Source organism: Castor canadensis, chromosome 5, assembly GCF_047511655.1.
Source record: "Castor canadensis chromosome 5, mCasCan1.hap1v2, whole genome shotgun sequence".
NCBI lineage: Eukaryota > Metazoa > Chordata > Mammalia > Rodentia > Castoridae > Castor > Castor canadensis.
In genome coordinates this window covers 157461673-157522620 of record NC_133390.1, presented here as the reverse complement: position 1 = coordinate 157522620, position 60948 = coordinate 157461673, and the positions used below count along the sequence as shown (strand labels likewise).

The 60948-nt window shown below is 43.5% G+C and overlaps 2 protein-coding genes across 2 annotated transcripts; one reads left to right on the top strand and one right to left on the bottom strand.

The window, feature by feature from the left end:
• Nucleotides 1-2186: 2186 nt before the first annotated feature.
• On the top strand, nucleotides 2187-34006 carry Cdk5rap1 (CDK5RAP1 mitochondrial tRNA methylthiotransferase). The gene is made up of 15 exons (XM_074074562.1): nucleotides 2187-2391; nucleotides 2805-2867; nucleotides 4165-4484; nucleotides 7630-7733; nucleotides 8508-8542; nucleotides 9877-9977; nucleotides 13519-13729; nucleotides 15499-15619; nucleotides 17435-17665; nucleotides 17961-18058; nucleotides 18695-18750; nucleotides 20618-20748; nucleotides 21829-21978; nucleotides 27572-27712; nucleotides 32196-34006. The coding sequence occupies exons 2-15, from the start codon at nucleotides 2821-2823 to the stop codon at nucleotides 32274-32276; spliced, it is 1827 nt and encodes a 608-aa protein (XP_073930663.1). The 5' UTR covers nucleotides 2187-2391; nucleotides 2805-2820; the 3' UTR covers nucleotides 32277-34006.
• A 7324-nt stretch (nucleotides 34007-41330) lies between these two features.
• Nucleotides 41331-51160, bottom strand: LOC109692810 (vomeromodulin-like). The gene is made up of 10 exons (XM_074075256.1): nucleotides 50817-51160; nucleotides 48184-48679; nucleotides 47765-47866; nucleotides 46321-46476; nucleotides 45353-45437; nucleotides 44931-44988; nucleotides 44220-44290; nucleotides 42917-43063; nucleotides 41991-42113; nucleotides 41331-41336 (listed from the first exon to the last, which is right to left on the bottom strand). Exons 1-10 carry the CDS (start codon nucleotides 51106-51108, stop codon nucleotides 41331-41333), a joined length of 1536 nt encoding a protein of 511 aa, XP_073931357.1. The 5' UTR covers nucleotides 51109-51160.
• Between the last annotated feature and the right edge of the window lie 9788 nt (nucleotides 51161-60948).

The window sequence follows — 60948 nt, the reverse complement described above, 5'->3', positions numbered from 1 at the left end:
TAGTGATAAAGATTGTGAAGAAAATGATGTCATCAATGATGGAAGTAGTTACATAGGGTGTAAGAGCCTTTTTGAAAAGTTGATATTTCAGCCAGGTGCTGGAGACTCACGTCTGTAATCATAGCTACTTGGGAGGCAGAGAGCAGGAAGATCAAAGTTCGAGGCCAGCCAGGGCAAATAGTTGGAGCGACCCTATCTTGAAAATACTCAACACAAAAGGGGCTGGTACAGTGGCTCAAGTAGTAGCCTAGCAAGTGTAAAGCCCTGAGTTCAAACCCCAGTACTGCAAAAAAAAAAAAAAGGAAAAGATATCTAAGTTGAGACCTAAATGATGTAAAGGGGGTAGTCATGGAACAGCTTGAGGGAAGAGCATTCCGGAATGTTAGTAAGTACAAAGGCTTTAACATGTGTGTGGATTATTGAAGGAGCAAAGTAAATTTATGTAGTTTACGTATAGTCAACATATAGTAAAGAAAAGTAAATAGTAAAAAGGAAATGAGTTGGAGATGTGAGAGTAAGTAGGGGTCAGATGTTGCAGGCTCCAGGAAGCAGAAGAAAGTCTGGATTTCAGGCTGGAGGCTCAAAAGGTAGAGCACTTGCCTGTCAAGTGGGAAGCCTGGAGTTCAAGCCCTAGCATTGTCAAAAAAGGGAAGTTTGGATTTTATTGCAAGGATGCAAATGAAAGTTTTCATCAGGGGAGTGACATGACTTGATTTAATTAAAACAGACAAACAAACCCCTTTAGGCTCTATGTAGGAAATAGTACTGGGAGACAAGGGCAAGGGCAGAAGCAAGAGATTGGTTAGCAGGGGACTGTGATGGTTTCTGATGAGATGGTGTCTTTTGGGCTTAGAACTGTGGCAGCAGAGCATGGGAAGTGGACAAGTGTGAGATATATTGGAGTTAGAGCTCACAGGACTGCTGACAAATTGAATGTGGAAATTGAAGGAGAGGAGACAAAATGACACTTCAGTTTCTTCTGCAAGGTTGGTTGATTTGCTGGGATGGGTCAGGCTGGAAGGAACAGGTTTGGAAATGAAGACGTTAGAGATGGTTGTCACACATTAATGGGAGGTGCCAAACAGGCAGCTGGGCTATTGGTCTAGAACTCTAGGACAGTGTATGTGCAGAAATGCACTGGAAAGTCATTATGTAACTGGGGCTCCCTTGCTCCCTCTTTCTTCTTTTTGTCTTCTGCCCCTTCCTAGTATTTTTTTTTTTTTTTGCTGAAGAGAAGCCCTTGCTCAGGTTCTAGTTAATTAGCTGCAGGAGATAAAAGTCCATTGTGAGGTTCCCCCTAGAGGATAGGAAAGAAGACACATCTTTAACTGACAAGACCCTGCCCAGTGCATGGACTTCTGACCCACTGTTTTTGTGGATTCCCCCTTTGTCCCCCATAAAAGCTCTTTGCACCCTAAACCCATCTAAGATACGGAGATATGAGATGGAGAGTCTCCTCTGTCTTTTTCAGGATGGGCTTTGAATAAACCTATCTCCTTCCACCAACTTCAGTCTCCTAGGTTTTTGGTTGAGCAGTGAGCAGTAAGGACTTGGTAACAATCAGCCTACACAACAGGGCCCTCCCATAGAAATAGGATATGAGCCAGGGATGTGATTTAAGATGTCCTAGTAGTTACATTAAAAAGTAAAAGGAAACAGATGGAATTCAAATAATATATCTATTTAGTACATTCCACTATGTCTCAACTATTATTTCAAAACATAATCAATATAAAAATTATTGAGAGCTACTTTACACTTTTTTTTCCCCCTTGGACAGCCTGTGTATACGTTACATTTAGGGCACTTGTGTGTGTGTGTGTGTGTGGTGTTGGGGACCAAACCCAGGGCCTCACTATAGGTAGGCAAGAAGAGCTCTACTACTCAGCTATACCCCTAGACCAACTTGGGGCACAATTAATTTGTACTCATCACCACCTTTTTGCTTTGAAAGAAAGCTTCAAAATGTTGCCCAGAAGCTGGGCGTGGTGGTCCCTATCTGTAATCCTAGTATTTGGGAGGCTGACGCAGGAGGAGCACTGAGTTCGAGGACAGCCAGGGCTAGAACACGTGCTCCTCCTCCGGCAGCCTCCAGAGGGGCAGGATTACAACGTGCATTACCACGTCCGGCCTCTCACCGCCTTTCAAGAGCTCAATTGCCCCTTACTGGCTAGTGGGTACTGCATTGTTCAGTGGATATTTCTAAGCCAGTAAGCAGCCTGGGGTCACCCGGATCGTTTAGAGGAAGTACTTCCGTTGGGCCGTTTCTGACGGAAGTCGTGGCGGAACGGAAGTTGCAGGCGTGCGCATGCAGCGGCGGACAGCTGAGAGGAGGCCCAGGCCGGCTGGCTGAACTTCCGGTGTTGCCCCCTGGACGCCGTGGTCTGGGAGGTGAGTCGCGGCGCTGGTGATCCGGCCGTCCTGGGTTCCTGCGGGTGGCTGGTGCTGGGCAGGAGGGCTCGCGGCGTCCTGAACGGGCTCAATGGGAAGATGTCACTGTGGTTGCGGCGTGGGGCCTGGAATCAGACTGTCGGGGTTCCTACCCCAGCCCTGCTGCCTGCTCCTCTGTGACCTTGAACAAGTCACCCCCTTCCTCTGAGCCCTTTTTTGTTCACCTGAGGTAGGGGGAAGTAGAACCTGCCTCATGGTTGTTGTGAGGATTAGGTGCGGCACTCCTTGGAAAGCGCTTTTCACCACGCCTAACGCCTGTTGTAACAACCCAGTAAAGCGCGTGGGATGCTGTAGGTTGTCCCATCATCATTGTCGACTGCCGAAATTAATTTGAGACCCCCCCCCCTCCCCAGGCTCCTGCATTGTGTCATGCAAAGCATTTTACTTGTATCATCGCTCACACCAGATTTACAGAGGTAGGTGCCGCTAGCCCCATTTCACACGTGCAGAAATAGAGGCTCCCAGGGTTTTAAGATAAGACACCCAGGGTTACCTGGCTAGGCAGCAGTGGGGTCACATTCTGATTTTAAGGTCCATAAACCATGATGCTCTTAATTCCCTCACGAAAAGAGGTGTGGCTGTGATGCGCGGTTCATATCAACATTACTCTTGTTACCTTAATAATGGAAGAAGTCACTGATCAGGCAGGCATCCAGTGTCCCACATCAGCTACTTTCTTTTTGAAGGGACTGAAAGGAAAGGAAGATGTTTTCAGACAAGTTAGCAAGAGGCAGAGCATAGCCAGGTGCTGGTGGCTCACACCTGTAATCCTAGCTACTTGGGAGGCAGAGATCAGGAGGATCGCAGTTTGAGGCCAGCCAGGGCAAATAGTTTGAGAGACCCTATTCTGAAAATGCCCAACATAAAAAGAGGTGGAGTGGCTCAAGTGGTAAAGCACCTGCTTTGCAAGTGTGAATCCCTGAGTTCAAACCCAAGTCCCACCAAAAAAAAAAAAAAAAAAAGGCAGTGGATGTAGCAAGGTGACTGTGGGCGCAGGTTTTGCAGTCATCCTGACTTTCATTTAGTTCTGGGTCTTCTGCATACAGTCCTTTAGCCTGTGTCTACTTCATCTCTGAATGTGGGTAGTAATAATGCCTGTTGCCTGGATCACAGAGGATTGCTGTGAAGATTTAATCAGTTAATAGACTTAAATTCCTTGGAACTATTTCTGACTCAAGACGCTATTTTGTTATTTTGCCAGGGCTTCCCATTTCATCTCTGTCATTCCTTTGTTTTGAAAACAGATTTTCTGAATTTTTATCTTGTTTCTGGTGCTCTTCCTTGCTCTTGGGCAGTTGCCTTGGTTTTTTTTCAGCTATAAAATAGGGATATAATAATGATAATAAGAATGTTACCCAGGCTGGCCTGGAATTCCTGGGTTCTAGTGATCCTCTTGACCCTACTCAGCCTCCTGAGTAGCTGGGGCAGCAGGTGCATAATACTATGCTTGAGATGTTATTATTGTTAGTAATAGTAGTATTTTTTGAGGTAGAGTCTCACTTTGTAACCCAGCTGGCTTCAAACTTGCAATCTTCCTGCCTCAGCCTCCTGAGGCTTGGTGTGCCACCAAGCCCAGCTTTGAGGTAATATTAAGACTATCTTCTTCATGTGCTTTTGTGAGTAATAAATAAATTAATATACTTGAAGTGCTCAGAGCAGTACTTGGACACAGTGTTCAATAAATAGCTGGTGATAGCTCTCATTCTTTTACAGACTTCGAAGTGCCATGCATCCTTTTCAATGTGTCCTTCAAGTACAGAGGACTCTCAAGCAGGGACCATTGGTCTCCTTGTCCTGGCTGCTGCTCAGGACCTGCAGGACACATAGTAGTCTCCCTAGCACTGCAAGTCCTGGTGCAGAGAAGCAGAAGGATGGAGTTCAGAAGGATTTCAGCTCCAGGCTGGCTACTGGACCGACTTTTCAGCATTTTTTAAGAAGTGCTTCAGTTATTCACAAGAAGCCATCTTGTCCAGAAGTGGAGGACCCACCTCCCTATCTCACTGTGGACGAGCTTTTAGGAAGGCAGAGAAAAGGTTGGTTTCACTTCTCTTTCCCCTTTTAGCTTTCTGCCTCTCTCCTTTTCAGCATCTGTGGCCTGATTCTTTATCTGTTTTCTTATTACATACCTGGCTTTGGAAGGCTAATAGTGTGGGAAGGTTGTTTAGTTATAAAATCATCAAACTCCACCAAGTAACATTAATAGAAAGAAACTCATAGGGCTGGCACTGGATGTAGCTCAGTGGTAAAGTGCTTGCTTAGCATGTGTGAGGCCCTGAATTCAGTCCCTAGCTGTGGGGGGTGAGGAGAAACTCATAATATTGGCATGTAATCTTTTAATTAATTCATTCATTTTTTGTTTTGAACTTAGGGCCTTGTGTTTGGTAGACAGGCACTCTGCTCCCACCTTTTTTGAGATGGGGTCTTGTTATGTAGCCCAGGCTGGCCTCTAACTCTTGATCCTCCTGTCTCAACCTCTCAAGTGTTGGGATTATAGGTGTGCACGAGCCATGTGCCTATTCTGATTTTTAGATGGTCTTAGGTTATAAAGCTGCTTTCAGTAGCAATTGGTACTGCAGAAATTTGTTCTTTATATTTGAGCAGAAGCTTTCTTAGAGCCACTACATAATCAGTTAAAATAACTTGAAAAGGTTCAAAGAGACACTAAAGGGCTTCTCTTCTTACTGTTTCCAAAAAATATTCTCCTTCACAAATTGTTTTTCAGTGCTGGGGGTTGAAGCCAGGGCTTCATGCATGCACACTTGTTGATTTATTTGTGGTGCTGCAGATAGGACCCAGGGCCTTGTGCATATCGGGCAAGCGCTTCCTTTCGTAATTCTTTTTTTTTTGTGGTGATACTGGGGTTTGAACTTAGAGCCTTGCACTTGCTAGGAAGGCACTCTGCCACTTGAGTCATGCCTCCAGCCCTTCCCTTCATAATTCTTAAAGATACGGTTGTGATCATATGGTGCATATTATTTGTAACTTGCTACTTTTATTTAACATTTTTTAAACATTATAATCTTGACATTTATTTAATTTTTGAGAATTGGTACAAAATATCACATAGTACTATCAACATGATGCTTTTCAACTATTCTCTTATGGTTGTATGTTAGGTCACTTAAAACATTTTAACATTATAAATACTACTGTAATAAGTATCTTCATATATATTGCTTCTGTTACTGTTTTTCCAGAATAAAATTTCTCAGAGTTGAGTTGGTAAATCAAGAAATGTGTACATCATATAAATCTTGCCTGTTATTTTGTTGTCCTTTATAATTTGTTTTTTTCTCCCCCAGTCCCTCTATGACATAAGCATTTATATTTTCATTTTTCTTCTCTTTTTTTAACCATCGTACACCATGGTAGTATTTTAATTTTTTATAGAGGAAAAGTGAACCTAAGAAGATTTTTAAAAAGAAGATTTCTTTCTTTCTTCTCTCCACTTGAATTTATGTGAGTCTGGGATTAGAGCTGCAGGTAGGGACAGGGATGGAATTAGGCATATAGCATAAAAGGACCTGCCAGAGTGTAAAATTCATATTTTTAAAACTGCAAAATTTGAATTTTACTTTATAACATAGCTATGCTTACTTTCATTTAAGAAGGGCTGGAGGCATGGCTCAGGCGGTAGAGCATCTGCCTAGCAAGCATGAAGCCCTGGGTTCAAAACCCAATACTGGAAAAAAAAAGTTTAAAGATATGTAGGATGATACTTTATTTTTAATTTTGTGATTTTTTTTTTTTTTTTTTTTTTGTGGTACTGGGGTTTGAATTCAGGGCCTACACCTTGAACCATGCCCTTCGCCAGCCATTGTTTTTTGTGGTGAGTTTTTTAAGATAGGGTGTCATGAACTATTTGCCTGGGCTGGCTTCAAACCGAGATCCTCTTGATCTCTGCCTCCCAAGTAGCTAGGATTACAGGTGTGAGCCATCAGCTTCCAACTCTTTTTTTTGTATGCTCTGGCCACTACTACTGCTTCCAGAGTCTCAAGAACCTCTCCATTTTGAGGAGGAGGATAACATGGGGGTGTAAATTTGCTTCTCCTTAGATGGATAAACACTATAACTAGTCAATAGTTCTTCGTTTTCTAGTTGTTTTTATCCTCATATTTTCTTTTTTCTCAGGTGCATGTTTTTCCCTGTATTTTATTTTACTTATATTTTTTATTAGTGTATAATAGTTGCACATGGTGATATATTCTGATATTTACATATGTGCTAATAATGTATCTTAATTAGATTCACCCCCTCCATGTTTCTCTCTCATCCTCCCTTTCCTCTCCCCTGTCTTTTATATGTATTTGTACATAATAGAGTAGTTCTTTTGTTCTGAAAGGCTGCCATTAAGTTGGGGTACATCTGGCAATTAATGGTGTTTTAAGGTTGAGGCAACAGGGAGTTGGTAGTAACTGGGGGGAGTGGATTATGAGACACCTACAAGAACTTGTCCTAAGCACAGTTGTGCTCAATGATCTACAGGCTGAGTTTGGCAGCTGCAGAAGAGAGTGAAGGCAAAATGCAGCACAGCTGCTTTTCCTAAGTTGTTTATGTTCAGAGAAGTAGGAATACGGTTTCTCTTGTTAAAATGTCACACCCCTCCCTGAGAACTGTTGCTCCACCTCCTTGTTTACCACTGGATATAAAAGACTCTCTGAAGGAGGACGCGGGGGTTTTTTTTGATGGGGGATGGATTGATTGGTTGACGGCTTGTGAGGGGACTGTGGCAGAATGCTGCTGCTGCTGCTGAGTTATGCTAGAGATTAGAGGAAACATGGGACAGTGCAAGTCTGAGGGCCAAGATTTTAAGAGAGATTAAAGAAAACACGGGACAGAGTGAGACTAAGGAAAGAGACTTTAAAGAATAGAAAAGAAGCAAGGTTGTAAAGAAAGTCTTTAAAAGTAAAGCCTTAAATAATAAGAGAAAAGAAGCAACGAGGCTGTTGTGCATCTCTATCCGAGCGCCCAGCACACCTGACCCCAGCGTCGTCTTCTATCGTTTGTCGTTTCTGCATCTCCAGTCACCCCCAGTTAGGTCAGGAGGAACAGGAGCTCATGGGCAGCCTCTTGAGGGATAATCAGTTGTTTCAGGTGTTTCTGGTGCTTTTGGGAAGGAGACCCTTTGAAACATGTGGCCCCTTGTTTGCCTGTCCTGGAATTTGCCTCTCGTTTCAGTCTACCTTGAGACCTATGGCTGCCAGATGAATGTGAATGATACAGAGATAGCCTGGTCCATCTTACAGAAGAGTGGCTACCTGAGGACCAGCAGCCTACAAGAGGTATATGTGTTTTCTGGGCCTGGGCGAGACTGCTTTTCTACAGGTTCTTAGATGCAGTTTCAGGAATAAGGCACAGCCAGCCAAAAAAGTTCCCTTGAGTGAAGTGTATCAAACGATTGAGGTATATATTTGTTCCAGCTATTTTTGAAACTTTTGTAGTGATGCTTACCTTCAGGCAAGGAGCTAAATTGAAAATTGGCTGTGGACTGGGCTTGGTGATGCAGCTGTAATTCCAGCATTCAAGAGATTGAGGCAGGAGGATTGAGATTTTGATGCCAGCCTGGGCTATATAGCAAGTCCCTATTTCAACAGCAACAATAATAAAAAAGGTTGTAGGAAGGAGAGCTGGGGAGTGGAGAGTTAATGTATAATGGGTTCAGTTTTTTTTTTTTTTTAAATTTTTATTTTATTCATATGTGCATACAATGTTTGGGTCATTTCTCCCCCCTTCCCCCCACCCCCTCCCTTACACCCCCTTACCTCTCGCTACCAGGCAGAAACTATTCTGCCCTTATCTCTAATTTTATTGAAACGGGTTCAGTTTTAATTGGGGAATATGAGATAGTTCTGGAGGGAGACAGTGGTTATGATTACACAATGTGAATGTTCTTAGTGTCACAGAACTATATACTTAAAAATGGTTAAAATGACAAATTTTATGTTACATGTATTTTACCACAATAATTAAGAAAAGGTGGGGGCTGCAAGGTAGTGATTCTACAAAGCTAATTTCAAAGGTAATAATTTTCCTTTTTTTCCTTGCTCTCCATTCAGGCTGATGTGATCCTTCTTGTCACATGTTCTATCAGGTACAAATTTGTTCTTTCCTTAGAGACTGAATATATCTTATGTAGTCAAGACCACAGTGCCCTGATGCCTTACCTGTTGATACAAGCCTGTGGCCCTATGTCATAGGACTTGCAGTTTTCCCGAAGTAGAAATAGTTTTGAGCAGGTGTCGGTGGCTCATGCCTATAATCCTAGCTACTTAAGAGGCAGAGATCAGAAGGATTGAGGTTTGAGGCCAGCCCAGGCAAATAGTTCTTGAGACCGTATCTTGAAACTACCCACCACAAAAAGGGCTGGCAGAATGGTCCGCTCCATACGTGCCTGCCTAGCAAGCATGAGGTCCTGAGTTCAAATCCTAATGATGCTTAAAAAAAGAAATAGTCTTGCTATAACTGACTGACATCTGCTGAGCATGACTGTGTGTAGCACTATATATGTGGGAATGAATTTAACTGCTGTAATGGTTCTCAAACCCATTTTATAGGGTCTATGTATTAAAAGTGCACTGAGTCATCCAACTTTTTCTGAGGTTTTTCTTGCTACTAATGGCATATGTTTATGATATAACTGCTTGGGGTGGGTGCAGTCAGTGACTGGGCGAGTGAGTTCTGAACAGACATGGGTGGCATCTGTCAGAGATGGCCAGAAAACACTTGGCCACAGGAAGTTCATGAGAAGTGAGCATACCCACTTTCTTACTTTGTTTCTGTGTACAAGGCATGCTAGTGCTAATGCTTCCACAGCTGGCTCTACCACCAGCTCATGCACTAACCTCACATTTTTGTTCTGAGGCCTTTGCCGCATGACACTGAGCTGGGTATTTTGGGAGATTCCGAAATGAACCTTTCCTCCATTCAGCTTGGTCTAACATGGGGAGTAAATGTACAAACGGCTCTGCCATCTGACAGAAAATCTTAGGTAAAAAATCAGGATTGGAGGCATGGCTTAAGTGGTAGAGTGCCCACCTAGCAAGTGTGAAGCCCTGAGTTCAAACCCCCTTTCAAAAAAAGAATCAAACAATAAAGACAAGTTGCTAAATATAAGAAAAGTCTAGATAAAAGATAGCAATTAAGGAAGGAAGAACTCTCACAGAGGAGAGTTGAAGAAGGTTCTGCCAAGTAGATTGGTTTTGAGTTTGGGTTAAAGCTCAAAACTCCTCAGGATTTGGAGATGTGCAGGAAGGGTACCATTTGAACAAGTGGTGCTTCTTCAGTTGGCCCCTATACCTTCCCTGAGTCTAAAAGTAGATGTCATTCAAGGGTGCAGGTGTTTTTTACTTTTTTTCCATTGTCCTACTCTCTTGATTGTTCTGTAGTTTATTTTTGGATCACTTTTGTCTCTTTTGATCTTTTCAGAGAGAAGGCTGAGCAGACAATCTGGAACCGTTTACGTCAGCTTAAAGTTCTGAAGGCAAAGCGGCCCCGCTCCCGGGTGCCTCTGAGGATTGGGATTCTAGGTATCCGGTAATTTGCAGATTTTGTCTGTTTTGAGACTTGGCTTCCACTGGGACTTTATATGTTAGAGCTGCCTTTACCGGCTAGGATCCCAGAGTAAGAAGAAATTTTATGCACCTCATGCTGCTCTTGTACTTATATTAGAGGCTTCAAGATAAAATGACATCAAGCTCCTGAAAGGGCTTGTTGTAGTAGTTAGAAGTAAAAGATGCTCACAAAGTGGTATATTCTCTCTGGAGTCTGATGCATCTCCTGATTGCACAGAGTGATGGGTAGCATAGACTTTGGAGTGTGAAGGGGCAGCATGAGTTTACAGTGTAGTAAACTCATGATCTAAGCTCTTGAAGCATGCCCAAGTGGACAGCTGAGGTCTGCATGAACTAATACAGTAGCCATTAGCCACAATCAAAATAAAAAATAAAATTAAAAAGTCTGTTTTGAACTGGGTGCTGGTGACTCTCGCCTGTAATCCTAGCTACAGGAGGCAGAGATCAGGAGGATCATGGTTCAAAGCCAGCCCAGGAAAATAGTTCTCAAGGTGCTGTCTTAAAAAAACCCATCACAAAAAAAGGCTGGTAGAGTGGCTCAAGGTGTAGGCCCTGAGTTCATACTTTTTTGTGGTACTTTTTTTAGTACCACACAAAAAAATTAAAAAACAAGTCTGTTTTACATTAGGCACATTTCAACTGCTCAGTAGTCACATATGACTAGGGGCCACAACAGTTGGGACAGCACATCCAGTCATTTCTGTCCAGCACATTCCTTCATCTTATTAGAAAGTTCTGTTGGACAGTTCTGATCTAGGTGGCTGGGAAGTATATTTAAGAAATAAGTGCTCTGGTAGGCTGGCTGAGAGGCTCAAGTGGTGCAGTGTCTGCCTAGCAAGTGTGAGGTCCAGTACCTCCAAAAATAAATAAAAATAAGTGCTCTGAAAAGGTTAGTTTGAGAAGAATTAACTTAGAAGGTAACACACATGTACAGGAAATCAATGTGAGTCAACTCCCTGTATAGCTATCCTATTTCAACTAGCAAAAACCCTTGGTCCTTCCTATTACTGCTTATATTCTCTCTTCAACAAAATTAGAGATAAGAAAGAATAGTTTCTGCCGGGTATCGAGGGGGTGAGGGGGAGAGGGAGGGGGCGGGAAGGTAAGGGAGGGTGTGGGGGAAGGGGGGAGAAATGACCTAAACATTGTATGCACATATGAATAAAATAAAAATTTAAAAATAAATAAAAATAAGTGCTCTGGTAAGACACCTAAAAAATTAGTTAGCATTTGTTGCCCTTAACGCAGAGAAACTAAAGCAAATACCTTAAAAGCAACTGAGGCCAATAGGAAAAGGGGACCAGGAACTAGAGAAAAGGTGAGATCAAAAAGAATTAACCTAGAAGGTAACACACACGCACAGGAAATTAATGTGAGTCAACTCCCTGTATAGCTATCCTTATCTCAACCAGCAAAAACCCTTGTTCCTTCCTATTATTGCTTATATTCTCTCTACAACAAAATTAGAAATAAGGGCAAAATAGTTTCTGCTGGGTATTGGGGGGGGAGAGGGAGGGGGCGGAGTGGGTGGTAAGGGAGGGGGTGGGGGCAGGGGGGAGAAATGACCCAAGCCTTGTATGCACATATGAAGAAAAAAAAAGTGCTCTGTTTGGCACAGAATTTAGTGTTAAACTTTATGGAGAGCAGACTGTGTCCATGTGAAATAGTTAATCCCTCTTGATGAGTGAGCACACAGTAGGAGCATGTCTGCTTGTACTGATTAATGTAGTGAGAGATGCTGAGGATGGAAGAGTTAGCTGAAATGTTTTGTTCCATTTCACTTCCTTCATTAAAGAAGTCTCTGGGTATAAATCTGGGAATTTCAGAAATCCCAAGAATAAATTTAAGCAAAAATGATAGTGGTAAAACACACATAAAATAATCATTTTGATATTTTTTAAGTGTCTGTTCTATGGCATTAAGTATTCTCATTTGTGCAACTGTTCCCACCATCCATCTCCATAACAATACCTTCCTATTCCTCCCTCCCCTGCTCCTGGTGTTCATTATTCTACTCCCTGCTTATGAATCTGCATACTTATCCCTCTTATAAGTGGAGTTATGTAATATTTGTCCTTCTGTGACTAGCTTATGTCACTTTGCACCCTGTCCTCAGGATTTACGTGCTACATGTTATACTATGTGTCAGAAGTTACTTCTTTTTCTTATGGCGCTTGGACTCAAACCCAGAGTCTCACACATGCGAGGCAAGTGCTCTACCACTAAGCTACACCTTCAGCCCTAATTTTCTTCCTTTTAAAGGCTGAATAATACTCCGTTGTGTGTGTTCATCATGTAGAATGTCTGTTCATAGATGGACTCTTGGATTGCTTTTACTTTTTGGCCGTTGTGAATAATGCTGCTTGCTGTGAACATGGGTACACAGCCAAGAATTATTCTGTTTTTTGGAGACAGGGTCTCACTTTGTAGCTCTGGCTGGCCTTGAACTCACAATCCTCCTGCCTTAGCCTCCTAAGTATGCCACCGTGCTCAGCAAGAATAATTCTTAAACAAGTATTTTTAAAGGATGTTTATAAAAAGTAGGTTCACACCTATAATCCTAGCTAATTTCTTGGGAAGCTGAGATTGGAGAGGATCACTATTTGAGGCTTGCCCAGGCAAATAGTTCATGGCACCCCATGTCCAAAATAATCAGAGCCAAGTGGACTAGAGGTATGACTCAAGTGGTAGAGAGCCTGCTTTGCAAATGTGAAGCCAAGTTCAAACCTCAGTCCCACCAAAAAAAAAAAAAAAGACTGCTGGTGGAGTGACTCAAGTGATAGAACACTTTCCTAGCAAGTATGAAGCCCTGAGTTCAAACATTAGTAACAAAAAAGAAAGAATAAAGAATATATTAGCATAAATGTTTAGCTCATTTTCTGTAGGTTTTAGCAAGTATTATGGGCTGAAAGAAAGGGAGAAAAGGTTGTAGGTGTAGTTTTATATTTACAAGTTCCTAACAAAATACTTTTTATTTTAGTGATGAGTAATTTTCATTTGAGGGGGCTGGGGATGTGGCTCAAGTAGTAGAGTGTCTGCCTAGCATGCATGAGACCCTGAGTTCAAAGCCTAGTACTGCCCAAAAAACAGAAAAATCCCAAAAAATTCATTTGAGAGAAGAGGTGCTCATGTCTTCAAAGGGCCTTTGAGGAGCTGGAGTTGTATCTTGGTGGTAGAATGCTTGCCTAATGTGGGAGGTGGTCTTAGGTTTGATCCTCAGCACTGTAAAAAGAAGAAAAAGAGAAAAAGTCTAGGGTGATAGTTTATTTTTTCATAGATACTTAATTTTGTTGCTTTGAACCCTTTCCTGTGGTTTTCTTGTATAGGGAGTTGCGTGAATTCTAGTGCTATGGGTTAAATTTGAAGAATGTTACCAAATTCTTAGAGACGTTTTCTGTGCCCTTGACTCTAATTGAAGCTAGAGATAATATATACCAAGAGAAGCCACAAAACCAGATGAATCTGGGGACAGGCATTTGTTTCTTTTCCCTCCCAGGCTGCATGGCTGAGCGATTGAAGGAGGAGATTCTCAACAGGGAGAAGGTGGTGGATCTCCTGGCTGGCCCAGACGCCTATCGGGACCTTCCCCGTCTGCTGGCTGTCGCAGAGTCAGGCCAGCAAGCTGCCAATGTACTGCTCTCCCTGGACGAGACCTATGCTGATGTCATGCCAGTCCAGACCAGCCCCAGTGCTACTTCTGCCTTCGTGTGAGTCATTGTTTCTTCTCACATTTAAACTAGCATGTTAACTTTATTACATTAAAAAAAAAGAAAAAAGAAATGCGGTAACATGGTATGGAACAAAATACAAATACAAAAATGAATGATAAGGCAAGACTCCCTCACTCCTGTTGTCCCTAGTCTCCTAAGCCACTTCTCAAAGGCAGCATGCTAGTCTTTTCTTGTGTGATCCTTTAAGAATATTCCTCACACACATAGGCATATACCCATGCGGAATCTTTTCCTGTCCTCCTTTTTTTTACATAAATAAGAGCATACTGTTTTAGACTCTTTTTACTTAAAATATCTCAGGTTTTCCTGATTTAGAAACTTTTTCAGGTGGGCATGGTGGCATATGTCTTTAATTCCAGCACTCTGGAGGCTGAGGCAGGAGGATTGAGAGTTTTAGGTCAACCTGGGCTACATAGCAAGAGCTTGTTTCAAAACAAAACAAACCTTGTTTTCCTCCTGATATTTTAAGTTAAAAGAAATGTAATAATCTGGCTGTAAAATCATTTATATTTATTGAAGAAAACATGGAAAATATAGACCATGATAATGAAGAGGGTAAGAATTAACTGTACTTCCCACTGTCTAATGACAACTACTGTTACCATTCCTGTCCTTTTCCTTTGTGTTTATGTATGCATGCTTTGTATCTGTGTTTATTTATAAAAATTGGCTTTTGCTGTACTTAGTTTTGTAACTTTTTCTTATTTAATGTGATGAGTATTTCTTATGACATTAAACTTTCTATAACAGAGATTGATACGTGACTTACATTTATTTTTTGTAAATAAAGTTTTATTGAACACACTCATATCTATTCATATTGCCTGTGGCTGCTTTTGCTATTACATCAGCAGAATTGAATACTTGTAATACAGACTATGATCTGCAAAGCCTCAAATATTTCCTGTCTGTGTTTTAATGGAAAAATTTGCCAACCTCTGTTCATTATTCTCATTCTGTTATTGGAATGTTTAGTAAAAATATTAGCTAACTTTTTTTTTTTTTTTTTTTTAGTATTAAGGTTTGAACTCAGGGCTTTGCTCTTGTGAGGCAGGTGCTGTACCACTTGAGCCATACCTCAAGTCTCATAACTAACATGTATTAAGTAATTTTTCAGTGAACATTTTGATACATATCTGAAACTAGTTCTTTAAGATAAATTGAGGCTTTTATATACAGAATGCAAGTGAAAAAGGGTGATCAAACTTAGATACCTATGGGTTGGATTAGGAATTCTTGAGAAGTACTGACCTTGTATTTTAAATCCAGGTCTCTTCCCCCTACACATGTCTATCTTTCATCTTTCTCTCTCTCTCTGTTTCTAACTTTTTTTTTTTTTTTTGTGGTCTGAATATAAAAAGTTAAAGTAGGGCTGGCGGAGTGGTGCAAGTGGTAGAACATCTGCCTAGCAAACATGAGGCCCTGAGTTCAAGTGTCAGTACCACCAAAAAAAAAAAAAGTTCAAGTAATGCACCTATAAAAACAGTGGAAAGTCCACTATTGTACTTCCTCAGGCTAATCACTGTGTCCTCCAGTTACAGTTTGATTTATTTTCTATGATTAGATGATAGTTTTTCTAGATAAAAAATGCCTGCCTTAGTGTTTTGTAAATCTCAGATTGGTTCAATGTGAACAGGGAAACAAGAGGATTCAGAACCAAAGAATAATCCCAAGGGAACTTGACCTGCTCCTTGGTGTCATGCCAAGATGCCCTGGTGTCTAAGTTCTGGTACTTTTTTCCCCAGGTCAATCATGCGGGGCTGTGACAACATGTGCAGCTACTGCATTGTCCCTTTCACACGTGGCCGGGAGAGGAGTCGACCCATTGCCTCCATTCTAGAGGAAGTGAGGAAGCTCTCGGAGCAGGTAAGAAGTTCTCCAGGTTGTCTCCCTGTGAGTATGTTTTGGGAGGATGAGGACAGCCTTCCTGGTTTTGCAGCCTGTGCTATCTCTAGGTTGCACAAGTTTAGGGACCTGTCTGGCCAGAAGCAGTACCCAGATGTATATCTTTTTTTGCTGCCCATAAATTACAGGCAGCTCCTCTGTGATGTTTGCTGAGGAGGTGGCATAGTGCAGTGGTGAGAACATGAGTTTAGGCAACTGAGTATGAATTCTTCCTTGGTGTGAAAGCAAAAGTCATTTAACCATCTTTGAAACTTTCTCCATACAAGAAAAGAAGATATAATACCTTCTTTGCAGGGCTATTGGAATGATTGAGAAAATGTTTTTAAACTACTTGGCGCATAGTTGGTTTGGGGGGAATGATGTGTTAGTCTGTCTGCCTAGTCTAGGGGAACCTCTCATATCTCTTGTTTAACACTGAGCCAGCTCATGAGTTGAGGGACTGAGAACAGAGGAGAGGAGTGAGTGAGGTCATAGGCCAGAGGGGAGAGGCATGTTCCTCTACCTCCTATGAGAAGCTGGTCCCGGCCTTTGGGTAGGTCTCTCCCACTCCCCAGGCCTGAATTTTCTAGCCCTGCAGAAGAGGACGTAGGTGAGTATGTGGTCCTTCTCTTCCAGTGAGTTTCCCTATTTCCTTCCTTGTTTGGCTTAGGAGCCATGGCAGTCAGAGGCTTGGTTTCACCAGTTCTAAGCCCGCTTTGTCTTGTGCTCAAATGCTGGCAGTGCTCTCTTCTCTTCCCTCTGTCCTCTCTCCCCACATAATCCTGCCCTGATTTGGTCTTGTCCTCACCCAAACATTTAAGTGCTTTTTGGCTTAAAGTTGTTTCTTTCTTCCCCCCAATTCTCCCACCATACAAAATTCACTCCTTCAGGATAGGCATAATTCTGTTTAAACAGATTGAGATGATGACAGAAACTTCCTAACCTGTGTAGGTGGTTTGTATACGCAAAGGGAAGAACTTCACATTAAAGTGAATTGCAGTAAATTCAAGGAAAGTTCAGATTTTGCTTGTGTGTGTGTGTTGTGGGGTTTTTTTTTTTTTTTTGATGGTACTGGGGTTTGAATTTAGGGCCTCATGCTTACTAGGCAGGCACTGTACCTCTTGAGCCACTCCACCAGCCCTTTTTTGTGCTGGGTCTTGAGAACTATTTGCTTAGGCTAACTTTGAACTGAGATCCTCCTGTTTTCTGCTTCCTGAGTAGTTGGGATTATAGGCTTGTGTTTTAAAGTAATTACTAGTCACTTACCTATTTTGCTTGTAGAGTAACTTCTTTAAGATTTTTTCTTTCATTTACATTTTTGGACTAGAGGCTAAATGTAAAAGTTTTTACACTACAGTCTAAATAGAATACAGAATATTGTACTTTTCTTTGACAGATGTCCTTTTGTCTTTTAGCCCTGCAGAAATTAATCATTATATTGTACATTGAGTTTGTTTCTAGTTTTTTAACTATTCTCAGTAATGTTTCAAGGATTAATTTTGACTTAAGGTTTCATTTTGAAATTCAGTTCTGTAGATAAGATGCCCAAGCCTCAAATTATTGGGTTAAGGACAGAACACATTTACAAGTGGCTGTGGTAGGTTCAGCTAATTTTTAATTTTAGTAAATTAGTGATTTGGCATGAAACTGCTCAACAAGTTTTAAACTTGCTTCCAGTAATTTGCTGTTTTTTTTCTTTTGGTGGGACTGGGGTTTGAATTCAGGGCTCTGCACTTGCAGAGCAGCCCTGTACTGCTTGAGCCATACCTGCAGCCCCCATATTTTCCCTTTTTTTAGGGACTGAAAGAAGTGACACTTTTAGGTCAGAATGTGAATAGTTTTCGGGACAATTCAGAGGTCCAGTTCAACAATGCAGTGTCCACCAACCTGAGCCGTGGTTTTACGACGAACTATAAAACCAAACAAGGAGGACTTCGTTTCTCTCACCTTCTGGATCTAGTTTCCAGAATTGATCCTGAAATGAGGATCCGTTTTACCTCTCCCCACCCCAAGGATTTTCCTGATGAGGTGAGTGCTATCAGTTAACTGTGTGACAAACTAATACCAATGCCTGAGCATCCAACAGGCTGGACCCAGTAGGATGCAGCAGAGACTGGGGATCCTGTGGAGTATTGCTGTGCCATCCTCTGGAACTGATGTCCCTTTGGAACAAGGTTTACAGGCGTGAGCCACTGGCACTCTGCTGATCAACCTTTTAATTTCTTGAAGATTAAAATTGGAGAAGAAGCAATGCGAGTGGTATTCTTTCTGAAAGATTCTGTGATGAGACTTGGATGACCTCTAATATGTTCTAATTAATCAGGTTCTGCAGCTGATTCATGAGAGAGACAACATCTGTAAGCAGATCCATCTGCCAGCCCAGAGTGGAAGCAGCCGTGTGCTGGACGCCATGCGGAGGGGGTGAGACTCACTTAGGGAGGGAACATCCCACACCTTTCCTTAATAACCAAACAGTGTCCATATTGCTAAGAACCTAGCATGTACATGGCATCAGAAGCTACTCAGTAAATGTTTGTTGTAGGCCCTTCACTTAACTTTGCGAATAGTAAGTATTGCAGAGGTAAGACTGAGGAAGGGGGCAAATGCAGCCCAAGGCAAGTGGTAGAGTTTTAGACATTCTCTTAAATGTTTAATTTGTCTTGACTTATTAAATAAAGAGACTATTTAAGGACTGGTGGAATGGCTCAAGTGGTAGAGCACCTGGCTAAGAGACTATTTAAAATAAAAATTCATAGGCTCTAGAATAAGAGAGTTTGATCAAAAGGCCTCTCTGGATACTTTAACCTTTCTCCTGTACTGCATTGTATGGATGAAACGTGACCACATGTGGGAATTCTTTGTGTTATCTTATTATGATATTTATTTAAAGAAGATTTTTGCTTTTCTTTTTTAAACATTTTTATTGCATATATTAGTTGTGTAGAGGGTTTCATTATGACATTTCCATATATACTTTTACAGTGTGCTCTGGTTAGGTTCACCCTCAGCATCATTCTCCCTGATCCCCCTTCCCCATCTTTTTGTTCTGTCTTGCAGATATTCAAGAGAAGCTTATGTGGAGTTGGTTCACCATATCAGAGAATCTATTCCAGGTATGTTTTAAGAAATGCTGAGCGCAGCTCACAGTTGTCTTGGTCACGTGTGGGCAGCCACTATCCACTTTGGCAGTTCCTTGTAACACTATTTCATACTTCTTTTGCTCCTCTTTAGTTAGTTCCCCTGCCTCCCCTCCTTCTACACTTTCTTTTACATCTTTCTGATTTTTAAAAAAAATTTTGGTGGTACTAGGGATTGAACTCAGGGTTTCATACCTGTTAGGCAAGTGCTCTACCAACGAACTATATTCCTCGCCTCTTACTTTTTTTTTGTTTTTTAATTTGAGACAGAGCCTCACTAAATTGTCTAGTCTGGTCTTGAACTTGAGATCCTCCTACTCATCTTCTGGAGTAGCTGGGAGTACAATTAGGCACCACCATGCCCATCATCTTTCTGAATTTCTGGTGGTGCTAGAAATACTCAGAGATGCAGATCAGCTTGTAGTATCAAGACTAAAGAAATTTTTTCTGTAGTCTTTGTGTTTCTGAACCTGTGGGAAAGACTTTAGCCTTTTCCTTATAAGCTGGCAAAGTTATGGTCTAAGTTAATTCTGATTTGGGCAATTGATACTTTAAAAATAAATTTTTTTTTTTTTTTTTTTTAGTGGTACTGGGGTTTGTTTTGGGATTTGCTTGTTCTTGTTTTTCTAGGAGTTTGAGATGTATCATTAGGTCATTGATTTGGGATCTTTCAGTCTTTTTAATATATGCACTCATGGCTATAAACTTTCCTCTCAGGACTGCCTTAGCTGTGTCCCATAGGTTTCGGTAGGTTGTGTTTTCATTTTCATTGACTTCCAGGAACTTTTTAATTTCCTCTTTTATTTCATCAATGACCCATTATTCATTAAGTAATGAGTTATTTAGCTCAGATTGGCCTTGAACTTGCAATTCTGCTGCTTCCACTTTCTGTGTGCTGAGATTGCAGGTGTGTGCCACCATGCCTGACTAATTAGTTTTATAGCAACTTATTAGTGTAAAATTTAGAGTTAATTTCTTTTCTATTATCTTAACCCTTATTCCCTTTCTCTTTCCCCTTCCGTGTAGTAAAATTATTCTAGTGTTTTAATTTAGATTTTGTTGATCTATCTAAATTTCCCCCCAAATTTCTAAACTATTGCAGCTTGTATTATGCACAATATTTTTATTCTGATGGTGTAGGATAGTGCAGACTAGGTTTACCAGCTTTGGGTTAAGGGCCATGTTACGGGCTGTGTGATAACAGAAAGCATACTTCCTTCTTTTGACTGAAGTTTCCTCATTCATAAAATGTAGTTAATAGTATTGGTCTCATTTGATCATTGGGATAGTTGAGTAAATTGGGCTAAATAGATGCTGGAGTATGGCACTTCATAAGAATTCAGTATCTGGCAGTTGCTGCCACTATGTTAAACGAGCCTGTGTCAACCTAAATTCAATGTTTTACTCCATGAGAATGTGTAATTATTATGTATTAATTAAAATATAGAGATATGGGCTGGGGATGTAGGTCAGTGGTAGAGAGCTTGTCTAGCATGCATGTGCAAGGCCCTAAATTTGATCTGTAGCACTGCAAAAAAAAAAAAATGCACATCCAATTTGAAAATGTAGATTCCTAATGTGCCTCTAAATCTCGCCTTTGAAGTGAAAATATCTTTTTCAGTGCTCTGGAAATGTGGGCTAAGAAATAGCTGTGGCTAGAAAGTGGTGGGCAGGTAGCCCCTCCGCCCTTGCTCTGTAATGACTGTTCTCCTGGATGAGACTGAGTAGCCCTGGGGAAGGCCTTGCAATGGCTTTGCCTCCCTCTACTCCATAATACCAAATGTTCCTCTTGAAGGTAAGCAGCAACACCCTGTTGTCCTTTGTCCTTTGTTGTGTATGACAGGTGTGAGCCTCAGCAGTGACTTCATTGCTGGCTTTTGTGGGGAGACAGAGGAAGATCATCTTCAAACAGTGTCTTTGCTTCGGGAAGTTCAGTACAACATGGGCTTCCTCTTTGCCTATAGTATGAGACAGGTGAGACTGGTATGGGGGAGGGCTGCCAGCAATCCTGACCAGCGTGGGGCTATTTGGATAGCTGGGCAGAAAAGAAAGTGGCTGCAAACAGTCCTTGTAAAACCACAGGCTCTTACTATCCACTTCTTTTTCTTTTTTCTACTTAACTCTTGTCTACTATATGACAAAATGTACCTTTTTTTATTTTTCAGTGGGACTGGGGTTTAAGTTCAGGGCTTCACACTTGCAAAGCAGGCATTTTACCTCTTGAGCCACACCTCCAGTCATATTTTGCTCTGGTTATTTTGTAGATGGGGGGATCTCTCAAACTGTTTGCCTGGACTGGCCTTGAACCACAGTCTTCCCAATCTCAGCCTCCCAAGTAGCTAGGATTATATTCGTGAGCCACTGAATGCCTGGCTTTCTTCTTTTCTTTTTTTGAGGCAGTGTCTCACTATGTAGCCGAGGTTGGCCTCTAACTCCAGTATCTTCCTGCCTCAGCATCCTGAGTGCTGGGATTATATTCATGTACTACCATGCTTGGCTTAGAGCTATCATTTTCTCTTTTTAAATTTTTATTGTTATGTTGGGGGTACATTGTGGCATTTACACAAAAGTTCTTACAATATATCAAATAGATCATAATTGAATTCACCCCCTCCATCATTCTCCTTTATCCCCCCCCCGCTATCATTCTTATTAACAAGTGCATAGTACTATAATTTACTAGGTGCCTATTGGTAAGCATTAGACTGCTTTGCACCTTGTGTCTTTATAAACTGCTGATGAATAACCTGGTGTATGAATCACTTAGTATATGTCCAATTGTAACCACAGGGTAAATATGAAGAGTAATTTTGAGTTTGTGATTATCATGTTCTAAATTTAGAGTTTTAACCTTGTAAAAATGTGATTACAGTTCAGAGTTACTTTTTTCTTATGCAGTACTCCCAGAATCCCAGAAATAGATCAAATTCAGGCTTGGGTTTTTGTACATATATTTGTAAGTTGCAGGTAGAATGAACATATTTTCTCTATAATCCCTGAGAGTGGATTTTCCAGGTCCTTAGTAACCTCCTCCATTTTTTTTTTAATTAATAGAAGACACGGGCATATCACAGGCTGAAGGACGATGTCCCAGAAGAAGTAAAATTAAGGCGTTTGGAGGAACTTATCACTGTCTTCCGAGAAGAAGCTTCTGAAGCCAATAAGACCTCTGTGGGTTGTACCCAGCTGGTACTGGTCGAGGGGGTGAGGCCATATGTATCTATTTTATTTTTTGTTTACAATACAGTATGTCTCTCAATTATTTAAATTATGTTTGTTTTTTGTAAATCAGTGTTTTTGTAGTTTTCAATGTTATACATGTTTTGTAATATTTATATCTCAGTATTTCATTTAAAAACATTTTTGGAGCTATTGTAAATGGTATTTTCAGTTTTGGGATCCATGATCATTGCTACTATATAGAAAAGCAGTTGAAGTTTTTTTACACTGCTTTTTTTGGGTGTGTGTGTGTAGGGGGTGTGCCTATGTAGTTCAGACTGGCCTCAAACTGTTGATCGTCCTGCCTCAGCCTCCTGAATGCTGGGCTTTATAGGGTGGGCTGCCACACACCACAGACGCCTGGCTGCAATTGAATTTTTTTTTTCCAGTTTTGGGCTTTGAACTAAGGGCCTTGCACTTGCTAGGTTGGCTCTCTTCCACTTGAGCTACACCTCCAGCCCTGTAATTAAATTTTTTGTGTTTATCTTTTATCCTGTGACCTTGTTGAACTCAGTTGTTGTAGGTTTTTTTTTTTGGTTTGTTGTTTTTGTAGTTTCTTTGAGATTTTCCTGTGTGTATAGTCATGCCACCATGTTTTTCTTCCTTCCTGATGTTCCAGGGTTCCTTCTTTTACTTTTTCTTTTCTGTTAGAGAACTTCTTTTAGCCACTCTGGTGACAGATTCTCTTGGTTTTCTTTCATTTTGGAATATCGTCATTTCCTCTTCATTCATGACGAATATTTTTGCTGGATATTATATTCTGGATTGATAATGCTTTTCTTTCAGCTCTTAAAAAATGTTGTGCCACTTCTTTCTGGTCCCCATGGTTTCTGATGAGAAATCATGAAACTTTTCATTGTGATTTTTTTTCCTTTTAGGGAAGATGTCATTTCTTTCTTACTGCTTTCAAGACTTTTTCGTAAGTGTTTAGTGCTCAGAAGTTTGACTTGGTGTTGATTTCTTTGGATTTATTTTGTCAGGAGTTTATATTTTGTTTCATTTTTCCTTTGATAAAGGGTCTCCAGGCTGGCTTCAAATTCACGATCTTCCTGCCTAAGGCTCCCAAGGACTGGGATTACAGATGTGTGCCACCGTACCTGGCTAGGAATTCATATCTTTTGCCAAATTTGAGAAGTATTTAGCCCCTATTTCTTTGAATACTTTCTTAGCCCCCTTTCTCTTCTTCTGTAATTCCATGATGAATGTCAACCATAATAGATTTTTTGTTATTGTTCCACAGGTACCTAAGACTCTGTTCTTTTTTTTTTCTTTCTCTTCAGTCTGTATTCTCTTTTCTGTTTATATTGGGTAGTTTCTATTGTTCACTGAACTTTTTTCAGTGTCTTATGTTTGTTTTATATATAATCTTTGTGATTTTTAGTTGCACTTAGCAGAAACACTAAGGAGACATGTTTACTCCATCTTCCTGGAAGCAAAATCATATGTATATTTTTAGAATCAGTTCTGTCATTTGCTTTCCTTTTTTTAAAGTCATACTTTCTACAGTATGACTATAGGAAGTACAGAAAGGTACTGTACTTGAGGAATTTGAGGTGCCTGTAGGCTTCTTGGGTAAGCCTGAGGACCTTGCCATCATTTACAGCATGAAAAAATGGGATAAGTTGAGTTGAGTCAGGGACCCAGATCTTTTGTGAAGTGACCGGCTCCAGTCATTGGAGAGGCAGGCCCTCTCTGTGGCTCTTCCCAAGTCCTGGTTGAGGAGGACTGTCCTGCTCTTTGCTGTGGGATATGGCAGCATCAAAGCAACCGTATGTCTGCTGTTTGTGTTTGTTGGGACTCTCTGATAGTATCAGCCTAAGCCAAATGGCAAAAACAGAAACAGCCACAACCAACAAACCTGAACCAGATTCTGACCCAGGTCTGTCTTACTCCAGAACCTATGTTCCCACATATCCCCCGTTTTTATATTATGGAGAATTTATAACATGTATAGATATAGAGAGAGTAGTGTAACAAACACCCATGGTCTATTAACTAGCCTCAACCCTCTCAAAACATAGCTAGCTGATCTTTCTTCATTTCTGCTATCCCTACTGGCTTATTCTGAATCAAGCATATGAAATCATTATTTCTTTAGTAAATACTTCAGTATGTATCTCTAAGAGAAAAAGACTTTAAAAAAAAACTGTATAAGCATAATACTAATATCATATCTGCAAATAATTGGCAAAAATTTCTTAATATTATCAAATATTTAGCTAGTGTTCTAGTATTCCTGTTTGTCTCATGAATGTTCTTTTGCACTTGATTCATTTAAATCATGGAACCTGTACTCTTTGTAAAGTACTGATAGTAAATTATAAAATTATCACAAATCTACACCAAAGTTGTAAGTACAGTACAAAGAATTTTTTTCCCGTGAATAATCTGAGAGCAAGATACTAACTTCATGTCCCAAACCCATGAATGCTGTAGTATGTACTACACAACTGTAGTAGAGGTATCAAAATTGGGAAATTAACCTTGTTAGGTTACTACCAGGCACCCTCAGACCACATGTAAGTTTCTTAATTGTATCCTAAGAGGTGGCATACAAATTTGATTTGTCTCACTACTGCTGATGCTTCTTTGAAAACTTCATGAAAATGGTATCTGCTAGGCTTCTTGACTGTAAACTTTTTTTTTTTCCTTTTATAACAGGTAAGTATTTTGCAGGGAATAGTAGAGAATCTTATTAAATCTTACTTGGCTGCTGTTTCCCAAAAGCAGTATTAAAGACTAAGCTCCCTCCTGTGTTTTTGATCACTTAGAGTATAGCAGTTAGGCTGGTGTGAGGCCCTGAGTTCAAGCCCGAGTACTGCCCAAAACAAAACAAAACAAAACAAAAAAACAACAAAAAAAACCCAGCAAGTAGAGCTTGATTTTCTAAGGGCAAATGGAACAAGGATATAATGCAGGATTTGAAAGTCCCTATTTGCCTCCTTTTGGTCATTGTTTTAAACTCAGATAGGACATCTTTCAACATGTGTAATATAAGATCCTTATAACAATGTATTTTGATCCTTCTTATTTTTTATGTGATTGTTATAGATTTTTACTTCTGTATCCCAAGTCATTGATGTTTTTCTTTGAGGAAAATTATTTTTTTTTAATCTTTAAAAAATGAGAAAAAAGTTCACTATTTCTGGCCATCTTCATTCTTTTGCACATTGAAGCTCCATTTTTTTTTTTTTTTATTATTCATATGTGCATATAAGGCTTGGGTCATTTCTCCCCCCTGCCCCCACCCCTCCCTTACCACCCACTCCGCCCCCTCCCTCTTCCCCCTACCCCCTCAATACCCAGCAGAAACTATTTTGCCCTTATTTCTAATTTTGTTGTAGAGAGAGTATAAGCCATAATAGGAAGGAACAAGGGTTTTTACTGGTTGAGATAAGGATAGCTATACAGGGCATTGACTCACATTGATTTCCTGTGCGTGGGTGTTACCTTCTAGGTTAATTCTTTTTGATCTAACCTTTTCTCTAGTTCCTGTTCCCCTTTTCCTATTGGCCTCAGTTGCTTTTAAGGTATCTGCTTTAGTTTCTCTGCGTTAAGGGCAACAAATGCTAGCTAATTTTTTAGGTGTCTTACCTATCCTCACCCCTCCCTTGTGTGCTCTCGCTTTTATCATGTGCTCATAGTCCAATCCCATTGTTGTGTTTGCCCTTGATCTAATGTCCACATTGAAGCTCCATTTGATAGAATTTTCTTTGTGCTTGAAAAACTAAGTTTAATGTTTCTTTCAGTGCAGGTTTTTTGGCAATGAATCCTCTCAGCTTTTGTTTTTCTGAAAAAGTCTTTATGTTTTTAAGATTTATTTCCCTTGAGTATTGAATTTTAGGTTGACATTTGGAAGGTGACATTCTGTCTGTGTGTGACACTATACTTCTGATGTGTGTGATAATTTTACTTTCCTTCCTTTGTACATAAAATGTCTCTTTTCCCTGGCTGCTTTTAAGATTTTTTGCTTTGTCAGTATTTTTAGCAGTTTAATGTGTCTTGGTATAGTTTCCTTTGTGTTTACCCTTTGTGTTTTCTTCGGTGTTTGTTTAGGCATTTTAGTTTCTGGGTTTATGGTCTTTATCAAATCTGGAGAAATTTCATATTAGTTTTCAAACGTTTTTCTGTATTGTTCCCTCTTCACTTCTCCTTACTGTTTCTTATCTCCTTCTGTCCTCCAATTATGCCTATGTCCAACCATTTGATATTGTTCCATAGGTCACTGAGATTGTTCATTTTTTTCTGTCTCTGTCTCCATTTCATTTTGTTTAGGTTCAGCATTATTTTCTTTGGCAGTGTCTGATCTGCAATCACCCACTGAATTTTTGATACTATATTTTTCATTGCTATAAGGTACCTTTGGTTCCTTTTTATATATTTTCTACTTCTTTCCTTTTTATGTTCTTATTCTCCTGTGAAACTTAAGTTTCATCTGTGTATTTAGTTGTTAAAGTTGACTTAACATCTCTGTGCTGATTCCATCATTGTTATTGGTACTTTTACCATTGAGCTACCTCCACTCAGCCCTCAGATTTTTTTTTTTTTTTAAGCTTTGTTAGAAATGCTTTTTTATTTCAGGGATAGTTAAGCCTTGCAACTAATTATGTGGTCTTTCAGGTGTTGTTACTGAATGTCCCAAGGAGCCAATGAAGACTGTCTGTGGTAGAACAAATGATTTCTAGCACTGTGTGAGCTCTGGGAGCTGTTTAGCTGACAGTTTCCAGGTTACTCTGTTGGCCTAATCCATGAAGTTTTACTCTGCACATGCATATATTAGTAGTCAGCAGACTCAAGGGAACCCATACATATTTCTAGAGCTCTTTTTCTGTGTAGCTCTCTTCTCTCCAAAATTAGCTTCAGAATTTTTAGCTACCTCAGGCAGCCTGAACATTGATCCTTTCTCTGTCTTAATGGAGAGAGAACCTCTATGTCCTGCATGAAATTTCCCTCTAGGCTGGTACAGGCCTCCTGGTTGAAAGGAGGGAGTGATTGGAGGGCCCACTTCTCTTACAGCCTTGTGTGATCTGCTGTCTAGTGTCGAAAACAGTTGTTTCTTATGTTTTATCCTGTTTCCTGATTAAGGCTGGAGGTAAATTTGGTTTCTGTCATTGTGTCATTGCTGGAAGGGAAAGAGAAAGTGGTTTGCTTCTTCTGGCCCCAGGTTGTGAAGGAGACTCTGGCTTCAAATGTAGGGGAAAGTAAGCAGGCCAAACAGTTGTTGAGCATTCCTACCCAAATGATTAGTATGAGATGGGGAAACATGAAAGTTGGTTGGTTTCATCATCCACAAGTACCTGGGCTCGTTGCAAGTTCATTTCTGCAAAAGGCAGTCCTGCAAAGTCTCATTGATTCGTTCATTAAAATATAGTTAGCAAAACTTGATGGAGTTCTGTTGCATGCCCTGCCCTGGCTTTGTTGGTGAAGCAGCAGTAGACATTGAGCCTTTAGGATTTCTTCGTTGAGGAATGCTCTGTGGTAAAAAACCTAGAGGGTCTGAGACAGAGAAGGCAGTTTTGACCCACTTGGAACTTACGACTGTGACAGATGCATAAACTCTTCTCTTTTCTTTCTGCAGCTCAGTAAACGCTCTTCTGCTGACTTGTGTGGCCGGAATGATGGAAACCTTAAGGTGATCTTCCCTGATGCAGAGATGGAGGATGCCACTAACCCTGGGCTCAAGGTCAGAGCCCAGCCTGGGGACTATGTTCTGGTGAAGGTAAGATGTTGCTTTAGGTTTTTGCATTGTGAAATAAGTGTTGGTTTAGATAATCTGGATAAAGTTTTTTTGTAGAGCAATTTTTTATTAAAATAAAAATTTCTTTTCAACCTGTGTAAGGGCACTTTGGATTGAATTTTAGATTGCTCCTAGCTAATGCCTTTTGCTTTTCTTACCTTTTCCCCTTCTCTGGAAGGGATTTTTTTTTGGTGGTGGTGGGATATGTGGTTAGCTTGGAGATGTAGTAGTGTGTGATTTCCTGAGCAGAGAGCCCAGGAGTGTAAGTGATTTTGAGTGAGTTGAGGGTGTGCTCTGCCAGAGGTCAACACACCTTTTGTGATTTCTGATACCCACAGTCCTTAATTTACATGTGCTCTGGTGTCCTGGGTTCCTTTCCTGGGCTGGCAGATGTAGCTGTACGCCTATGAATTTTCCCTTCTTTTTCCCCCTTTACTTGGGGGATAGTCCTCCTGTTTTTCCTGTCTTCTTCCCTTCCTTCCTTCCTCCCTTCTCTTCTCATACTGCCACAGGTCTGCCACTGCCATCTTCCCTTCTTTTTGGTTCTCTTTGCCTTGGAACCAGTTGCTGGCAGGGCATGTTCTGACGAGTGAGCAGGAGCAGAGATGCTTCTCTGCACGTAGGGAGAGATGCAGACAGGGTGCTTCTATTTCTGCTGATGTTGCCCAGTGATGCCCTGCTTACTTCATTGTGCCTCAGCTTCCACTCTGCTTTCTGTCCTTGCTTTTATTACCTGCCTTGAGTGATGGGAGCCATACCTCATGACTTGCATGCAAAGGAGGCTCATTCTCTTGATACGTAACTTCTGTAACTCAATCTGGACATTTTATCACCACTCAGAACTTTTCTGTTCCTGCATGAACTATGCTCCCTTGTTCTGTCCATCTGACAAAAAACTCAGAGCACAATTATTTTGTTGGATGGGACTAAATGATCCCGCTCTCTTTTGTCCTTGCCTTGACTGTGGCTTACAAAAATGTCTTCCTTAAACATTACTTGCGAATTTCCTAAGTGAAGTGATTCCTACCAGTCAGCAATGAGATTGATCGGGAAATAATCCTTCATAGACTACTCTAGTCATTCTTTTTTTCCTTGGTAATTTTTGTCTTTCTTCTGAAAGTTTGCTTCTTTGACTTTTAGTTGTTTTCTCATACCTCCTCTAACTTTCTTCCCACTGTAGCTATGGCTCACTTGGAGAAAAAGGGGTTGCAGTATTAGTATGGTATTCTTTTGCAAAATGGAAAAATTCTATTTGGACAGAAAGAAAGGTGATGTTGAGTTACTCAAAACTCTTTTGTTCTCAAGTGACATAAATTCAACACAAAGGACTAATATGAAGAAGGAGCTGTGACCAGGGGTCTTTTGGTTCCTTCTCTGTCACCAATCTCTGTTGTCCCCAAGTTCTTTCCACTTAGAGTCTCTGAGCTGCACTAGAGCCTCATAAATTTCACTTTCTTATTTCCTTTTCCTTCTTCGTCTAAACTGCAACCCCAGTGGTCACCTGCTTACTGTGCATCTGCCTCCAAGAACTGAACATCGCTGGGAGAAGTGCAGGTAGATAATGGGTTAGGTTATGGGTGTTTACAGAAAACTCAAAATACAGTGGCTTCTATAAGATAGGAGTCCTCTTCCTCCTAAGACTCTGGATATGGAGCGTCCAGGACTGGTGCCTATAGGTTGCTTCCTGACTCTCAGGGCTCAAAGGTTCTCTGTCTTTTGTTCTGCCTTTGTCCAGGTCACCTCATATCCAGGATGGCTGCTCTAGCCACCATGTCTGTATTTTATCAAGTAGGAAGGGGAAAAACAATGAGAGGAGAAGGGCATGCCCTCTTCCTTTCAGGATGCTTTGCAGAAGCTCCATACACATGACACACCTGACTACCAAGAAGCTGAGAGGTATGGTCTTCATTCTGAATGGCCAGCTAAAGATTGGGAGTTCTGTTATTGAGGAACAAGAAGAGAAGGGATGTTGGGGGATTAATAGTCTTTGCCAAGCTGGGTGCTGGTGGCTTACACCAGTAATCCTAGCTACTGGGAAGGCAGAGATCAGGAGAATCAAGGTTTTAGGCCAACCTGGGCAAATAGTTCTCTAGACCCTATCTTGAAAATACCAATGCAAAAAAGGGTAGAGCACCTGCCTAGCAAGCACGAGGCTCTGAGTTCAAGCCCCAGTTCTGCAAAAAAAAAAGTCTTTGCTGCATGAAGACTACAAAATGCAAATGAACCTACAGTATGGCTCTGAAGTTGTCATCCTACTATATTTTCCTATTCAATTGCCTTCCCACTCTTTCTCCTTAAATCTCCACTCGCCTATGCCATCACTCATCTTTGCTAATGTTTTTGTCTCATGTTGCATGTTGTTAAAATCAGATGAAACTTCCTGTCTCTTTATTTTTACCAGCCTACTTGCCTCTCTACCCATACGTGCTGTCTTCACACTTGGGACTTTTTTTTTTTAAAGGCAGTACTGGGGTTGAACTCAGGGCCTTGTGCTTTTTATGTGGGTGCTCTACCGCTTGAGCACCTTTTTGCCTTGGTTATTTTTGAGATAGGGTCTTGCTCTATGCCTGGGCTGGCCTGGACCAGGATCCTTCTATTTGTGCTTCCCTGCATAGCTGGGATGACAGGCATGTACCACGACATCCAGCCATTGGTTGAGATGGGGTCTTCCGAACATTTTGTTGGGCAGGCCTTGAATTGTGATCCTTCCAATCTTTGCCTTTTGAGAAGTTAGAATTATAGGCTTGAGCCACTACACTTGGCCCTACCTGGAATGTCTTCAAATGACATCTTCTAATGTCATTGCTGCCTCTTGTGCCTTCTCTTTCATTTCTCCCTGTTCTCTCAAGAAATTTGCATTTACCTCCCATCTCTCTTACATCTTAAACTTAATGTGGCCAAGATAGAATTAATTTCTCCCACTTTGCTGCAATTTTCTTCTTTTCAAGCCTTCTCCATCTCAGGAACCACTCTGGCACCACTCAGTTGCTCAAGCTAGAAATAGTTACGTGCTTTCCTGCACTCTCCATCTGTAGCTTGTTTCAGCTTTTTCTACAGAATGTCTCTTAAGTCTCTTCCCTGGTCTTTTGCTTCTGTATTTTTTAAATGAATTATTATTTTGAAATATATCATAAATATAGAAAATTATTCACATTAAAAGTAAATTCTTTGATGACTTTTCCATGTAACTATCACCTACATTAAGAATATTAACTGGAGGATAGTCCCCAAGACCCCATATCGAAAAACCCTCACAAAAAAGGGTTGATGGAGTGGCTCAAATGGTAGAGGGCCTGCCTAGCTTAGCTAGCTCAGAGCCCTGAGTTCAAACCCCAGTACCACTAAAAAGCAAAAAAAAAAAAAAAAAAAAAAAGAATATTTTTAAGTCAGGCATTGTGGCTCATGCCTGTAGTCCCAGCACTGGGGAGACCGAGGCAGGAAGATTATGAGTTAATGCTAGCCTGGGCTACCTAGTTAGATCCTTTTTCAAAAATTACTAAGATTCATCAGATTCTCCTGGATTTCTTTTTAACTTTCATATATCACTTCTTAGGACTTTCCTGGACATTGTCATTTTGAAGCAATTTCGCTGCCTTACTTTCGTCCTGGTTTACGTCCTTAACCTGCTTTATCTCCATAGCACTTTCCAGTGTCTGAAAGCATCTGTATATATACTTAGTACCTGTCTTATTCTAAAAGCTCCTTTGAGGGCACGGAAATACCTGTTTTGTTTACCTCTGTATGTCTAGCAGCTGGGGTAATTCCTAGTATACAATAAGCACTCAGTAAATATTTTCTAATGGACTGACTTGTTCTGGTGAGGAATGTGACCACTGGTAACTTTGGGGTCCCAGCCTTTCAGCCCTCAATTAGAGAGGAAAGAGAAATTTTTCCCACCAAATTATGGCTGTAAATATTCTAATGATGGATTTAACTAGCCCAGCGTGGGTCCCAGCTCACTCCTGGGACCAGAAGACAGGTGGCTCACATCCAAATCTTATGTTTAGAATTGGGACTGAACCACCTCCCAAAAGAAAAGGGACAAACAGTTGTTTGGGGAGGACTGGACTGACTGGAGCAGTGACTGACTTTTTTTTTTTTTTTTTTACTTGCACCATTCTTAGAGCACCTCCAATTAATTTTTGCTTACATAAAAATACTTTTTTTTATTGTTGTACTGGAGGTCCATTGTGATATTTACAAAAGTGCTTACATATATCTTAATGAAATTCACCCCCTCCATCATTTTCCTTTGTCACCCCCCCACCCTGACTTCTTACTTTTTATGCATTGTTGTTGCATCAGACATCTCTTATCCCAGAGTTGGAGGCACACAGGAGCCACACCATCTCTGCTGGCTTGTCACCTCCATCAGCTTCCTTTTGGTGCCTCTCCTATAGAGGCTCTACATTCAGTCCCCATGGTGCAGTCCTGGTTACCTTGCCTTTGACTGGTTTTCTTTTAGATCACCTCTGCCAGCTCTCAGACACTCAAAGGACATGGCCTCTGTAGGACCACTCTGAAAGACTCCTTGGCATATTGCTGACCTGAGTGGCTGGCCTCAGTGCACTTGGGCAGTCCTTCTCATAAGGCAGGAGACATGTCTGGTCACTGCTGGAAGAGGCAGTGAAACTTTGGAGACGGAGCTGCAAGGAAAAAGGAGAAGCAACTTTGCATCAAATGGGAAGACGCATCTTTGCTACTATGGGAACACTTTCTACAGTCATTAAATTTACTTAAACTAAATGCCCCCTTTGTCTCTCTACTTTTCACTTTTGTGTTGGTTGGTATTTCTAACCAAGTGTTACTGTTTTCTCTACACCTCTGTTTTAGTGTTTCCCAGCCTAGTTTCTGTTGCAGTCACTGCCAACCTCTGTCTTTCTTTCTGGACCCTATGTGATAGAGCCTGAAGGAAAGGATGGAGGGGAGACCACTTGCTTGGGAGACTGCTCTAGATCTTTCTGACATTTTTATTTGATGCCAGTGACTCAGCTGCCTGTTGCCTCACCTTACTTGCTGTTTTTTTGGAGGGATTGGAGTTTGAACTTAGGGCCTCACGATTGCCAGGCAGGCGCACTACCACTTGAGCCACTCCACCAGCCCTAGTCAATCTGTTTTGCCTGACGATTTCCCTCATGGAACTCTATTAGCCTGTCAGTTCATTCTTTGCCTTCAGGTCTGAGAGCACTTGGAATTTTGGAAAATGCCATTACCCGTTAATAGGCTGTGAGAAGAAGCTCTTGACCCATTGTCTACTGCAGTTATTTTGTTCTGTGGGCATCATGAAAACAACCCCAAGACACGGTAACATGGAATATTTGGAGTTAGGACTTTGGTTCACTTCTTTGCTCAGGAGTTATGTGAAGGCTGGGTGTAGAGCTCAATGTTAGAGCACTTGCCTAGCACACTCAAGGTGCTGGGTTCGATTCCTGTCACCACAAACACACACATACAAAAGAGGGTTTCCTACAGAACATGGTAAACTCTACCAAAAGGAAATGACCCTTGTTTGTTTCTAAAACAGCCTGTGCACAATAGGATCTGCTGAGGCATTTGCTGCATGTGTCTGTTAATCTGCATGACAGCCTTGGGAGTTTCAGTGGGAACTTCTTCCTCAGATATTGCTTTGGCCTGGGAAACTGGTTTCTATTCTCAGGGTCCATCTGTTACTGAGCTTGTTTGTTATGGCTCTTCAGCCTTTTTTTTTTTTGGTGGCACTGGGGTTTGAACTCGTGGCCTTGCCTTTGCCAGGCAGGCTCACTTACCGCCTGAGCCACTCTGCTGCCCCTTTTTTGGTTGAGTAATCTTCGAAACAGGGTCTCACTAATTATTTGCCTGGGGTTGGCTTCGAACCGCAATCCCCCTGATCTCTGTTTCCTGAGTAGTTAGGATTATAGGTGAGAGCCACCAGCACTTTACTCAGTCCTTTATTCAAAAAGCATTTACAACAAGTTTGTAAAATTTACTTTGGGACTGGGCACAGTGGCTCACATTTGTAATCCCCTAATCCCTTGGATCCAGAAGAGCCAAGTTCAAGTGCAGCCTGGGCAAAAAGATGGTGAAACCCCATCTCAACCAACTAACTGGGTGTGATGGTGCATGCCTGTCATTCCAGCCATGCAGGAGGCATAAATAGGATCATGGTCCAGGCCAGCCTGGGCAAAAATGGCAGATCTTATTTGAAAATTAACTGAAGTGAAAAGGCCTGAGGTATGGCTCAAGGGTAGAGCACCTGCCTAGCAAGCTCCAGGCCCTGAGTTCAAACCTCAGTAACCATCAAAAAAGAAATTCCACTGTGGTCAGAAAATATACCTTATATGACAATTTTCTTTTTTTTTTGTGGGACTGGGGTTTGAACTCAAGGCTTCAGGCTTGCAAAGTAGGCCCTCTACTGCTTGAAGCATACCTCCGTCTTAGTCTCCTCTGGTTATTTTGAAGATGGGGGTTTTTTATATGATTTTAGTCATCTGCATTTATTGAGACTTGTTTAGTGGCTCAGAATATGATGTGTCTTGATATATTTGGGGTACACTTGAGGCAAATGTGTATTTGGTGGTTGGGTGAACAATTCTGTAAATGTCAGTCAACTCAGGTTGTTCAAGTCTCTAATAGCCTTGGTTATCAAGTTCTATTGGCTGTTAATGAAAATAATTGTGGATTTGTTCCATTTCTCCTTACAATTGCTGCCATGTTTTGCCTTATGTACTTTTATTCTTTGGCCATACGGGGGGTTGAATTCAGGGCCTTGCACTGGCTTGGCAGGCACTTTGCCACTTGAGCCACTCCATCAGCCTTGCTTTGTTTACTACTGATTCAATGTCTGGATCCCGATCCTTCTGTCTGCTTCCCTGCATGGTTGGGATGACAGTGTGTAACACCACTCCCAGGCATTGGTTGAAATGAGGTCTCGCAAATGTTTTGCCTGGGGTAGCCTTGAACCATGATCCTCCTGATTTCTGAAGTTTGAGTCACTCCACCCAACTTAATTAACTCCTTTATAGTTATGAGATGACCTTCTTTATCCCTGGTAATATTTTTTCCTTTGAAATCTACATTGTCTAAATAGCATCTTCCCTCATCCCCACTTTCCCTCCCTCCCTCCTTGCCTATGACATGCTAATCACATGCTTTACCACTGAGCTGAGCCTTCAGCCCATTTTCTCATTGAAATTCACATACCATTTGCCTGAGACCTGCATGGGTATGCTGGGTGAACCTGACTAAGAGCATCGGGGAATGATAAATGAGACACACACAGAGATATATAGACATAAAACATAAAACAGAAGGCTGGAATTGGGAGGGCTGCATGTTCCTGATGGCAAACGTGAGCGCCTACCTGAGCCAGAGTGTTTATTTTATAGGTCAGTACAGGGAAAAGACTCGGGTAAAAATCAAACTTTAACAATTCTTGATGCAAGGTGAAATGAATGAGGTTTGGTGTGCTAATTTTCCTAAGGCTAATGAAGCTTAATTACAACACATTGATTAATCTGTCATCAGGGAGTTTCCTAACAGTTCTGGTACTTTATCTAGTTTTGCATCAGGGGGCTGGTATGTGGACACAGCAGGTTGTTTTCTTCAAGGAGATGTGGGAACAAAGGTCAAGACACCAGGTGCTGGGAAAAATATGGTAGAAGAGGCTGTGTAAACTCCATTATTCCCAGTCCAGGGTTCATGCCTGGTTTCCAGCAACCATTAATCTTCATTTTCAAATGTACAACTCAGTGCTTTTAGTATATTCACAAAGAGTTGTAACCATCACCACTGTCATTCCAGGACATTGTCATCACTCCAAAAGGAAAACCCTGTGCCTGTTAGCAGTCACTCCTCAATTTTCTCTATCCCAATTTGCTGGCAACCATATGCACTTTGTGTTTCTATGGACTGCCTGTTCTAAGTGTTTCATAAAAATTGATCATACAGTATGTGACCTTATATTTGCCCTTTTCGTTTAGTGTGTTTTCAAAGTTCATCCACATTGTTGCATTTATCAGTACTCCATTCTTTTTGATGGTCAAGTAATATTCCATTGCATGTAGATACCACATTTGTTTATCCATTCATCCAAAAATGAACATTTTAAGTTGTTTACACCTTTTGGCTATTGTGACTAGAACTGCCATGAATCATATATACAGAATTTGAGTACCTGTTTTCAGTTCTTTTGTACATATACCCAGTAGTGGAATTGCTGGGCTGTATGTTCACTGTTAGGAATAATCAATCTGTTTTCCACAGTGACAGAACCACTTTTACATTGCACAATCAATACATAAGGGTTCTCATTTTTCCACATCCACATCAACGGGTAGAAGGTTTTAAATAGAAAAAGTTTGTGCTTTATGAAGAGCATGCTGACTTCTCGGATGCGGAGGTTAGGGGGAGAATGGATGGTAGGTGGCAGAGCAGAAGCAGAGAGTCTGGTTGCTCTGGTGGTTGGTGATGGTAACTTGTCCCAGGGAGGGGAGGGAGAGAAGCAACTCCCTGAGAGCAAGGCTCTCAAGGCAGAGTCAGCAGGACTCTGTGTGTTGGTGAGAGGGAGTCAAGAGTGGTTTCTAGCTAGCCAGTTGGCTGTGGTGGCAAATGTCTGTGAGCCCAGTATTCTGGAAGCTGAGCAGGAGGATTGTGAATTCAAGGTGATGGGCCTGGGGTACATAACAAGAACTTGTCTTGCACACATGCACATGCACATACACATACACACAAAACGAATGATTTCCCAGAGCCTGGCTAGGAAAGTGGGATGGGTTGCACTGCTGTTGATCACAGTGAGATTGACCGTAGGAGGCTGTTGCCTGGAGAGAAAATAGCTGAAGGCAATAATGTGATTTGGCCATTTTGGGGTTCTGCTGTGAGGCAAGCTCAGTCTGTGGCCCCTGTCTGGTCTTTGTGTCCACAATGAGCTCTTCTTTTCCAGAGCAGATACGGTCTGCAGCACTGGGTCTCTGCCTGGCATACAGATGGCAGTTGTGTTCCCAGCATTCCTTTGTGTATGTTTTGGGCTTGACCTTCTACTCAAGGATCTCTAGCTGGACCTATCAATAGTCAATGAGTAAGTGCCTACAGACACTTTGCTGCCTAGTTTGTGTGTTCAGGTTCTATTCTGCTCTGTTCCATCTCCCTTTTTGAATTTGGACTGTGTCCCTCTGTGTTCAACATGAAGAACATGGATTCTAGCCCCTGTATGATGTTCATATTGGGCTAGCATGAGGAACAAAGCATTTGATGCTTGTTTTATTTAATTTCTTTTTCGGTACTGGTTCTGAACTCAGAGCCTCATGCTTGCTAGGCAAGGCACTCTACCATTCGAGCCACTCTACCAGCAAAATGAAGACTTTTTTTTTTTTCTTTGGTGGGACTGGAGTTTGAACTCAGAGCTTCACGCTTGCAAGGCAGGCACTCTACCATTTGAGCCATTGCACCAGCCTGCAAAAGAAAGCATTTAAGAGTTGGGAATATGTAAGCTTTTCATTCCTAGAACAAGATAATCACCTTAGAAAGACAAAAGTTGTATTTTGGTTCACAGATTTAGAGGCTCTGGGTCATAATTTATTGGCCAGCACCCCGTAGTGGGGAGCATGTAGCAAAACCACTGATCTCATGGCCAAGAAGCAAAAAGAAAAAGGAAGAGACCCGTCTTGCTGTCCTCTTTATGGTCACACCCCAGTGACTTAAAGACCTCTGACTAGGCCCTACCTCATAAAGGTTCCACCCTCCCAGTAGCACTCAACTGGAGACCAAGCCTTTAAGATCTGGGCTTTTGGGGAACATTTTGAATCCAAAATATAATGATGACGTAAGGGTCAAAACATGGGAAGAAAAGTTTTAGTCATTGACATGATTGTTCCCTAGTTCCCGAGTAAACAGTGGATTCTGGTGTTACCATTCATGTTATTAATTTTTTGTCTCAAGAAGTTCTTTGATTGCTCATAAACATATAATTCCTACTTGTAGGTATTAAAGGCAAGTGAATTTTTTTTTATGAAGAAAGGTTTATTAAAGAGCTGATTACAACAATACCAAAAGTCCCTGAATTTTTGCCATTTTTGCCCTTGTTAATTCAGGGGCCTTGGTGAAATTCCAAAGGACACTTGACATCCTAAGAAAACTACTCGGTTCCTTAATCACAAGGAGGCCGTTGGGTCAATCTTTCATAGGAAAGCTTTACATACAGATTGTTTTGCTTCCATTTGGAACGTTGCCTGGTTCCAGGTGTGCTGGGTTCAGTTTGTTGCCAGAAGATCATTCTGTGGGAGATAAAAGACCAATTATGCACTTAAATACAGTCTGAGCACAGTCTGAGCCAACCAGTGCACTCTGTCCCCAACCAGCACTTGCCTTGGGGATGGGGAGTGAAACACATCCCTGCCAGTACCAGCCCCAGAGGATTTTTCTGGGTGATTGTTATTTGAACTATCAGGGAAAGAAATAGTGGGTGATAGTCCTGTAGGTGGGGACTTCCATGCAGATCCAGAAACAGTAGAGCCAGAACATTGATTCTGGTGTCATTGGACCATGAGTAAAAAGCCATTGCTGAGGCTGGTACCATGCTGGCTGTTCAATACCTAAAATTTTTTTGTTGCTTAAAGTAGTTTGGGCTGGGCTGTCACTTTAGCTGTAGCACAGATGGCATTCATCTGGTCTGACCTTTGAGGTAAGGTGATTGGAGGAAGGTCAAGTAGAAGGTCCACTACTACTCAGAACCACAGTGGAGAAGCCGGAGGCTGAAAGCGGACACCGAGCAAATGGTGATTTCCCCTCACTCTGCACTCCACTAGTTGATTTGGCCACAGGGAAACTTGGGGATTAAGTAAAACTAAGAATGTGCAACTTGTAACATTTGACTCAAAATGAAAGAAGTTGATGTTTTCCTGGTCATAATTCGTAGTCATTATGCAATTTCATCAAGACTGGCACTTCAGGGGTAGGGATATTGCTCAGTGGAGAACACTTGTTGAGCGTGGACAAGGCCCTGGGTTTGATCTCAGAACCATGGGAGGAAAATATTTGTATTTCTCTTACCGATTTCATCACCTTAACCTCGGCATTACTTAGAGTAAATGAGGACACGCCTGGTGGTATGTTCACTTGTTTTAAGTATGCTGAAATAAAGAAGACCATGTTATAATAGGAATTAAAGGAGACCTGGGTGGCTCTTTTTAGCCGCAGTCACATGGAGGGATCTCTAAGTGTATTTGGCTCCAGGAGAAATTGCTGCCCTGTCCACTCAACAGCATGACTTGATTACAGACCTACATAGTATCTCCCAGTCTGTTGAGGTGGGAGAGCGAATGGGGTCACAAGGAAGGGAGACTCCAGAAGCAGGTAGAAACTAGTGGTATCCTAATAACCATGCCAAGCAGTACCCTGGCAGCTCTTGCTCTTGTTTTCAACATCACAGAGTTAGGCTGTTCTGTTTGGGTAGCCACTGCACTTATTTTGAAGTCCTTTAGAATTAATCAGAAATATGTGCAGGTGGTGTATTGACCACCATCATTGTTGGTCATACGGGCTATGATCTTAGCCTCTTGAGTTGTCAAACCTCTAAAGTGACTAAGCAGCATGACAGTGTTGCTCCTAAGGATGCCTTGTGGACTAGATTTCTTTAGGACCTATAGAGGAAGAGTTTTGCCTCGCTTTTCATTTTTACCATCTCATGATGCTGTTCCCCTATCAGAAAGTGCTCTGTGACCGTGGGGTGGGGGTGAGGTGACCTTGTGCGCAGTGCTGCAGCCCTCCACAGCATGACACACAGCTGGGACCTCTCCTGCAGTGCTGACTCTCCCGGGTGACCAGGTTAGTATTGCTGCATACCATTAACACCTGTCCAAAACTTCTTCAAAACTTCTAGCATCACACCTTGCACCTCGTCCTTCTGCAAGAGATGGGAGGAATATTTTCATAAATGCCTTCTAGTAGCCCTTCCCAGCCCAGTGTCACAGCCAGGGAGAGCAGTCTTGATGTTGTACCTGTGGGGTTTTTCTAGTAAAAAGGCCTCTTTGGACAAGGCCAGGTGGAGCCCAACTACCCCTCAGGCTCTAAATCTTCAGGACTTTTCAAGGCCCTCCAGGAGGTTTTACTGGCCTACGTGGTTCCATGAACAGTGTTTCTGGGACTCCTGTTAGATACCACACTGCTGTAGGTATAGCAGGTGAATTTGAACCTTCAAGACAAACACGGAACTCGGTGGGAGGGCTGTTTGCTGCTGGTCACTGCTGCCCCCTCTAAAGTAGTTGTGAGATTGCCAGGTCTGGTCCTCCCTGCTGGCACCTCCTCCCTGAAGATCTCCGAGTCAATGCACAACCTGTTCCCTCTCCCCGGCCCATGCTTTTGTATATAGTAGTCCTGCTCCTTCCTTACCACTGAGCTCTAGCACTGTCTGCCTCCCAGTTGATGCTCCTTCTACTCTGTCTTCTTCTTGCCCAGATGATGACTATGTATAAATGTCTGTGTCCCCTGTCAGGCAGGAAGTTCCATGAGGTCCTGGATTGTCACTTCTGCATTGCTTCCCCCAAGTATTGAGTCTGGCACATTTCATAGCCGCCCAGCAAATTTGAGATGATGGGGACACTGGACTTGTGATGACCTACAGAGTCAGCCTCACTGTCACGTCCCCATTATCTCAGGACTGACATAGGGACCCAGGTCCTAAACCCAGTCATGAGGCTGTTCACCTCTGGGTATCCACTGTGGGTCTCTATCCCACATGTAGCTCCCAGACTCTTAGTAACTTTTGCCTATTCTTAAGTGTTAAGTGCCCATTCTGCCCCCATCTTGAATGCCAGGTCCTGGAGTTAGGTGCCTCATCACTAATTCATGATGCATTTGAGGGGCCAGGCACATAGTAGCTGCTCATAGACACTTGAGCCTGCTTGAGATCAGGTGTCTAAACACAGGGTTGTTGGCAAGCCTTCAGTCAGTTTCCTTTCTGTTCCTGGAGCCTGGTTCCTAGGCACTACCTTCTCCTCTCCTCTTCCTCCCAGGCTCCTCTGTGGGTGTATCTGTGCTTGCCTAGTAAAACACACTTGCTTTGTAGAACCCAGGTGAAAACTAGTGACAGGAGCTGAGGCCACCGCAAATGGCTGTGCTTATGAGATCATCTCACAAGCAGAGTTGGGCTATATTTTAGATTATTTCCAGGCTTTCTGGCATATCAGAACCCCCAGGACACCAGAGAAGCAGGGATTGCAGGCCCTTCTCAGGACCTGACTAGATGTGGCACTCTGCAGTGGGCATAGGCAATGTGTTTTAAGAGCTCCCCAGAAACTATGTGTGGTGGGCATGCTTGTAAATCTAGCACATTAGAGGCAGAGGAAGGAGGATCAAAAGTTGTACACCAGCCTGGGCTACACAGTAAGATCCTGTCTCAAAAATAAACAAAAAACAAACAAAAACCACAACCAAAAACTCTCCATAGAGGCTAGGTTAGGAGCTGGCTGTCCTACTCCACATGTGTCCACGACCTGGTCTTCATGACTTTCTTCTTCTCACAGTCCCTGTGTGACTAAGCCCCTGGCATTGAAATAATTTCCCACATCTCATAGGTAAATACGGACAACCACATCAACTTACAGCCTGAGGGGGGTTCACACTGTGCTCAGATCTGAAAGGAAACAAAGTACAGAGGAATATTAAGTTCATTTGAAAAACACTATTCTTTTAGAGTCAAAGTATTATCTCAGTTGCCTCTTAATGCAAATCAGTTATAAATTAGAAACTACTCTTCAAAAAGGACAAAATGAATAGAGCTTGTGAGTTTCAAGCTCCATTCTGATTTCCCTATAGTTACCCAAGTATTTCCCGAGCCTATGCCTTATTGTACTCATGTTACTTAAGTTGGGTTCTATGCCTCTAAGCCACAAGGTAGTTGCAGACATTACCTGATCAGCGTGATGTCTTCTATCAGTTTGTTTTGTGAAATCTTGCCTGAATGTGAGATGAGTAATGTCTGAAATAACACAAAATGAGCATGAGTTAAATATACCTTGGTCCGGCTGCTCAGCACAGATATCATATTGTGAGATGACCAACAGGGTCCCAGGCCAGGACCAGAGTAGAGCCTGCCTGGCCTCATCTTCCCAGGGCAGACTGCTCACTCTCTTCTCCCCTTGCAGGCTGAGCCCACAGTCTGGCCAGTTTTGTCTTAGGGACCCTCAGGCACACTGAGTCTTGGGGTTGCTAGCAGCTCATTCCTTTGAGCACTGCTCCTGGCAGTTCCCCTTCCCAGCTCTGTTCTGACTTGTTTCTCAGCACTCACCGTTTTCCCTGTAGCAAAGATCTCCCCGTCCTTTGTTATCTTAACCCAGTATATGGTTTGGATCGTATTGTCATCCTGGAAGGTGTAGGTTACTTTGGTGATAACTGCGTCCAGGTTATTTGCCTTTTGTGAAGAAGCCATCAGTTAGGGTGTAGGAAGGAAGAAGAATTGCAGATGCTACATCTTGGGTCACTCATATGTCATTCAGATCATTCGTTCCAACCTTTATTGGTACAAGTTGGTTACCGGGTGGAGTGCTGGTGCAGCTGAGATAACCACAACATCAAGGCCTACTTCCAAAACCTTTCCCTTTATCTATTTGCTTCCCTGGAAGGATGATGAGGCAGAGAACATGTGAAATTTTGCTTTTCTACAATGCCTTGTCAAATCTGAAGCTTGTTTCTCTCTCTGCCCTTATGGCGAGACAGCTCTCAGTTGGTCATTTAGGGACTCTGATCAGAACACCTTATTCCTTGCTTCAAACTGAGCCTGGCACCCAGAAATCAGTGCCACTCTGGATGTTCTTACTTCTCCCAGCACTTCTAGGACCAAGAGCAAATGAATGCCTCATGGATAGATAAACCCAGCACCATTGCTGCTGCTACGGTTGTTGGTGAATTCATTAACTCCCTTAGGTCATCTGTAAAGTAAGGAGAAGAATACCTCTATCCAAGTGCTGTCTGGGAATGAAATGACATTAATTATATAAAGGCACTTGGCACACAGAAGGCACTCAGAAAATGTCCTTCTATGTCCCTGATGTAAATGAGGACCCACTTATCTGATCATTAAGGGAAAATGTTGCATCCCATGGCATTGTTTGTGTTCATCTTTGGAAGAATGTTCAGGACCATTTGCTTTCCTGTCTTCTCACTCTCTGAGCTGTTGACTCAGCTGAAGCCTAAGGCCATGTGGGTGACACTTACCTGGACAGAGCTCTGCTTGGCAACATGAGTGACAATTTTTCTGATCATTAATTGAGACATAATTAGGGAAATGTTGACATCTTTAGGATCTGGAGGGAGAAAACCTTCTGGCACAGGGACTGTGTTTTTGTCAAAGAGAGCTTTGGCCTGGAGAGAGAAAAACAGAAAAATCTCTGTCAGTTGGGGAGACTATCACCAATGACAAGGCCTTTGGAGTCCTGGCCGTGAAGGGTAAGGTGGCCTGGTGAGCGTTGCACAGAGGTGCGCGTGGCAAGGAATGGCAGTGACCTCCCCAGCCTCCATGTTGGGTGATCATGGGAAGTGGTGGTGGGTTTGTGGTGAAGGTGGAGTCACTCAGCTCCAGCTGATTGTTGCCCTGATGCAGTGTGGGAGAGGCAGACCTCTGATTTTCCAAGAGAAGCCACAGGTGCTCATTTTTCTTCCATCTTGGAAGGCTGTGTCTCCTTCCTCCCTCTCCTCCTACCCTTTGGAGCCGCTCTTGTCAAGAAATAGTTTCATAGATACTCTACTCTCCACTAAATACCTCCTCTGCCTTCTGCTTATAAAAGTCAAACTCCATGTGCAGGAAAGTTGAAAAATGTAGGGATACAGGAGAAAAAAAAGAGATTCCTGCTTAATACCACTAATATTTCCCTGTATCTTCCTTGCATTCCTCATTTCATTTTTGGTATATTTTGAAAGAACTAACGATACCTGCATAGCATGTCTGCATACTTACAGACTTTAGACATTTGGCTCTATCTTATTCTTGGCTTTGCTATTTCCTTTCAATTTGATTTCAGATTGTTTTCCTAATGTCATCATGAATCATGCATTTTTTTTTTTACTTCAATTTGTCTAAACTTGAGTTGTTTGTTTTGGATGAATTTCTAGAAGTGAAGCTGACTGGGTCTAAAATGTTACCCTCTTCAGCATTTTCATGAACTGGCCTTTTTCCCTCTTACCAGTATAGAGAGAGGGTGGAGTCAGCACTTTCTGTCTTGTTGTATGTTGTCCCTTGAGTGTCTAGAACTGTGTTGGGCAGATCTAATGGTCAAGAGATGGTTGTCTTTGTTGTATTGCCTCTTAGGGAAGTCCATTGGACTTGAACATGCAGCTGACCTGCCCAGGGGCAGACACTTAGGCGTTGCAGTGGATGCCTAGGTGATTGAGCCAAGATTAAAAGTGTGGGGGTCTGAGGAAGAATGGTAGCTGGTTTGTCCCAGCCTTCTGACCTATTTTGTGCCTTCAGGTATGCCTCAGCCTTCATCCAGAAACCATCACAAGGACAAAGAATACTTACACAATAGAGGATGGAAAGTCCTTGGTAGGAAATTCTGGCGCCTTTTACTTGGTATTTGAACAATCCAGTAGCTGCAGGGGAGGGGAGAGGGAGAAATGGAGAGAGCACAGCCATCCACTGAAGACCATGGTGCTTTGAACTCTCTGCCCAGTGCTGCCCTCTGCACAGGGACCAGTGTGGACCGCTACTGCTTTTTGGGTTCCACATGAGGACCTGGTCCTTTCCCTGATGTGCTAAAACCTCCATGGAGAGGAAAAGACTTGCTAATCAGGCCCTTGTTTTGTCTACTCTGAGACTTGGTAAATGTCACTGGTTTCCTGCTTCAGTTGTCTAGGCCACTGCCTAGCTACCATGTCCTGTCATCCCTGTCTCTTGGCATTGGCTTGGGACTTGAGGGATTTCCTGATTCTTAGGGTGAGGGCCTCACCCACATGCACGGGTGCCTTTTGTAAATCATTTGGGACTGGGAGCTCCACGGAGACCCCTAAGGGCTCTTTGTTCTCTTCCCTTCCTGGAAGAAAAGTCAAAGTGACCTCGAGAGTTGGTCAGCTGTCCTGAATGTGCTAAGGAGAGTTATCTGGACACTTGCAGGTGTGTGGGATGTTGCATCTTGTAGCCTCATTCTCTCTGGTCTGTCACCCAGTGGAATCCCCAAGGTATATCTCTGACCCCTGATGTGGGTATCCCAGGAGGGTTGAGAGTTTTACTCACAGTTCTTGCAATCATTGAAGTCACTGAGAGCGATGCCACAGGAATTTGACTTCTCAATCTAAGAAGTCATCTCCAGTTAGCTTTGCCGTGGTGGCCCTGCTAGCCCAGCCTCCTCAGCCCAGCTCTGCTGCTGCTTCTTCTCACCCTCCTTCCCTTTCCCCTGGCCTCTTTTATTGGCCTCCTTTTTGGCAGAAGTCATTGTCCCTCCCCACTCCCCCAGCCTGAGGCATTTGCAGTTCTGTTGGGGGAGCTATTGGACTAGAGGGCTGCTGGTTCCCTTGTGTGGGGGACTCTGAAGGGGCTGAGACCTCATTTCTGAGTGTCTTCTAGCATCAGGTCCTTTCTGAAGCAAGGGCTCCTCCCTGCCCTCCCGCAGTGATACAGGCCCCCTAGGGGGTGTCCTCCCCTTTTCCAGGACTTACGTTCTCCATTATCTTTACTGTCAACAGTTTAGGGACGAGTTTATCCAAGGGCAGAGGCAAAGGGACGGGCAAAATTTCTGTGACCCTGTGAAAAATTATGAGCAGAACCAAGTGATTCTTGTGTTTCTTGATTTGCCCAAACATTAGATAAACATACCCACGGATGAAATAGCCACAACCATGTCCTGCTGCTTAATCTGTGTGTGGACCTGAGCCCTTCAGCTTCACTTTTACTCCTTAAGGAAGTTACAAATGTATCTGGCAATATGACCAAAGCACAGGATGTCTACCCCAATAGTCTACCTGGAGGAGTTCATCCTTCAGCTGCCCGAACATACTGGTGGGCAGACTTGTCTGTGACCTTGTTCATTATAGTGCTACAAAAGTTTATAACTGGTAAAGGACTGATTCAAGAAATTCTAATGCATCTTCCTAAGGGAATACTAGAATCATAAAAATGAAGAAGCTGTTGATGAAACATATTTCCAGCTATTTTTTAAATGTGAAACAATCAAAGTGTGACATCTGCTGCTTTTCTGTCTGTGAATACCCAGATGCAAATGTCCATGCATGTGCAAAAAGCATCTGTGAAAACAAAAGGAAGAGCCTGGGTCCATTGGTTGTTTCCAGGAAAGATAATTAATCAGTTAGCAGGCAGGACTGGGAAACTTCTCACTCTATGGCCTTTTGTTGTTTTTCAGTTTTGACCCAGGTATATGTATTGTTTATGCAAAAACCAGAATGAATTGTTGAAGTACAGTTAGCAGGCAGAATGCAGGCTGAGTGAGAGAAGGCTATTCTCAAACACAGTGGGTCATTCCCATACAGAGACCCCTCTCTGGGCCTCTATTTACTGATCGTTTACACCATTGCTTTGGGAGTAGCTCATCACTGGGGGTGACAGCAGCAGGGACATTCTAGCATGCAGTCCAGTTGATCCAGAAAATGAGAAAAATGGTCTTACGTACGTCTCTACTATCTGAAGACTCACACTTTTGACCTGGACATCGGTTTTCTGGACCTCGAGGTCAATGCATTGGGTGTGGTTTGTGGAAAGAGCCATATTCAGAGTCACATCCAAATATAGTTTAAATCCTACCAAACTGACTACAGGTCCAATTAGGCTGTGGAGAACAAAATACAGGTGAAACCAGGCTTGGCTCCAAGGTGAGGCTCATGTTAGGCATTTTGCACATAGTCCCATGTATTATCAAGGTTATTTGGGGAGAAGGAAGGTTAGGTGCTTTTCAGTCCACATGTCCCAAGCTAGCATCCCCTGGTCACAGAGTCCAGAGGCTGGCTCATGGCTGACAGTAAATGAACATTTAATAAAATCACTACCCTAACCACCCTTGAAGAGGTCATGCATTGTTGGTGGCGTAAGACTGTTGATGCAGGTTCTATGCCCAGTGTGCTGGGCTTCTATCATGTAGGCAACACCATTAGAGAAACCCACCGGGAGTAGAATTGGTCTTATTAGTTAATAAAGGGGTAAGTTTCTGGGCAGGACAAATGGCTTTTTTTTTTGACAGGGTCTTACTGTTAACCTAGACTGGCCTCAAACTCACTGTGTAGCCCAGGCTGACCTCCAACTGGCTATCCTCCTGCCTCCTGAGTGCTGGGATTACTGGCTTGTAACCACCACCCAGGTGACAAATGGCTGTTCTCGACTCTGCTAACATTAGTGGCTACAGACATTGACTCTGGAGGTAGACTGCCTGGGTCTAAACTCTTTCACTGCTGTTTTCTAGCTGTGTGACTCTGAGCAAGGTATGCAGGTGCCTTTGCCAGCCTGAACTGGGATCTGGTCTGGAAGCAAGACTGCTTTTCTGATAAGGTTATGGAAAGATTTCCATGAAGCCTGGGCAAGTACTGGGATGGAGAGAGTTATCAGTGCTGTGTGTCTCTGTCCATAACACCATCTCTCCAGTAGGGATGGCCTGTCCCTAGCACGGCATGTGTTCCAGAGTGATGTTTCCTAGCTGCACCTCAGGAGGCGGGGTGGTCAGTGCATGGATGCAGGCGTGTTTAAGTCTGTAGCTTTCTGACAGTCTTGCAGTCATCTCTACTTTTCCCAGCTGACCAGAATGGTGTTTGCACAATGGGCTGATATGCTCTATGGAGTGCAGAGTATTTGAGATGTGTTCTCTGTGGTTTCTGTTCTCAATGCCCAGGTATGACTTGGGCAGATTTCCCATGAGCAACTTTGCTTATACTAATGGAGAATGAACAGGTCATTCTTTAGCCTTGTTCCTCTGGGCTGAGGACAGTGGCAGCTCTTACGTAATGGCCTGGTTGCCCCTTCTTCCCCATGCTTCTGCATTCTGTGTTCTCTTACCCTGACCCTTGGTCATGGGAACTTACAACCCTGGTCCTGGCTGACCCAGTTGGATGTCATGGAAACAGACTTACCCTTCTCCACCAATGGTGGCAGTAGTTGCAGCCTGGACATCGATCCCTTCTCCTGTCATGGTTGAATCCACATTATCCACACTTACTTTTTGGATCTGTAAACTGCAAAGTGACAGCATCAAGAGCCAGTTCCGGCTCAAGGGATCAGCCTGAACTGCAGGAGAAACACCTTTGACCCAGCCAATTTACAACTTACCAAGCCACCCCAATTCCTTTGGCCCCTCTACCCCTTTTCCACCCAGTTGTTTAGGCTCAAGAAATCCTGGTCATAGTTTCCAGAGAGGGCACAGTTTCAGCTGGAGTGAGCATATTGCTTTTGGGAGAGGTCATTGTCATTGGGATGGTTTGAGGTTGAATTATAGCATTACAAATGAACAGCTTTTTTGGGCTAGAGTTGTCTGGATCAAGGAAGCACTTACTTGATCAAGAGTTTTTCTAAGTTGGCATTTCCCAGCATGTCTGAGAGTGCATTGCTGATGCCTGGTGGCAGGGCTCCCTTCAGTGCCTTCTGGGTAGACTCTTTGAGGTCACCAACTTTTCTGACCACGTCATTCAGGGGCTGCTGGAGATTGGGGAGACTAACACTGTCGAGGAGTCCTTTGGCAGGATTCTTGTCTCCACCAAGGGCTGCGGGAAGTAGGTTTCCCAGGTTCTCCTGACCCAGCGGGAGCAGGCCACCAAAAACACCAGTGGCTTTGGACAGCAATGGGAGACTGGATTTGCCACCACTTTCCTGGCCTAAAAGACCACCAATGCCAAGGGCACTTCCCATATTTAGGATGGAACTGAGGTTTAACAGTGATAACAGGTTGGACTCGGTCAGTGTGGATAACACAGCTCCAACTAGGCCGGCTAAGTTAACCTCCTCACACTTCACCAGCTGCTTGATCTGTGGAGGCAGACTGGTCTTCAGATCTGAAAAAGATTAAGAGACATAGTCCTGCTGCAGTCTGCCTACTTAGCTCAGCAAGAGGGTCCCTCTGCTGGGGAGCTGGCACCTTCAAACAGCACATAGGGACTGTGTATTGTGCCTCCCAGAAATATCAACCCCTACTACTACTGCCCACTTCAAGTGCAGCTGTGTGGCAGAGAAATCTACCTATCTCCTTGTCAAGTGCTCATACCCACACTGAGGCCAGCTGGTGGTGAGTATGTTACACACACAGTGCTTTGGGCATGAACTGAAGTAATTTTGTTTGGTTTCTAAGCCCTGCTGTCCAGGTCCAGTGTCAGCTCTGTTCCTTAAAGGCTGAGTGAACTGTGCCAGGGTCTTGCCCATCCTGGACCACAGTCTCTGTGCATCAGCTCTAGTTGTGCTAGGTGGGCCAGGAGTGGAAGATAAATGAGATGACTGTGGGTTGTAAGTACTAAGCAAGGCGGGAGGCAATGGGTCCAATGGTTGTGGAGCTGACAGATGTGGACTTCCTTTCTCCATCCCTGTGATTCTGCCCAAGTCCCTTTCTCTTCTTGGGTCTCATTTTTTCCTTGTGGGTCTTTAGGAGGTTGCATCACATGGACACACTGCCTCTAATGGAGATCTTCTCCATGAGCTTGCACCTTCCTGTGGCATTGCTCTCTGCAGGTTGGGCAGGTGCTAACTTTATCCACTCCCCCTTCCCCCTGGGGGGCGTATCTGGGGAAGGAGAGGTGGAATCTCAGAGGCCTGTAGAGAGGATCATAGAGTCAGCTGTTGGCCTAGAGAGCTGCCAAGTCACCAGGGCCCTATCCTGTTTGTTCTCGGTGACCTTAGTAGGAAACGGAGGAAAAGGAGCTATGGAATCTGGATGGCGGACAACCTTGCTGCTCCTAGGGCTGAAGTTAATTGGACTAAGGGACACCATATCTGGCCTGGTTGAGTAGCAGTTAGAGGAAGTCCCCTGATAGCAGCCTCTGTGGAGCCAGAGGGCCATGGTCTTTGGAGCCTTACTGCTGCTTTCAGAACTCTGTGTTCTGCAGAGTCAGCCTGATGTGGCCACATCTCAGTCCAGACTTACGCCTGAGGGAGTCTCCTGTACAAGTACACTAGGGGAGCTTCACTAGAATGGGTCTTGGATTCAGAGCAGCACTGCTAGAAAGAGCAGAAAACCAGGAAAACCCAAAAATTGAACAGCTCCATAAACTGTGAAGGATCCATTGGTAGAACACAGCATTAAAAATGAATGGGCAACTGTATAGCTATCCTTATCTCAACCAGCAAAAACCCTTGTCCCTTCCTGTTATTGCTTATACTCTCTGTACAACAAAATTAGAAGTAAGGGCAAAATAGTTTCTGCTGGGTATTAATGGGGGGGAGAGGGAGGGGGCGGAGTGGGTGGTAAGGGAGGGGGTGGGGGCAGGGGGGGAGAAATGAACCAAGCCTTGTATGCACATATGAATAATAAAAGAAAAAGGAAAAAAAAAAGAATGGGCAAGACTTTCTCATTACAACATGCATGAATCACATCCCAAATATACGTTTCAGGGACAAAGTAAGCATGTCACCTATTCTGGAAACTTTATAACATGCAGTGCAATCTCTTATATTGATAAAGAACAGCCAAATATCATAACATATAAATTTGCTAGGGAAAAATAATCAAGCTAGAGGTCTCCTCTGGGTGGGGTGGAGCATCAGGGAGGAAGGGTGACGAAGTTAGGGTCCTCCAGCCCTTCGGCTGTGTTTATTCCTTAATCTAGGTGGTGGATACATGGATGTTTGCTCTATTTATCCTTTGACATTTTCTTTTTAAAGTCTGAAAAAGGAAGTTAACAGCCACTACACTAAATGATTGCATGCTAGGTCCCTAGCTGTTCTTTTCACTACTGTCTAAACTCCTTTTACATGCAAAGTATTTTATATCAAGGAGGGATGCTGGGAGCTTCCGGGCACATGTTCCTCAAGAGGCAGGGCCATGGGCTGCAGGCGTGGATCAAGTGGTCGAGCATCTGCCTAGCAAGTACAGGGACCTGAGTTCAAACTCCAGCACCACAGGAGAAAAAAGAAAACAGTGAGAAGCCTGTGCAATGGGCTGGACAGGACCAAAGGTGTACAGGTAAGACAATTCTTACTTACAGTCATCGAGCTTGCTGCTAGACAAGAAGTACCTGGCCGAGGGTGCACACTTGGGTCTTGGGGTCTCAGTTGGGGGTCTTCTGAGAGGAGAGCTTCTCTGGGTTGAGGAACTTCTGAGGACAGGTGTACTTAGCACATTAAGGGGGACAGGTTGCAGACTGAGCTGAGAGGGTAGTGGGGGTGGCACAGGTAGGACAGCAGGAATTCTTCCCACCACGGGGGGTGTTTCCAGCTGGCCAAGTGCGCCTACATGAAACGCCAACAGGATGGCTAGGATCCACAGGGTCCGCATCTTGGTGACTGATACCTGCAAAGGAGCATTTTGTCAGACTCCATATTCCCAATGTGCTGCAGGGACATTGTGTGTTTGTGTACAGCAGCTGCCTGGCTCTTGTAGGAGGTCACCGTGCATGTTATAGACACACTAGTCTGCATACTGTGTGCACGGGAACATGTTCCAGTGCGTGCCAATTAATGTCTTGAGAAAGAAGGAGTCCTTTCCTGCTCCTGTTTTAGCTTTGTGTAAATGTACTGTAAGGACTGGTTGCAACATTTGGGTATAGTCAAAACCCTGCTCAGTGACCTGACCTCTTGGGTTATACATCCCACTGCCATCTTCCGCATTGAAATATCCTTTGCACTATCTTAATTTCCAGTTGGGGACTTGGGGAGTTTTGAGTTCTCCAACTACAACGTCAAGTCTTCCTTCTTGCTGGCATGTGTCCCTTAAGTACCTATTCGGTGAACCACCTTAGAAGGTATGGGGCAGTGTGCTAAGTGCGACATCTTACGTGATTGTACCAACAAATCTAGGCATTGGGGCCTATCATTACCCTTGTTTCCATCTGAGCATTTTAGTGCAAGGCACTAAAATTGTGCCCACAACTTGGGTACAACCTGCCAAGTCCCCTGTTAAGAGTATGAGCTGTGCTGGTGATTTTCAGAGGTTACTTCCCACCTTCCTGCTCAGGTCCTCTCTCACCTTGATTCCCCAAGGAATCAAGGGTTTTACCCTCTGGCATTTAGGGCAAAGTGGAGGCTTGTGTCTGTGACATGTTCTCCCTGAGAAAGGAGTAGACTCTGGAGTTCCTCACTGTTTGCCTTTCTTAACCAATCACATTTTGTAAAATTGGGGTTGTGGGTCTTAGTGCTTGCCATTGTGAAAATTGTCAGAACCAATATGGAGTCACTTTGGTCAAGTCCTAACCCCAAAATAAATAAATGAAGCTGGGAGGTTATAAAGAAGGGGATCTCATGCACGTGTGCCTGATAACAAGAATGATTCCCAAAAGATTTAGCCAGAACCACAATCTTGCACAAAGGCCACTGCAATCTTACACAAAAGACACTTTTGCAAGGACATTTGCCCAGCAACTGTTCGTTCAACCTTGTACTGGCATCACTCTTGTTATTAATCAGTAATTGCTTCAAAATAGTTTATGTAATCCTCTTCATTTTGCATTTAAAATCTTTCCCTTGTCCTAGTCTTCTTGAACCCGCTCATGTTTACTATGGCATGTATGTTCCCGGTGCTATGCTATCCTATTCCCAAATAAAGTCGATAAACCTTTAGACAATCTGTCTGATGTTATTTAGGTTGGTACTGTGCACACACATTAACAAAAGCAATCTTTCTTTGGCCAACACCATTAAAAGGGCATTTACGGAGCTAGGTGTGGTGGTACATGCCTGTAATCTCAGCACTCAGGAGGCTGAGGCAACAGGATTATGAGTTTGAAGCCAGATTGGACTTCACAGCAAGACCCTGTCTCAAAAAATGCAAGCAAATAATAAATAAATAAATAAAAGGGTGGTCATGGCATAATTTGAAGCCAATGACAATTCTTTACGTTGAATAAATTCAGCTTTTTGAAAACAGTCTCGTCATATCTTCACTGGTTTTCTCATTTGACTTTCATCTGTGTGAGCTAGTTCTTACACATCTGAGGGGGGAAAAATTCCTGTGCGTGTGGACTGTGATGGCTGTATTGTCAACCCTTGAGCTGAGTGGAACTAAATCCCAGTTACATTTCCTGTTTTTGTAAACGCATGCATAAAACAGGCATTGTCCAAACAGAGTGCTCTGCAGTTTGGCGAGGAAGGGACATTGCTAGACAAGAAATTCGTGAACCCCAGCTATAGGTATTTGCATGAACTGTCCTGTGCCTGTCCCCACCTCAGAGATTCCACCTTCTCCTCGGTATACCCCACGAGCAAGTTCTTACCTCGTCCAGTGTCAATGGGGAAAGGGTCTTGGAAACTGCCTCTTCTCCTGGTCTTGCCTCGGGACTGTTAATGACAACGCTTCACCTCGCTTTTATAGTCCTGGGTCTCAGTAAATGTCAGAGAAGGGGGGAAAATGATGCAAGTGTGCTGATAAGGGGGACGTGATACAGGCGGCCTTCCAAGATCAGCACCTGCTCATTATTCCAACATTTGTCTGTGTCTTCCCGAGAGGGTCAGAGAGCTTAGAAATTCTTGGGAAGGGATAGGTTGGCACACCCGGGAGGGAGCTTCTGACAGCCCTAGGGGCTTCCTGGTTTTTTGTGTTTCTCTTCTTCAACCTTGGGAGGTGGAGTGGCCATTGAATTCTGATATTCGAGGATGCCATAGGGTGTGTCATGCAGGGTGACTAATCTGTCCTCTTCTTAATTTACATCTTCATAGGCTGAAACCTTGGAGTCAGGAGGGTGCTGGGTGAGTGACAGAACAGAAGGGGTTGCAAGGCCAGCAGTAGCCATCCTGTGGTGCCTGATGGTGTCTTGGGCACAGGTGGACTCAGCACTGAGTGAGCAATGCCAGTGTGGGAATCTCTGACAGTGGTGTGGGGTCTCTCTGGACAGGGTGTTCAAGGATGGCTTCATGTTAGGTACATTCATCTGAGGCATGAGTGACATGAACTATCCAGTCAGGCAAAGACCTCGAGATGAGCAGGGTACGCAGGGGGTTTCAAGCATACAACCACCCAAGTTGGGCAGAGCAAGCACAAGCACAGAGGCCTAGAGAGTGCTTACCATGGAGGTAGATGGTCGACCCAACCCCTTTCCTTCCCTAGCTCTCCGAAGGAGACTTGAATGGAGTCAGTAGACTGCTGAGGTTCTCTTTTGTACTCAAGAAATCCCTATATGGACTTCCTCCCCTTGTGGCCTCATTTAATATCCCCCAAACTTATACAGCACGTTTTCTGGTCTCAGGGTTTCCTTCTGTTTCCAGAGAAGGCTGTTCCCACTGCTGCACGACTTGCTGCTTGTTCCTGCAAATGCTGTCATGGTGTTTGGTGCAGGCACAGCTTCCAGAGCAAGGCTCTGGGTGAGGAATGATTCTCACCGAGGGGGGTCACTGCTGGCTCCTGCTCTCTATGTGCTGGCAGTGGAGCTGGGTCCCCTTTCCCCCCTCCACTCTTTAAGCAGACTCAGCATGCTGGTTTCAGGTCCTCTCCAACCCCACTGTGGTCCTCATACTGTCAACCTCCACTACTGTTCCATCTCTAAAGGTCCCACTGTGGACATTGCTAGAATGTCAGGTGCAAAGAACAAATAACAGCTGACCTTTCCTCAGAGGGCAGAACTTAGAGTTTTAAACATGATGATAAGTAGAAGACAAAACCCAACTGTTCTGGGTCTTATTTTTCCTGGATATTTGAAAGTAATCAAGTTACCTTTCAGGTGAAATTTGTGCCACCTATGGGATGGTTGACTTCTCGATTTATGCTTTTAGTGGTTCTCTGGAGCCAAAGAATGAATCCAACTGCAGAGGAAAGGTACATCAGGAAGCAGCCTCTGATGGCCCTCAGGGCCTCCTGATTCTTTGTGTTTCTCTCCTTCAACCTTAGGAGTTGAGGCCATTGAGTTTTGCTAATCCAGGATGCCATGGAGAGTGCATCAAGGTGGCTTATCAGGTTGGGAATAAAGACTGACAAAGGCCAGCTTGTCCCAAGCACTAAGTAGTTTGACCTGTTGACTCTTTGAGGGGAGGGCCCTTTCAAGGCTGGCCAAAGCTGTGCTGCCATCACATTATGGTGCCAATTCTTAATGGTCTATGTGGCAGAGATCACAATGGGCCAAGTTGAGCCAGGGTGTCTCGCTGGCAGTGACATCAGGATTTTGACCTTTCATTGATGTATCTTGAGTATCTCTTTATCACTCACACACACAGATGATACACACACCCGTGGACACATTTATACATCTTTTATTTTTTTATATGCTTGTCTGAAACTCAAATGTCATGTCCGGCATTTCTGGCCCAGTCCTCCGGTGAAAGTAGTCTCAGATCTCTGCAGTCACACCATTCACAGGGGTCCCTCTCAGGGATTTTGTGTCCTTTACCCCTCTGAAGTTGCGTGCAGAGTTTCGTGTTAACATTCACTTCTAGAGACCTGCTTGTAATGAAATTCCTGGTGGATCTTATGACTTAAAAAAGGTGAAGACCCAGAGGTTTAGGGGGAGGCAGTTTCTTGTTATGGGCTGTGGAGCCAGAAGGTCCTGAGTTTTGGTTTGGCTGCCTACTGGCTATGTGGACCTGGGCGTTATCTAACTTCTTTCTTTTTTTGTGGCACTGGGGTTTGAACTCAAGGCCTCATGCTTGCCAGGCAGACTCTCTACCACTTGAGCAACACCTCCACCCTAATCCAATTTTTCTATGCCTTAGTTTCCTCATCTATAAAGTGGAGGACATCCTATCATGCAAATTAAACGAGGTGAAATGTGGCAAGGAATGAGGACCATGCCCGGTGTGTGGGGGTAATCCATGCTTTTCTGTCACTGTCGCCATTGTCATCATCATCATCATTGTCATTTGCCATTGTATTAGATATTCTCATTTTTTCCTTCTTTTTCTCAGACTTTATACCATTTGCATGTCAACTCAGTGTATCTAGATTTTAGCAACTGCTTACACTTTGTTTGCAACAATAAAATATGGATTTGGGGGTTATGTTTCTTTACAAGAAACTAAGTGGATCTTTTCCAATGCTTTTACCAGAAAGAAGGCCACCATAGAGCCATCTTTCACCTTACCCTGAAGTTTCTGTTTTCAGTGGGAGTCTGGTGTTTTGTCACATCCCCCATGGCTCTTCATGTGAACCAAATTGTCACTTATGCAGAATGGTTTCAAAGGCAAAGAATTCACCTTGACTTCTTTGCAGATGTCTGTTTTGATTCTGCTTCTTTCCATCCAGCTACCCCATGGGTGTCAAGGTGCAGTGCTGGGTGTGCTTCCTGCTTCCTACGTCCGAGCTGAGTGTGTCTGTGCCGAGTGGTGCCCTTCACATCCTCCCAGTGGGCAGGGGGTGGGGGACTTTACTTTTGCGGCTTTCCCCCGAGCACCTCCCACCTCTGCCATCCTCAGGTAGAGGATGCCTGTGGTTCTCCTCGTCTCTGGGAGTGACATTGTGGTAACGTTTGCCTGTGGTCCCAACCAGCTCGGATGTCACATGGAAGAGAACTAATGATGCCCAGGATGAAGGGTAGGGGGCATGTCGTGGACATCACATTGAAACTTGGACCAGACAGTTATAGGCAGAACAAGCCCTTACTGTCATTGTCATCAGCAACAGTGGCTGTGACAGTGTCCCTGTCATGTGCATCATCCCATTTTGAGATTGAAGAAACTGCAGTTGAGAAAAGTCAGGTGACTCTTCTCCCCAAGTGGCAGGAGTACAAACCTGGATGTGCCTGCCAACTAAGGCTGGCCCAGGGACTTGCCTCTTGTTTTGTTATGCACCTACTCTCTTAGATTCCATGTTTTTGTCTTTTTGAGACAAGGACTTGCTGCTATGTAAAAACTTGAACTCATGATCCTCCTGCCTCAACCTCCTGAGTGCTAGAATTTCAGATGTGTGCCACCACGCCTAGCTTAGTCTCTGAGATTCTCGAGGGCTGGGACACATCTCACTCCTTGTACATCCCTGTCATGTCCGGTGTGTGGTAAATGAGTGAATGACCAAATGGCAGCCTCTCTGACTCTCAGCTTCTCTGTCAGGGAGGTGACGTCTCCCTGCCTCACAGAAACCATCGGTTTGGACAGCTGCTCTGAGCGTGCAAAGTGACAGCTGTGTGAGGCAGCGGGCTTCCTCTAGCATTGGTCCTCCTTTCTCCTGTCTCCATCTTTCTTCAGAATTGTGTTGGGCAGAGATACTGGCTTCCTCAGAGTGGTCAGTTTGGACAGCTCAGAGATGAGTCCTGTGACATCTCACAGTAAAACAGCTGCTGCTCCCCGATTCTACCCAAAGCTCTGGGAGTCTGGCTTTATAGTTATGACTCCATCTCTTTTTTTTTTTTTAATATGTGACATAGCTAGGTATAGTGGCTCAGGTGTATAATCCTATATTTGGGTGACTGAGACTGGGAGGATCACAGTTCAAGGCCAGCCCTGGGGAAAGAGTTCATGAGACCCCATCTCAACCAATGGCTGGGTGTGGTGGTGCACACCTATCATCCTACCTACAGGGGAAGCGTAAATAAGAGGATTGTGGTCCAGGCCACATGGGGCATAGAGTGAGACCCTACCTCAAAAACAGTTAACATGGGACGGGAGGTGTGGCTCAAGTGGTAGAGCACTTGCCTAGCAAGTATAAGACCCTGAGGTCAAATCCCAGTACAAACAAAATAACAAAAACACCACAAAAACTCAGTCCATCAAAAATAACCAACATAGCTGGGTGCCAGTGGCTCACGTTTCTAATCCTAGCTACTTAGAAGGCTGAGATCCGGAGGATCACGGTTTGAGGCCAGCCTGGGCAGATAATTTGTGAGACGCCCCCCATCTCCAAAATAATTAGAGTAAAATGGACTGGAGGTGTGTGTGGCTTAAGTGGTACAGCGCCTGCTTTGCAAGTATGAAGCCCTGAGTTCAAACCCCTGTCTCACCATAAACACAACAAAATAAAACAAAAGATAAACAAACAGGCAGGTGCTCTACTGCTTGAGTCATGCCTCCAGCCCTTAAACTGGGTCATTTGTTTCAGCCTCACTTAGAAGGGCTTTTCGCTCCAGTTGATGAGAGTTATTTATCACTGTAGTATTTTTTAATGCAAAGACAGACTCTAAAGTCCTGTGAGGCCAGCACTGGTGTGTGCCAGACATAAGCAGGGCCTGGATTAGTGGTGGTGAGTTTGTCCTCCCATTCCTCCTCCTCCCTCCCTCCCGTGTTTATCAAGCACCTAGTATGTACCAGCAGTGAGCCATGGTCTCTCTCCTTGTGACCTTCAGTCAGAGAGACAGATGGAGAACAGTAAAATAATGACAAATTGTGTTAAGAAACGAAGGGTGAGAGTGGGACTGGGGAGGTCTTCTTAGAGGAGGTGACTTTTTGTTCTTCACTTTGTGAAGATACATTTCTTGAATGTGTAGGATGTTGGCAGTATTGACATGAAAACCAAATGCAGACTGTTTAAGCCTTCTTTGTCAAGGACAGAAAAAAAAGCACACTCACATAAAATCATATCTTTCTGTCTTCCACTAAATGTCATTTAGGTAAAGAAGAGTTAAAGTAGTTAATATAAAAGTAAAAGGATAAATATTCATGTAATCACTCATTTATTTTTATGAGATGGGGTCTCACTATATTGCCTAGGCTGATCTCAAACTCTTGGGATCAAGGGATCCTCCTGCCTCAGCCTCCCAAGTGTTGAGACTACAGGCATGTGCTATCAGGCCTGGCTTCCATCTTAATACCTTATATTAAGATATAGTAAAGGCTTCCTAGGCATAAATTCATTGTATGAGCCTACAATGAAAAAAATTTGACATATAATTGTACATATTTATGAGGGACATGTGGTGTTCCAATACACATACACGATGTGTAATGACCATGGTGTTGCCTCATGAATTGATCATTTCTCTGAGTGGGGGATGTCAGAGGCCTCAGTGAAGGTGATGTTTAAGTGACAACCAGGATGGGAAGGAGCTCCCTGTGCAGGGGAGTGGACGAGGGAGAGGCACCAGGCTGCGGAGGGAAGAGCAGAGAGACGATGGCAGGCCATGGGGAGACCCTCAGGTTTCTTGGTTGGACGGGAAGCCATCAGAACCAGCAAGGGGGATGGTGGGGTTCATTGTGGGGCAAAGCTCTCTCTGGCTGCTGTGTGAGCCCGTGCTGGAGTCAGGACCTGTCCAGTGTGGCAGTGCCGGCAGGTACGAGAGAGCCTTAGAAAGTAGGACAGCAGGGTTGGCTGCTGAACTAGGGGTGAGGGACAGAAGCCTTCCATTTTCACCTGGGCCGCTGTCAGTGGAAGCCTGGTGGGGATGCATGTGACCTCTCTATGTTCTCCCTTCTAGGCTTCTTGGATTTTTTTTTTTTTTTCCTTTTTGGTGGTACTTGGGTTTGAACTTGGCCTCTTGCTTGCTAGGTAGGCGCTCTACACTTGAGCTATATGCCCAGTCTTTTTTTAAATTAAAAAAAATTTTTTTCAGGTAAGGTCTTGGGTTTTTGCCTAGGTCAGTCTTGGACTGCAGTCCTCCTACCTACACCTCCTATGTGGCTGGGATTATGGACGCGAACCACCATGTCCCAGCTTGTTGGTTGAGATGGCCTTAAAGAACAATCCTCCCAATCTCTGCCTCCAAGTAGCTGGGATCACTGGCGTGTGCACCATAGCCAGATTATTCCCTCTCATTCTCCCAGCTGTCAAAACATGTCTATCCTGTGTTCCCTTTGCCCAGTGCTCGGCTCCTGCTTCTGCATAGCTCAGCCTTGGAGCTCCCACCTGGGGAACCCAATACCTTAACCACAAAGAGCGTGGAGGCCCCTCAGAGGAGTCCACTTTGGAGTCAAAAGGTGGAATTTGGCCCCCAGCCTCATTGTAACCACAGCAGCTCTTGTCATCTGTATTGGGTTTCTTTGTAAGTTTTACTTGACAAAGTGTATTGTCTTGACAAATTTGAAAAACCACTGCTTAACAAGTATATTTCCTTAAGAAGTCCTTCAGAAGGGGTGCTGGTGGGAGGGACATTAGGCCACCACAGGCAATGGGTGGGGGAGGTGTTTGGGACAGGGACACCAAGTGTCTGTTTGCTCCTCAGCTGACAGATCCTGGGGGCAAAGGTGGAGCTCAGGGAGGCCATGGCAGTGAGAGAGGAGGAAGGTGATCTGTGGTGGTCTCAGAAGGCTGACAAGTAAGGATAATCTCCTCCTGTGTGGCCCCCCACTATGTGAAGGACCAATAGGATATGTGGGTACTGCAAGGGAGGTGAACCCGCTGAGGTCACAGGAGAGTCAGAGAGGCTCCTACAGCTGGTGGGAGAGGCTCACTCCTGGCTGGCTGGCTGAGGAGGAGGCCTGAGGAAGTCCACTTGCAACTGTTTTGTACTTGTCACTGGATCAGGCCATTTGGCCGCTGTGCATAGGCCACTCACTGAAATGACAAGGTTTTGCAAAAGAGTTTATTCACTGAGCAAGGTGGTCAAACATGAGGAGAAGAGGGACTCAGGTTTTGAACCCGCCACCCCAAGGACAGGGCTTACTGGTGTTTTTGGACTGAAGAAACAGGTGGTCTGGGGCTCGAGGAAGGTGTCTGTGGGTGAAGAAACGTGAAGTAGTTTTGGTGGTGTGCACATGGCATGTGTAGTAGTCAGACCCTGGTTCTTCCCAGGACTGTGCTCAGAAAACAGCAGTATTGCTGTGCCCCGACGGGGAGCTTTTGGCCCTCTAACGTCAAAGGTCACCCATGGAACACTGTGCAGACCCAAGTGAAGGGTCGGTAACTCCAACAGGTTTGAGCTACCTTCCAGTTCCTGACACCAACTTAGGCCACAGCCACCCAATGACCCTGATGCCTGCAGCAAAGCTGATGGGCTCGGTTGCTTAGTCAGAAGACTTTACCTGGTGACAAAGCAAGGGACTAAAACGAGCCGAGCTGGAGGGTTTATTTGGTTCCCCTTGGTTCCACACTCTACTGTCAGGCACTGTGCTCACACAGGATGGGAAAGTTCTGGGCTTTGGGTCCCAGCCTCCACCCTCCCTTAGGTGTGTCCTATACACACGTCAAGGACCATGACTGCAAGGACAGGTGCAGCCCAGGTAAAGCCCACGATCTCCCTGGGGGCTGCCTGTTGAGGACTTTTTCCTTTGAGGGTTGGCCTTGGGGTTCACATTTGTAAACATGTCAGGGAGTCAAGGAAAGAACCCAGAG

Coding starts and splice junctions, on each gene's coding strand:
- Cdk5rap1 (XM_074074562.1), top strand. CDS start 2,821: ATGCAAAGCATTTTACTTGTATCATCGCTCACACCAGATTTACAGAG. Junction 2,868..4,164: donor CTCACACCAGATTTACAGAG/GTAGGTGCCGCT, acceptor ATTCTTTTACAG/ACTTCGAAGTGCCATGCATC. Junction 18,059..18,694: donor CTGGACGCCATGCGGAGGGG/GTGAGACTCACT, acceptor TCTGTCTTGCAG/ATATTCAAGAGAAGCTTATG.
- LOC109692810 (XM_074075256.1), bottom strand. CDS start 51,108: ATGCGGACCCTGTGGATCCTAGCCATCCTGTTGGCGTTTCATGTAGGC. Junction 48,680..50,816: donor TAGCAGCAAGCTCGATGACT/GTAAGTAAGAAT, acceptor AATCTTTTTCAG/ATCTGAAGACCAGTCTGCCT. Junction 47,867..48,183: donor TTAGAAAAACTCTTGATCAA/GTAAGTGCTTCC, acceptor GTCACTTTGCAG/TTTACAGATCCAAAAAGTAA.